A 72,089-nucleotide genomic window follows, 5' to 3' on the forward strand; every position below is an offset into this window, starting at 1 on the left:
CTTCTTTAAATACAGGATTTTCAGTTATTCTTTCCTCAAAGACTAACAGAGTTAAAAGCTGAACGGAGGTTCCAGATTGGGAGTAGAGGGAGAATCAGGAATGGAGGGAGGAAGATGTTCCTGTATCCGCTCCAGTTCTGCCTTGTTCCTCTTCCTATCACCACCTCAGGTCTATTTCTTTCCCCTTCCAATCTCCATCTCTGGTGCTCTTTCAAATATACATCTACCCCTGGCTCCAATCCTCTCTGTCACACACACCCTGGTGCCTATACCTTTTCTTTCATAGTAACATAGTAACATTGACATGACGGCAGAAAAAGACCAAAATGGTCCATCTAGTCTGCCCAGCAAGCTTCCCAAGGTAGTAACTACCACTCCGTGCAGGTTACCCCCATGTTTCTCTTAAGGGTAGTAACTGCCGCTCCGTGCAGGTTACCCCCATGTTTCTCTTAAGGGTAGTAACTGCCACTCTGTGCCGGCTAAGCTTTTTTTTTATTTATTCCCATCTTCTAGCCTTTTAGGGATCCACAGTGTTTCTCCCATGCCTCTTTGAAATCCTTCAGTTTTAGTCTTCATCACTTCCTCCAGAAGGGCATTCCAGGCATCCACCACCCTCTCAGTGAAGAAATATGTCCTGACATTTGTTCTGTCTTCCTTCCTGGAGTTTCAAATCATGACCCCTAGTTCTACTAAATTGTTTCCAATGGAAAAGGTTTGTTGAAGACCATGGATCTTTAAAACCTTTCAAGTATCTGAAGGTCTGTATCATATCACCCCTGTAACACACACAAAAAAGTGTTTCCGTGCACTTCTCTACCCAATATAATTGATGAATAGTCTGTCTGGTAAGATGGTGGACTATAAGTATTGTAAATAAATTATGAGGCCATGTCAGATTGTGGGATCATAATTTTGTCATGGAGTTATGTCATTTCATTTGTACCATTTTAAGATCTTTGTTGTTTTGTGTATATCATTTCATTTTCCTTATGTTAACAAAATGGTATTGGGTCCGGGGGCCCCCCTACAAATCTATTCCCTTCAAATCCACTCCCTTTCTTTCTGTCCAGCCTTTAAAAAAGAATTTAGAGTGTTGGTCCCATGCACTTCCACCTGTCCCACCCCCCCATCCCCGTCCAAAAAACTAACTAAAATGGGATTCAAATTTGCAAGAACTTCAAACTGTAATCCAATTATCCAAAGGTAAAGGCTCTTGATTCTTTTGTTCAAGTCTCTAAATTCCTCTCCACCTTCACTTTTGCTAGATGCTTGGACAAAAAGATCTCTGACCCAATCCTTAGGGTGATGGGGGGAAACACGTCCCTTCAGACCAGTCTAATAAAAAAGCTCCAGCAAGTCAAAACAATTCTCTTCAATTGAAACTCTGAATGTAGCTCCAAAAACAGCTCTCCTCAGTTGAGATTGGATGAATCGCCAACTCCCCTCTCACCCACTGGGCATGCTCCCAGGGATTATAAACCCCTAGACTTGCTTCTCCTCCAAAAAGGTGTGGATAATGCAATGGGAGAAATCCCAACCACCAGTAACTCCTTTCATCACTCCTAAGAACATAAAAACTAGGGATGTGAATCGTTTTTCAACGATTAAAATTATCGTCCGATAATTTTAAAATCGTCTTAAATCGTTAAAGAACACGATACAATAGGAATTCTAATGATTTATCGTTAAAAAATTGTTAATCGGGTTAGTGCGCACTAACAGAAAATGATACAAATTGACACTTTTCAGGTCAGTTAGGAATGAATATGTATTCCTATTGGCTGGCTGCCCTCTTATTTATTGATGTTACCAAGGTTCCCACTAAGGTGATGGTTGGGGGGATGGGAAATGGAAATGGTTGGTAGCTTGACAAAAAAAGTAATGTGATCAGTCAATGTGACTAGAACTTGTGCCTATCCCTGATACCGGGAGTGTTGTGATCTTCCTGCACACAGTTCCCTAACCCTGATACCGGGAGTGTTGTGATCTTCCTGCACGCAGTGCCCTAACCCTGATACCAGGGGTGTTGTGATCTTCTTGCACGCAGTGCCCTAACCCTGATACCGGGAGTGTTGTGATCTTCCTGCATTGAGCAGGGATACGGCACTGCATGCAGGAAGATCACAACACTCCCGGTATCAGGGTTAGGGCACTGTGTGCAGGAAGATCACAACACCCCTGGTATCAGGGTTAGGGCACTGCGTGCAGGAAGATCACAACACTCCCAGTATCAGGGATATGGCACTGAGTGCAGGAAGATCACAACACCCCTGGTATCAGGGATAGGGCACTGAGTGCAGGAAGATCACCGCACTCCCAGTATCAGGGATATGGCACTGAGTGCAGGAAGATCACAACACCCCTGGTATCAGGGATAGGGCACTGCATGCAGGAAGATCACAACACTCCCGGTATCAGGGTTAGGGCACTGTGTGCAGGAAGATCACAACACTCCCAGTATCAGGGATAGGGCACTGTGTGCAGGAATATCACAACACTCCCAGTATCAGGGATATTGCACTGAGTGCAGGAAGATCACAACACTCCCGGTATCAGGGTTAGGGCACTGTGTGCAGGAAGATCACAACACTCCTGGTATTAGGGATAGGGCACTGCATGCAGGAAGATCACAACACCCCTGGTATCAGGGTTAGGGCACTGTGTGCAGGAAGATCACAACACTCCCAGTATCAGGGATATTGCACTGAGTGCAGGAAGATCACAACACTCCCGGTATCAGGGTTAGGGCACTGTGTGCAGGAAGATCACAACACTCCTGGTATTAGGGATAGGGCACTGCATGCAGGAAGATCACAACACCCCTGGTATCAGGGATAGGGCACTGTGTGCAGGAAGATCACAACACTCCCAGTATCAGGGATACGGCACTGCATGCAGGAAGGTCACAACACTCCCGGTATCAGGGATAGGGCACAAGTTCTAGTCACATTGACTGATCATATTACTTTTTTTGTCAAGCTACCAACTGTTTCCATTTCCCATCCCCCATATATTGTCAGTGGGAACCTTGGTAACATGAATAAATAAGAGGGCAGCCAATAGGAATACATATTCATTCCTAAACTGACCTTAACTGACCTGAAAAGTGTCAAATTGTATCATTTTCTGTTAGTGCGCACTAATCGTAAAAAACGATTTTTTAACTAAAAAATCGTGCCAAACACGATTTTCTTCTCCTGCCAGATGATTTCGATCGTTAAGACGATCGGGCACACGATTCACATCCCTAATAAAAACCTGCCATAGTGGGTCAGACCACATCCTCTGGCAACAAATTCCAGAGTTTAATTGTGCGTTGAGTGAAAAAGAACTTTCTCTGATTAGTTTTAAATGTGCCACATGCTAACTTCATGGAGTGCCCCCTAGTCCTTCTATTATCCAAAAGAATAAATAAAGATTCACATTTACCCATTCTGGACCTCTCATAATTGTAAAGACCTCTATCATATCCCGCCTCAGCTGTCTCTTCTCCAAGCTGAAAAGTCCTAACCTCTTTAGTCTTTCCTAATAGGGGAGCTGTTCCATCCCCTTTATCATTTTCGTCACCCTTCTCTGTACTTTCTCCATTGCAACTATATCTTTTTTGAGATGTGGTGACCAGAATTGTACACAGTATTCCAGGTGTGGTCTCACCATGGAGCGATACAGAGGCTTAAGAAAACTTCTGGGGAAGGCCCCCATTACACATGCCGTACAGCTCAGGGGGCTATTTTACTCACATTGGGGTTGAGATTTGTTTGGCAGTATTGGCAAAGCTCATGTGAGAGTCGCTGATAATGTGCGATGACACAATTTTCATGTATACTGCTGGGTTATTGCAGTTGGAAGACTCATTGTCCAAGGGTTTAGGTCAATTTTAAAGTTTACTAGGACTATCTTTCAACGCATATCCAGCATAGCACTTTCAACGCATATCCAGCATAGCTCTCTGCTTCAACGGCAGGGGAGAAAGTCTGATACTTCACTTTCAATGCATAGCCAGCATAGCTCTCTGCTTCAACGGCAGGGGAGAAAGTCTGTTACTTCATTTTCAACGCATAGCCAGCATAGCTCTCTGCTTCAAAGGCAGGGGAGAAAGTCTGTTACTTCACTTTCAAAGCATAGCCAGCATAGCTCTCTGCTTCAATGGCAGGGGAGAAAGTCTGATACTTCACTTTCAAAGCATATCCAGCATAGCTCTCTGCTTCAACAGCAGGGGCAATGTAGAAAAGAGGATCTATATATAGACAACAACCAACAAGGACTGAATTACATAGTCGAGTAAACAAATGCATGGGTGTAGCTTGCTTATTGAGGTGGTTACTACCCCTAACTAAGCTACATATTCAATTAGATGCAGTTCCAACACTGCTCTCTACATTAATGGTGGGGTGGAAGGGAAATAAAACTAAAAGGTACTAAGAGCCAAGCATAACAAGTAAGAGGAAAAAAAAAAAGTGCATAGCTTGCTGGGCAGACTGGATGGGCTGTTTGGTCTTCTTCTGCCGTCATTTCTATGTTTCTATGCTCCTAAATGTACACCCTTTGTTTCACAAGATCCCTAAATTTAGGATCATAAAATGTGGGTGGCTACAGAGTGGAGCTAGGACAGGGATAAGAAAGTTAATTTAGCACTGATTTTCATCAATAGGCAACTTAGGCCCCTAAATCTAGGAAAATTAATAGCAGGCATAAATTTAGGGACCTAAATGTTAGGATCCTAAATTTAGGTGAATTTTCAGCTGAAAATGTAGAGATCAATATTCAAAGGCTTTTAGTCAGATAACTTGTGAGTTATCAGATAAAATGCCACTTATCCTGCTAAATATTTGCCAGATAATTCATTATCTAGCTAAAATTTAGCTTGCTCAAAACAGCAGTCCTAAAATTATCCGGCTGGGTGTAGCTGGATAATTTTAAGCTTAACAGGCTATATTCAAAAGAACATAAGTAGTTAAGTGGCCATGCACGTAAAAAAAAAAAAAAATCCTGTGCACTTCTGTGGCCCGATTCCCTGACCTTCATGTTTAAAATCTGCGCAGGGCTGAGCCCCTTCCACCTCTCCAAACACCTCAAAGTTTAATCCACAATCATCTACACAGACCAACTCTCAAATGAACTCATAACCTTAATTCTCAACTTAACTAACCTCCCTCCACATTCAACCTTATATCTTCAGAGACTTACTTGGTTATGTTTATTATTGTATTTACAACATGTTATGATATCTCAAAACCTCTTTGTTGAAATGTATTCACTTTGTAAACCGTTATGATGGCTTTCCGAATAACGGTATATAAAACTCTTCAAGTAAATAAATAAATTAAAAAAAAAAAAAAGTTTGATGTTCAGCGCCAAACACCCTCCTGCCAAACCCACATCTCTGGTTAAGAAAAATGCTCCAAATGTACAAGTACTGACACCCTCCTATCCCTTCCTTCTCATCCCAAGACTAACCTCCCATCATCCTGGTACCTTAGGTAAGACTGATCTGGCCTCAAGATCCTGGTACTGCAGCAATATTGGAAGCGGTTGGGATCACGGTATGAGCATACCGCAATCCTATGGCCAGATAGCTTTACCTAAGGTACTGGGTGGGAGGATAAGAGATGGGATGGGGTGGGGAAAGGAGAGGAGGAGGAGGGTCAGGGTTTTTATATTTGGAACGTTTTTCCTAACCGGAGTGGGGGGGGGGGGAGCAGGGGGGACAGAGGAGGCTGGCACTGACTATCATACTTTTATTCTTAAACTTGGAGGGGTTTGTGGAATTCCAACCAATGGAGCAGATTTTAAACATATTGCCTTGGGGTGGGAAATCAGGCCTCAGGCCTTGCCTGGGACATTTTTTTTAAGTGTATGGCCATGTAACTTGCTACATCCTTTTCATATTAGTGGGATAAGCTTAAACTTATCCAGCCATATGCAGCCAGATAACTTTTAGCCTAGCTACTTTCAAATTTAATAGCTTGTTTGGCAGGATAACCTTTTTAAACCTAAGTTTGCCAGATAACTTTAATTGTGGATATTCAGTGGGACATTTATCTCACTGAAAATCTTGTATAACTTATCTGACTAATTTAAGATGAATAAGTTATCCACTTTAGGGTTGTTTGAATATTGGCCTCATAGGCTCCTAAGCTCAGCTGCAAATAGAAGCCTAGCTGAGGCTTCTGACTTGGGCCTAGATTTATCAAGATGCTATAAATATAATGGAAATAGCACCTGTGATAAAAAGGGGGCATGGTTAAGCTAATTTCCCTGCTCCACATCGCATAGGTAATTTCTAAAATCTCCCAGATTCAATTTATCCAAGTGGGCCTAATTCAAGGGGACTCTATATTGGAAAAAAAGAATAGAAAATCTGGAAAATAATATTAGATATCTGAATCTGAGAGTGGTAAACTTCCCCAAATGTAAACCGATTTCACCAAAGGAACAATTCAAGAAATATAAGTCAGAGATATTGCATCTTCCAACTGGAGGATTGCTAATTATATCTAAAATTTACTTCCTCCCAGAAATTACCCAAGCGGGTGGAAATTTGAATCCGGATATTAGTATATCTGTGGAATCCGCTGAGAGTACATCTCCATTAATGAATCTATCAGAATTCCTGGAGACAACATTAGAAGATCAAGTGGAGAAAAGAGGAACCTATATGGTTAAATTTATGTCAGCAGCAGATAGAGATAATATATTAAGACTGTTCCTTCGAAATAGAAATGTATTGTATTTGGGGCAAAAAATATGGATATACCCAGATATTGTAAGAGCAACACATCGTAGAAAATTTTTTGGGCAATGTGCCCTACAGCCCGTCAATTAGGAGCACAGATAGTTATAAGATTTCCAAGCAAATGTGTATTAAAAATGAATAATGTGAGATGTTTTCATGGAACCCTCTCAACTGAAAGTATTTTTGAATTCACATACTGTACCTAGGGAGGAGCCTGATAGTAATGCCGTTGTTTAATAAATCCACTACTTCCTCTTTCCTATTTAAAATTTGAGAAATTAAAACTAAAATTGCTCCTGTGGAATTTTGTTCTCTCCTTAATTTGCATTGTAACTCAGGTTAGTGTTGTAAGAAATAGTGTATTTCAAATATATAATTTCCTGGTGCTACATGATTATACACTACCTCTAATGTCTTGGGCATGCTAATTGCTGTCTGTAAGTTATATAAAAAACTTAATAAAGAAATAATTTAAAAAAAAAAGATAGGTTACAAATTACTAATAATAGGTCTGGAATTCCATTTTTTAGTTCTTTCAGAACTCTGGAGTGTATGCCATCTGTTTCAGGTGATTTACTACTCTTTAATTTGTCAATTTACCCTATTACTTCTTCCAAGTTCACCGTGATTTGCTTAAGTTCCTCTGAATCCCCACCATTAAATACCATTTCCGGCATGGGTATCTCCAAACATCATCCTCTATAAAACATTGAAACAAAGAATTCACTTAGTCTTTCTGCAATAGCCTTATCTTCCCTAAGTGCCCCTTTAACCCATTCATCATCTAACAATCCAAAGAACTACTTCACAAGCTTCCTGCCTTGGATGTATTTGAAAAATGTTTTATTATGAGTTTTTGCTGCTATGGCAAGCTTTTATTCAAATTCTATTTTTGCCTGTGTTATCAATGTTTTATTCCTAACTTGTCAGTGCATATGCTTTTTCCTATTTTCTTCATATGAATTATTTTTCCATTTTTAGAAGGAAGTTCTTTTTGCTCTGATGGCCTCTTTCACTTCACATTTTAACCATGCTGGCAGTTATTCTGCCTTTTTTTAATGCATGGCATATATTTGATCTAAGCTTCCAAGATGGTATTTTTAAACAATGTCCTTGTCTGTTGTTAATTCTTAACCTTTGAAGTCGCACCTTTTATTTTTTTCTATTTTTCTCATTTTATCAGTCTCCCTTTTGAAACTTAAACACTAGAGCAGTAAGTCTTCCTTAATATCCTTCCTCTAGTTAAGTCAAATTTGTTTGCATTATTATTACTACTATTACTTAGCATTTCTATAGCACTACATAACATATTGTATGCATTCCTGTACAAACACACAAGAAAGACAGTCCCATCTCAATAGAGCTTACAATTTAATAAGACAAACATAGAGGACAAGAGTCTTGGGGCATTTCATAAAGAAATGCAATGGTTAAAAAGAAAAGAAAGTTAGTTAGTGAGGATAAAAGCATGCAAGCAGTCCTAAGATTTAAAAGCAGCTTCAAAAAGGTGGATGTTTATATGGGATTTAAACATAACGAGAGAGGGAACATGATGCACCAGTTCAGGAAGACTGTTCCAAGCACACAGTGCAGCCAAGTGTAAAGCATGGAGTTGGGAATTGGCATTAGAGGAGAAGGGCACGGATAGGAGTGACTTGTTCGATGAGTGGAGTGCATGAGGAGGGGTATAGAGAGAGATTAGAGAGGAGATGTAGTGAGGTGCTGCAGAGTGAAGGCATTTGTAAGTGAGAAAGAGGAGCTTGAACTGTATGCAAGAATGGATAGGGAGCCAATGCAGTGACTTCAGGAGAAGGGTTATGTGAGTGTAGCAACTTTGGCGACAGACAAGTTGCGCAGCTGAATTTAGGACAGATTGCAGTAGAGAGAGATGGCTTGCTGAGAGATCTGTGAGGAGCAGGTTGCAATAGTCTAAGCAGGAGGAGATGAGCGAGTGGATCACATTTGCCAAGTGGCTCCTCTACCGTTACCTCTCACACTGAATTCTGCATTCCACTAAGAATTAAGTCTAAATTAGCTCCTCGTCTCATCAATTCTTGGATGAGCTGTTCCATGAAGCAGTCATTTATTTCATCTAGAAACTTGACCTTCCTAGCATGTCCTGATGTAACATATACCCAGACAATATTGGAGTAATTGAAATCTTCCATTATTACTGTGCTGCCAAATTTGTTAGCTTCCCTAATTTCTGTAAACACTAGAGATGTGAATCGGAACCGGAATCTGATCGGTTCCAGTTCCGATTCAAAATCTTAAAATTTTTATCATCCAGCTCGATTTTTTTTTTGTTATCGGCTGTGCCCTATCCAATAACAAATAAACCCTCCCCCACCCTCCCGAACCCCCAAAAACCATTTTAAAATTACCTGGTGGTCCAGTGGGGGCGTGGGGAGCGATCTCCCGCTCTCGGGCCATCGGCTGCCACTAATAAAAATGGCGCCGATGGCCCTTTGCCCTTACCATGTGACAGGGTATCCGTGCCATTGGCCGTACAGATCCCTGAGGAAACTGACCATTTAGTCCTACTCTCTGTTTCCTAGCTTTTAACCAGTTTGTAATGAATAATAGAACTTTGCCTCTTATCCTGTGACTGTTTCTCAGGAATTTCATGGGGTATTTTGTCAAAGACCATCTGAAAATCCAAATACACTACATCCACCGGCTTACCATTACCCACATTTATTAAGCCCTTCAAAAAAAATGTAGCAGATTGGTGAGGCAAGATTTCCCTAACGTAAATCCATGCTGGCTGTGCCCCATTAAACCCTGTCTTTCTGTATGTTCTATGATTTTATTCTTTATAATAGGTTCCATGATTCTTCTCAGCACTGAAGTCAGATTCACTGGCCTATAGTTTCCTGGTTCACCCCTAGAGCCCTTTTTAAAGATTGAGTTATATGGGCCTCCCTCCAATTTTCTGGTACAATGAACAATTTTAATGATAGATTACAAAATACTATTAATAGGTCTGCAATTTCTTTTTTTTTTTTTAGTTCTTTGAGAACTCTGGAGTGTATATTATTTGGTCCAGGTGATTTGCTAGTCGTCAGTTTGTCATTCTACCTGATTCCATCTTTCAGTTTCACCGTGATTTGTTTCAGTTCTTCTGAATCATCACCCTTGAATACAGTTTCTGGCACGCTTATCTCCCCAACATCCTTTTCTGTAAATACCAAAGTTAAAAATTAATCTTTCCATGATGACCTTCTCTTCCTTAAGAGCACCTTTAACCCCTCAATTATCTAACAGTTTACAACTAATTCCATCACAAACTTCCTCCTTCAGATATATTTTAAAAAGTTTTTATTATGAGTTTTTGCCTCTATGGCCAGCTCCTTTTCAAATTCTCTTTTACCCAATGTTTTAATTTGCCAAAGCTTATATTTTTTCCTATTTTCTTTAGCTGGATCCTTTTTCCAGTATTTGATATTTGGCTAAAACATCCTGTTTCACCTCAACTTTTAACCATACTGGTAGTCGTTTAACCTTTTTTTCCATTTTTTTAAATGTGTGGAATACATTTGGACTGGGCTCCCAAGATGGTATTTTTAAACAATGATCCCACCTCATGTAAACTCTTAAACTTTGTAGCTGCACATTTCAGATTTTTTTTTCTATTTTCCTCATTTTATCAAAGATTTCCTTTTGAAAGTTTAGTGCTAGAGCTGTAGATTTACTTAATGTCCTCTCTCCAGTCATTATGTCAAATTTGATCACTCTTTGATTACTGCTACTGAGTGCCCCTCCACTTTTATCTCTCACACCAAATCCTGCATTCCACTAAGAATTAGGTCTAAAATAGCTCCACCTCTCTTCGGTTCCTGGACCAATGGCTCCATGAAACAGTCATTTATTTCATCTGAAAACTCCTCCCTCACATGTCCTGATGTTACATTTACTCTGTCAATATTGGGATAATTGAAAACTCCCATTATTACTGTGTTGCCAAATTTGTTAGCTTCCCAAATCTCTATTAGCATTTCATCTTCTATCTGACCATTTTGGCCAGGTGGATGGTAGTACACTCCTATCACTATACTCTTCCCCAGCACACATGGAATTTCCGCCCATGAAGATTCTACAGTGCATTTAGTCTCCGGCAGGCTCTTTATCCTGTTGGATTCTAGAACATCCCTCACATAAATAATTTTTGGTGTATCCCACCCACCCACCAAGTTAATCCATCTTATCATTGCAATATTATTTATACCCTGGTACAGCACCGTTCCTTCCACCAGGTCTCTGAGATGCCAGTTATATCTCCCTTTTAATTCAGTGCTTTACATTCTAACTCTTCCGTCTTGCTTTTTAGACTTCTGGCATTGGCATACAGACATTTCAAAGTAAGTTTTTTGTTGGTATTAACAATCTGCTTATCAGTTGACAGGGGTAATTTGGAATCTTTTAACTCACGAGGTTCTTTACTTATAGGCAGATGGGCTACTTTTGATTTTATTGGATCCTATCAGGATGCCCTAACTCCTCTACTATTTTAGTATCCTTTGAAGATACTTCCCTCCGAACAATACGCTGCTCAGAGGCTTCCTTATATCTCCTCGGTCTCTTCTCCTCCTCTCCTCAGCAAGATTCTTCTCCCTGAACAGGAGGAATCCATGGGCTCTTTTTTTTTTTTTATCTTTTATGGGTCTGCTTCAACAGGTACCTCTCCACACCTTCTTGTTCGACCTTCCTCTTCAGTTCTTTTCTGAGTCAGCTGGGATAGGAACTATCCTCTACTCCAAGCAGTTCCTGTAAGGGGCCCTTGAAGCTGCTGGACTCCTCTCTCTCCTGGTCAGCTCTGGCTTGGCCTATGACTTCCCTGCAGCTGGGGCCCCAGCTGACTTCTACTGTGGCCAAGTGGCCATAACTCCTACTGCCTCCAACCTCTAGGAGAGGAAGGGGCAGTAAGTAAAAGTAGCCACTGGTGACACTCCCACCAGCTATCTCCCCTCACTAGAAGTCATCCTTCCTTCACAGGTACATTACATATCCATGTAACACAATTTGAAGGGAGGGAGATGAAAAATTCTAGAATACACCAAAAATTATTTTTACAATTGGGGAAGAGATGTGTTAATAACACATGGGTGTTATATATACACATTCCTAGAGGTAGCAATGATGAACGTTACCGAGAATGAAACTGTCTTGATGGCTAGTTGAGTCATCCATATGCATATGGAATTAAGGAATCTCCAAAGTGAGTACACTTGACTGAAAGCAGACATATATCAGTTAATTTTCACAAGATCTAGGAGGATGAGTTCATTCTTCATTTTCACTTGTTGGTGACAGGAACAGTCAATTCTCCTCTTCAAGAACTGTTCATCGATTGTAATTAACAGATAAAATAACAGACATGGGATTTGACTGCATGTATAGCATTCCCCAGTGAAAAAGCTATTACTAAATTTATAGTTAATATTCTCTTTCAGAAGCATATTTGAATATATGCATGTGTAAATTTAGAAATATTCTAAACAGTAATAGACTCTAACGCTTTACATAATTCTTGCTTTTCTTTTTCTTACCAATACTTATGATGGGCTACGGATGATTTCCTATTTTATATTATTAACCTCATAACACTGCTTTGCAACTGGCTTTCTTTTCTTTTACATCAAACACTACACTCACAATATCTTATTTAACCTTCACACCTTACAAGTCAGAACTACTGAATTCCCACTATATGCAGTCAATCCGATTTGTATAAACTGTCTATAATTATTTTACTTGTCCTTTATAAAATAATATAATGGATCATTACGGTATACGTGTATCTATCTACGTAATCTGACGTTCCTCTGCCTCTCCGCTTGTAGGCGCTCTGAGTTTAATTTTAATGCAAAAAAAATCATGCCGCTTGCAACTCTTTATTACAGGCTGCACGACTGATCTGCAGTCGTCCCGTACTTTTCTAAAGTTCCTTTCAGATGCCTTCTGTCACTGGAATTTATTCTACAGCCCGTCCAGCCTGCTCGGCAAATACTCGCTCACTTTATTTAAAATAACTTGCACAAATTTGTTTTCTATAAAAACGCGTCAGGTTTGCAGGGGGCAGAATATGATTGAAGTCACTTCCAGTTCTTCCCCAGTGCGGACGCTTTTTTTAAAGTAAGAAATAATCCGGGTTTTATTTTGGAATGGATCGTGTCCTATTTTATACAGAGTTTCCAAATAAGACTGAATATCTGACCCTTTCGCTCAAAGCTAAGCCGCCGCGCTGCACGTGAAGTTTGCAAGGTTGCTCCTATCACTTTTCCATGACTTCAGCTCTGCTAAGGATTGGGAGGGGGAAAAGTGGAACTCTGTATCTCCTGCAATAATTAAACTCCACCGGAGCTGGCGAGTCGGGAGAACGCCGGCTTTTAACTAAAAGGCAGTACTCGGGCAGCTACGGTATCACCTTCAGAGCCCGCAGCGGGAGAGGTGGCGGAGGAGACGGCGAGCTACCTCGTCTTTTCCACGCACGAAAAGTTACGACAGAACAGCAGGCGAAAGGGGGTGGGGGAGGAAGCGAAAGAAAGACCTGAACCGAAAGGTGCCCGTGACGTTGGGCCGGTTCAGGGAGGCGTCCCGTTGAAACGCAGGCGGTCAGGGAGTGGGTAAGGCGGCGGCGGCGGCGGCTCCGGCCCTGCCCGACCCGGGCTGCGAGCGCAATCCGCCGCGGCTCCTCCGAGCCCGCCTCCGATTGGCCGAGAACTCTCAAGCCTCTGGGGCTGTGACGTCACAGCCGAGAAGCAACAAAAAGCAAAGGAGGCAGGCATTAGCCCAGCTTAATCAATTTACTGCAGAGGCAACTGGGAGAGAGCGAGAGGCATCGGACGGACATCCCTGCTCCACCAGGGTCTGTCTTCTGTGAGGAGCAGAGAACTGGAACACGTGTTTCTGCGTGTGACAACCGAGAGAACCTGCAAGGACGAGGCACAGGGAAACCTCGTAGGGGGGAGGAGGGTTGGGAGGGGGGCAAAAAATGAAAAGGCCAACTTCGTGTACTGGATTGTATCGGGATCAAGAGCAGAGAGAACATCTGCAACATGCATTCCCACTCCAGCTGCTCAGCTCCACTAGGGGGGTGCTGCTAAGGAGAGCAATTTAAACGGAGAGGAGAGGAGAAAGGTAACTGGTTGAGCCCTACTTGTCCAGACTTATACAAAGTCTACTAGTAAAAAAAAAAAAAAAAAAAAAAGAAAGAAAAGAGCTTGGCTTGCCGCGGCCGCCTGCTGACTTACCAGCTGCTCCAAGTATGTTTAAGAAGAGGCGGACTGTGCTTTGGAGGTTTGCTCATTTCTTCATAACAGCTGTGGAGGGGAAGAGGTTGGAGTAACACCAAGTGATGTGGAAAAAACACACGGAAAGCAGAAAACCCTCATCCAGACATAAACGCGGCACACAGGTACTGCTTGCAATAGCAGCTCTCAGGGAATAAAACTCCGCGCTTTCTCGGGAGATATTATTGTACCGCCTGCTAGAAACTATGGGTTGTGGATTTAGACCTCTGAAAGAAAGAAAAACGATGTTTAGTTCTAGAGATCGTCTGCCTATCAAGGAGGACTTTGCCCTCTGATAACTTGGTTCTGTACTTTAAATGCTAATAGCAAAACGATTTTTAAACTCTCTGGTTGTAAAAAAAAAAATTAAAATTCACTTTTTTTTTTTTAATGTGTGATAGCCTATTTACTAAGCACGTTTCCCATAGGCACAAAATGGAAAACCCCTTTAGTACATAACAGGCATGGGCCGCTGAAGGTCACAGAAGGGGTGCTAGAGAACGGATTCGAATACTTTTTTTTTTTTACTTAAATGCATATAATCCATGCGGAGGCTGTTTCAATGGATGTGTCCCAGTATGCTTCCTAGTCAATCGGAATTTTAAAGGTAGCTTTTTTTTTTTTTTGCTTTAGTTTGCCTTTGATTTGTGTTAACGGCCAATAGCAGACTGCTGTGTATACTGTATGTTTTTAACACCTGTATACAGTGTGCTTGTCTGTAACCTTATGATCTAATCCTCTGGCAGACACAACACCACCTTCCTGTAAGGTAAACAACTTCTCCTACCCACGTGCAGCACCCCTTCTCCTCAACTGCTGCAGCTTTCATCCTGTGGCTATTTTATGATGACTGTTAACACCTCACTGACGATAAAAATTTAAAAAAGTCTAGTTTTGTGCTATTTCGGCACAGTACAGTCAAGCTTTTATCCACTGGTAATCTCTCCCACCTTCTGTTCGTGTCCCCCCTTTAATCACATTTCTATGTAGATACACTGTTTTTAAATTGTGACCTTTCAAAATTAGTCATGAGGATCTTGCAAATACATCGTGCACCATCTTAAAAGCTGGTTAACCTGCCCTGACCTGATATTATAGTTGCACGATCGCAATATTTTGCAGTTAAAATGTTTTAGTGTGTTTGTTTATTTTGGGAGGGGGGGGGGGGTTGTGTATGTATGGTGGGGTGGGTGGGAGGGAGGGAGAGAGAGAGAGGCATCACTGCCTAGTTATGGTTGTTCTAGTCCAAAGCACTTTTCACCCCAAAGCAGGTCTTGCAGCCCGAGTAATGTCTACTGATATCCCACAGGTTGACCATGGTTGCCGGGATCCGCTCGCTGCTGCTGCTCCTGCTCTACCAGGTCCTGCTGGGCGGATCGGCCGGGCTCATCCCGGAGGTGGGCCGCCGAAAGTTCACGGAATCGGGCCGGGCCACCCCCCAGCAGTCCGAGGACATCCTGAGCGATTTCGAGCTCCGCCTGCTGCACATGTTCGGGCTCAAGCGCCGGCCCAGCCCCAGCAAGCACGCCGTCATCCCGCAGTACATGCGGGACCTGTACCGCCTGCACTCGGCCGCGGGCCCGCACGGGCTCCCCTTGGACTACCAGCAGGAGAGAGCGGCCAGCCGAGCCAGCACCGTGCGCAGCTTCCACCATGAAGGTAGGAGGCGCTCCTGAGCCCGGCTCGAACCTTCCGCTGCGGGCCAGCCCCAGGGCCGGCACTACGTAGCGCTACGTTTCCACAGCAGGTCTCGTTAGGCGCTAGTTTGCTTGGGTATGTGCTTTTCATAAGTTTCCAAACAGGGCGAAATTTGTATCTCAGATTTCTTGATAAGATTGGACCTAAACAAAATATTAAATCGATATCGATAATTCTTAAAACCGTGATTAAGGAACCAAAACGTTATTTTCTAATGCACTTGTGCTAGAAATCTATTCTCTCCGTGAAATTTTCAGATTAGATCCAAAATTAAGAATCCCCACAGATAGCCTTCCTTTCTAATGCCAGAGATCTTCTAATTTTACAGTTTATTTGGGGGGGGGGGGGGGGGGCGGGGGTTTTTAAAGATTCTAATCCCTATCTAATCCCCGTGAGATATCAATTGAACAATCAATAGTATTGTTTCCACGGCGATTTTCTTTATTAAAACTGGGATAGTCTCATTGTAGATGGAAGATAAAGCTCCAGAGGGCAGACAAGATAATGGATTTGCACTGCAGCAGCTGCCCGTTCCGTGTAATGTGCACCTGACGGGTTCGGAGGAAGTAGTGGTTGTTTCATGGCACCGTCATGATGCCGAAAGAAACGGTGGAGCAATACAGTACACATCAAAAGTGCGCCAGTTTGTGATTTACAACGATTTGGGGTGAGAACATTAGTGCCTATGTAGATGAAAGTAAAAGAGCTACTGCAGGCTTTGCCAGCAAACCACATAAGCACAATACCCCCCACTGAATTATCCAGGGCAAATTCCCTATTGCTACAGTTTTGGTTTCTATTTTTTATTCTTATAAAAACATTTTTCCCACCTCTCTGTTATTCTTGTTAAAACCTGGAGTCAGAGGAGTTATAGAGGACTTTACAAATGGGCAGTAAATAAATATATTTGTAACAGAGCTCCTTACTGGCTCGCTCTTAACTTTTGTTTTACAATTTTCTACCACCAAACTGCTCTTACCCCATACATGAATAGTTATATTTTTTTAACAGTTGACCTTTCATTCCTGCCTCAGTTTATTAATGCTGTTTTTAATCTAAGGATTTCTCTGATTTTCTTTTATGACAGCTAGCTGAAGTAGCAACTGTAGCAGAGATAGGCCCATTAATTTAGATCTTTATAGGTTGTGGCTTCTCCTCTCTTTTTTTAGTTAAATTCAGAAATCTTGCAAATAAATTCTTATAGCAATTAGTCTTCATTGATGCTTTGTAGTCTCATCATAAAAGTATTCATGACAACACACATTGTCTATGTTTTAACCTGGAGCTATGACAAAAGCATTTTTAAAGTAGGATTTCATAAAATGATACTAAAGAAATGGCTTGAAGTCCATGGTTATAAGGTATAATAGGAAGTTTTGTATCAAGGAAGGAGATTAATGATGAAATTTAACCTTCTGCTGTGGTTTGTGCTTCTGTATTTGTGAAAGTAAACTCTGGGTAGTGAATAGGAGGAGACAAGTGTATGATTCATTCAGGCTGAAATAGCTTTGAACTGAAAGGTTTACTGGGTAAAAACATAGACGTGTTTAATGGTTTAAAAACAAGAGCACAGTTCTGGCATTTGGCATTTCCAAGAATGCTATTGAAGTTAAAATATGAGTGGTGATTAAAAAATAGTAAATGTGTTTTGCAAAAGTCTGAACAGGGCTGTGATCTAGTTAATTCCATCATAATAGCCTAAATATTGGTGCACTTTGTGTTTTTCTGTAGAAAGCAATACAATTAATCTCCATGCCATTGAATAAAAATGAAATTTTAATCCATGGTTCTTATTTGTTTGTGAGATCTCCCACTGTTTAAGGCAATCTGCATTTGGTAATTCCCTTATCTGAAAGTTTACCATTAGTAGTGTATCGGCATGTTACCTATAAAGATTAATACTGTCCCTATTGTGGACTCCTAATAGAGTTTTGTTGTACAATTTGTTAAGTGGGGTTGTTGTAGCAATACAAATTTAATTTGATTTTGTGGTTGTGTGTATGTAAAGTTCTAAAACTTTAAGCAGACGGGGATTTTTTTTGCATCTCTCTGCATGTGACAAAAGTGATGGTTGTCATTGTTTCTTGCACTCCCTCTACACCTCCTCCAACAAAGAAGGTGCTGCTTATCACTAAGATGAATACATAAAAATAATTACCTTTAAAATGTAGTAAAAGGAGTAATGTGGAAGTCATTTCAGTTTGTTTAGTTGGAACTAATCTACAGTGTTATAGTACCACCCATGGGTATTCCCAGAGAAGAATCAGATTCAGAAAAAAATGCACTTAGAGTTTTCTGAATGAAATAATAGGGTGCACTTTGTAAAATATCACCACAGATGTTGAATCAATGGCCTTTATTTAGGTCACAATCTGTATAGTGAAATTTGTGAAGGATCTAAATTGCATAGGAATGTCTAGCAACTGAATTTGGAGGTTTGACATTAAAGCCATATTTCTAAAAGCAAAGTGCAGTTTCCTCAGATTCCCAATCAGCTGTAATCTTCTTGTTAAACCATAACTAACTGCAATGTTAATTTTTTTCATGTAAAAGTTCTTGAATTCCAAAGTAATGCTTTATATTTAAGTTATTAGAACCACATGGAATGCATACTATATTTGACCAAAAGTCATGACAATGAGTGTTTTCTATTCATTTTGCGCATTCATACATAAACATAGACAAGTGAAACAGTTTTTTCTCTGACAATTTTAAACCTGGTGTGTCAAGCTGCTGGTGTAGTTTATATGCCAGGCTAGGCTTCTTGCTTGGTAGTTGTGTTGTATACTGCCATGTATATGATATAGAAACTGTTCCTGAGCTGGGCTTCTGCTTCAATGGATCAGCTGGGGGCAGGGGATCCTGATTCCTGAGGGGTTGGGGTGCCTGATCACAGTCCCTGGTGGGAGGGAGATCCACCAATTATACAACAATGACATCTGCTGGCCACGTTGGGTTGCATGTGAACTTGTTTCAACAGAAAATCATGTTCCACCGCCCCTGACTGTGGGCTGGTTTAGACAGTGAGGCAAAAGGAAAAAACGCTGGTCGTCATGAATGAATACTTAGGCACTGTAATGCCAGTAGAAGTTGGTTCCGATTGAACTGAAAGTCCGAAAGAGGAGGAGGAAAGTGCTAGACAAGAAAACAAAAATGTTTTTTATCAAAGTTCCCAGAAGCTTTTCGTTGCTTGTTTCAACAACTGATTAAGCTTTGTTCTTTTTTTTTTTTTTTTTTTCTTTTCCTTTCATCATATTAGAAGCCTTGGAAGAGCTGCCAGAGACAAGCGGGAAAACAGCACAGCGTTTCTTCTTTAATTTAACTTCTATCCCTAATGAGGAGTTTGTCACTTCGGCTGAACTTCGGATTTTTCGAGAACAGGTTCAGGAGCCATTTGTGAAAAACAGCAGCAGTCGGCATCGTATTAATATTTATGAAATCATCAAACCAGCAGTAGCCACCTCTAGGGACCCGGTCATAAGACTCTTGGACACCAGGTTGGTGCAGCATAATGCAAGCAGATGGGAAAGCTTTGACGTCACCCCAGCTGTTGTAAGGTGGATTGCACTTGGACAGCCTAACCATGGGTTTGTGGTTGAGGTGGCTCACTTGGACAGTGAAAGCAGTGTCTCCAAGAGGCACGTAAGGATTAGTAGGTCCTTGCATCAGGATGAAGGCAGCTGGTCTCAAGTAAGACCATTATTAGTAACTTTTGGCTATGATGGCAAGGGACATCCACTCCATAAAAGGGAGAAGCGTCAAGCAAGACATAGGCAGCGGAAAAGGCTCAAATCCAGCTGCAGGAGACATCCTTTATATGTGGACTTCAGTGATGTGGGGTGGAATGACTGGATTGTTGCCCCGCCTGGGTATCACGCCTTTTATTGTCATGGGGAGTGTCCGTTTCCACTGGCGGATCATCTAAATTCAACAAACCATGCCATTGTTCAGACTTTGGTGAATTCGGTTAACTCCAACATTCCTAAAGCTTGCTGTGTCCCAACAGAGCTCAGCGCTATCTCCATGCTTTACCTTGATGAAAACGAGAAAGTCGTATTAAAGAACTATCAAGATATGGTTGTGGAGGGTTGTGGGTGCCGTTAGCACAGCAGAATTTATTAGTTTTAAATAAAAGCTGACACTTTAGTATTTCCCAATGAAGACTTTATTTATGTACTAAAAAAGAAAATGACTATTTTGAAAATATATTTATGTCTGCAAAAATGTTGGGAAAACAAATATTTTAATCAGAGAATTATCCCTCAAAAGATGTTTAAATGTATTTTAGTTGTACATTTTATATGGGTTTCACCCCAGCACATGAAGTATAATGATAAAATTCCTATTTTGTATTTATTTACTATTATAACCACTTTTTAGAAGACTAGCTAATTTGTATTTATGTGTAATCAAAAGAAAAAATATAGGGTTTGTACGTAATTTTCCAAAATTGTAATTGTTTCAATTGTGTGTATTTAAGTTGAAGCGCATATGTGGAAAGTCACTAGTGAAAAATGCATAGCAAATTTGCTTTCTGTAGTGCTACTGCTAAGATACAGAGAAAAAAAATTGGTTAATCCATTCTGCGGACAAGCAAGATTATTATAATATACAATTCTCAGGCATGCTGCAGAGGCTATGCCCAGGCTATGAGAACGGATATCCTTTTGAAGTGAAACTTACAGGAGACACCCTAGATATTATTGCAGTTCATACCAGATTCTATCGGTGAACTAAGCAGGGCCAGTAAAAATCTTGAGAAAAAAAAAAAGGTTTGGTGAAACCTGCCCGAATTTCTAGAAAATATTTCTTATTTTCTTAGGTGTAACCTTATTATGGCAAAATGAACTAAAGTAGTAGGCAGATCAGTGGATTTCTATTATACCATTTTGCCATTAGAAGAAACTATTGTGTTCAATCATGGCCTGAAATAGGCATAGGGCAACATAGGCCACTGCCTAGAGTGCCAAATTATGAAAGCAAAAGTACTTGGATAGGAGAGGGGCCTGTTTCTGTTTTCTTTAGGGCTTTGTGTCTGTGCCACTTTAAAGGGTCTCCAAAGTGGCATTCCAGCATCTCCCACTGGCTCTCTGATCACAGGTGCAATGGGGAACTCTTTGCTCTCCGGTTCTGCCTATAGGCACCAAAATCTTAAAACCAGCCCTGATCCAATCCAGTTAAATTTTAACACTAGTACATGAGTTCATGTCAGTTGTGTGAAAAGTTAGAATCTGGTCCTAGATCACTGAATACATGCAATATATCGTCATGATATCTTCATTCTGATTTCTGTTGGCCCTTAGTTTAACTGTAAAGAAACCAGAATTTTTTTTTTTTTTTATCTCAAAGGGACATTCATTTATACAAATTGCTACACTGGAGCCATCTTTTTTTTTTTTTTTCCTTTTCCTAGCTGTACTGGATTCTTTACAGCCACAAGTTCTATCTGGCAGCATAGTTTACTTTTCCCTTTCAGCATTCTGTGTTTTGAAACTGTTTTCCAAATGTTAATCCTATTTTGAATAATAAATTTAAATGGCGGTCAGATATTTAATTCTTCTAAAGTAGAGTCTGTAAGATGTGTCCAACAGTCACAATGATACCTTAAGTTTGCAATTCAATTCTAACATTCATTGCACATTCAAAACCAAATGAGAGCAAAAATGTAGTGTGTAGTGGGCAAAGCAGTGATTTAGCTCATCCTTACACAAAAGGTAGTTGCACAAGATTTAGGACAGGGGTCAGCAACCTCTGGCACACGATGACATTCTGCCCGCTGCGCCACCGGAAGAGGAGAAGTGGCAGTTCTCCCCATCTGCTGTACAGTTCATGCAGAACTCTCACACCAGCTTTGCTAATCTCCCAAAGCATGAAATAAATATACTTGACATTCGAGTTATGAAAATACTTGCAGTGCCAGCTCAGACCTTATACAGTGGAGGGATAGGCTCCTAGTGCTACAGCATTCAGTTGGTGAACTCCACCCCTCAGAGGGAGCAGAAAATCAAGGGAGATCTCCCTTCCCCCTCCCCCACCCCAACCCCCCCACCAATCCCGATTTGCCTTGTACTCCCAACATCGCTGTCTGGTTTTGTTACTGCCAAAACATTTTAGTGACCTCTGATTTAGAATAAACTAGTTTTCAGAAATGTGGTGAATGTTGACCATGGATAACAGATACCTTATTATATTATTAGTTCTAACACATATTAGAACAGGAAATAACTGATAATAGTTTTTGGTATAATCATTAAATGGGAAGAACCACAAGAAATGTTTTATTTCCATTGTGCATACCTGATGTGGCACCTAAAATGGATCACTTTTATTTCCCCTGGAGTATTTCACATTTGTTTTGCTTTGCTGCATTTTCATTCCCCCCCCCCAGTCATGGTCAGCTCCTGTACAAGAAGAGCACCTGCCATCCTCCAGGACACTCTTAGGAACTGGCTCATTTTGTTAGGTGGGAGTGTAGGGGTAGGCAACTCCAGTCCTTGAATGCCACAAATCAGTCAGGTTTTTGGAATTTCTGCAATAGATATGCATGGGATGCATTTACCTGCAGCGGAGACCTTTCATGCATATTCAGTGTGGGTATCCTGAAAACCTAACTAGCATGTGGCACTCAAGGACTGGAGTTGCCTACCCCTGTCATAATGCATGGGGCGTTTGCAGTGCTGTAATTTCTGGGTTCCTTGGTTATAAGGGGCCTGACTGGCAACACTGGTGTAGGAGTCTTATATTATATGACAGTATTTCTCAGCTTTGTAATTATTTCCTTTTTCAGCGGACTCCTGTTTTCCTTTTCACCCTTTTCAATATCAACTTACTGTACTAAAACAATCAGGCTTACCTGTGCAAGCTCTCTCCCTGGCTCTGACATTGATGTATACCTTCTCCAACTAAGAACTGTGACATCATCCCCTGCAGTGCACTATGGGATTTCTGGGCTCTGGAAAAATAAAATGGATGCCAATCTGTTATGACCGCCTTGCTCTTTCAATATTAAAGGTTTGTGAAATGGCATCAGAAAATGATCAAAATACCTGGGAGGTTGAAAGCAGTCTAAGGAATTTTGTTTGCATTTTGTAGTTGATTGCACTTCCTCTTTAATTTAGAGAAAAGTCAAAGGAAGTTTGAACTCTGATAACTTTTTTGCCCTAACTTTATATGCACATTACATTGTAGCATTTTCATGAGCATGAAAGTGCAGCATCATATCTCATAAATATTATTTATGGTGCTTCACATTTCATTATAAACTCTGTCTTCAAGCTTTTATTTGAGTTGTAATATTTCTGGTCTTAAAATATAAAATGTTGATGTTCTGCTTTGTTAAAATGTATCATAAATATAATTCATCACTAGCCCAGCCATGAAATTAAATGCAGTTACAACATTTTTTTCTGAGCTATGAGGCAGAAAATTGTAGATTGCTGGAGAACAGTAAGGTTGCACACTGGCAATTTTTAAGACAAAAGAAAACAGACTGTGCCCCTGTAATGCAAAATTGGTTATTGCACTATTTTTATTATAAACTGGGCCACAATTTGTCACAATGTCACTGCAGTGTCTACCTTTTGCTGCAGAATCAGGACAAGCAACCTCTGCTGCCCATTCTCCTCTACTTCTGCCCTTTTTGTGTACTACTGCTCTCACCTCTGCAGCTGATGCTCTTATCCTTATCCTTTTCCATCCCCTCCCCTGCCACTCCACCATCAGAGTCTTCCTGGTGATGCTGCTTTAACTGCTGGCAATACTTCCCCATTCCCCTCCCCTCCCCCACTGCTGACTACATAATTCAGTTTATAAACTGGGGAGAAGAAGTTGCAACAGCCTGGAGAAAAGCGAGATCTGTGGTAGTAGAAAGGGGGTGGAGTAGAGGTGATGATTACATGGAAAGATAGGGAAAGGGGAGGAGAGGAGAGGAGATACAAGATAGGTAAGAAGGACCTATGCTGAGTGATACTTGGTGGAAGGAATTGTGAGAAGCCAGAAGATAAAAAAAACGGAAAGGGAAAAAGGAAGGCTGGAGGAGTTTAAGAAAACAAGTACCATCTATGGGAGGAGGAGCGAGGTTGAGGTGATAGACAAAGGGAGAAAGTAAGAGACGAGAAAAAAAATGAATTATGCAGGCAGACATCAACATTTTACTTTTGAAACAATATTTAAAAATGGAGTGGCTGATCTTGTTTTAATGCAAATTAAGCAATTTAAAATAATTCTAATCCCATGTTTCCCAATCTTCTCCTGAAGGCACACTTATCTAGTCAGTTTTTTGGGATTGCCATAATGAATATGCATGGGATAGATTTGCATACACCGGGTACCCAAGTATGCAAATCTATTCATGCATATTCACTGTAGCAATCCTGAAAACCTGACTGGATAGGTGTGCCTCCAAGAGAGGACTGGGAAACACTGTTTCTAATATGTGCAAACATACTGCAGAATATTTAAAACAAAATATGCCACAGATTTTTGTAACCCTTCTTCCTGCAGACTGTGCTCCTAAATTGGTGCAGGAAGCTGGGTGTCATAATTATAACTTACAGGGCACTTACTACCTCCATACTTAGGGCAGTGTACCAACAAGTTCTGTCCTTGAGAATAAACAGAAGTTGACTTCCCATAGCTAAAGAATATCAAGATAGGGAACACAGGCTGGTATTGACCATATCCCTCTAATCTGCCTGTGTTTACAAAACCTGTTATCTCTAAACTTCCTCTGGTGAGCTGTGCTGCCTCCTGGTATCTCCTTTACACTTTAAAAAGCAGGTTTCATCATACACATAGACTAATCAGCATCCTTGGCCAATTCCACACTTCCTGAATTCTGCAGTTTTGAGGAAGATAAAGCCTTTTTAAAAAGTAGATTAGCAGATGGAGTAACATTTGACCTAGTTTTGCATTCAGCAAACCAGCACAAAATGCATTAAGATAAACTAGGCTTCTGGTCCTGACCTTTATAAATGGTGGTCATCATTGCCAGCATTATGTCAGTTAGTCACATGTGTGACTCCAGTACCAGTTTGTCTGCCCCGTCATGAGCTACAAGCACTTTTATTTCTGTGGTCAGCTTTGATGAGAAGTCAGTATGAAAGCTGTTTATTGCATGTCTTACTATGAAGTAGGACCTCATCTGGACTAGATTTGCTGTGGAACCACTTTGCTGCACCACTAGGAGCAAATAATTACTGAACTATTTTACTGTACAAGCATTCCTAAATTGTTGCTTTTTACTGATTTCAGGAGGCAGCTAATTGCCATATGGCATCTTGATGTTAACATTTAATGAAGATCAGGAAACAAAGTTTATGAAAAACGTTTGTGTAGTAACTGCAAAGTTTCAAGATCTGTTTTATACTTCCTGATAATGCAGGGATACTTAATGGTTTGTTTTTTATTGCTTAAGAGTGCAAATCTTTCTGTGACCTGCTTGTGAGTGTGTGTGTGTGTGTGCACAATATTCTCTCACCCTACATTAGGCTGTACTCTACTACTCATTACTCACACACTGCTTTCCCCTCTGCCATCAGTAACCTGATCTCTACTGTTTCAAATACATACAAAAGCCTCCTAGCCTTGCATATTGATACTTTGTTGATATTTTTTCAAATTGAGAATTTAGTTTCCCTCTTTCTTTAAGTATAAACTTTCAGAGAATTTGTTTGCTAGATGATGATATTCATATAATAATCAACAATTGACAAGCCACTTTAAAGAAGAAAATTTGTTTGAATTGTTATAAAAAGAAAGCTGTAGCATATGATCTTGTATATTTGTGCGAATGTGTGTATATGTGTGTGTCTGCTTTCATGTATATTCCCAGTACTGGGTACTATTGAATGGTTTGTATGCATGTGTGAAGTCCATTTTGCTCATGATCTATACAAACCAAATATGGTTTTATATTATAGAGATTTAAGATAAAATTTAATATCCACATCACAGCATTAATTAATTATATCTATATCTACACATTTTTCATTGATTGCTTTCATCACTATGAAATTGCAATTGAAGCAGCAACTGAAATAAAAAAATGAAAACCTGGTTTATTATCGGTCCAGGAACAGCTATGCATAACTTAACATATCAAATCCCAGATTCAAAACAAGTTTAGCTTTGACATTCCTGTTGTGAAACATGAACAGGGTTCAACCATACATAATACCTATACTCCTGAGGAAATTCAGCGCAAACAAATTTAAAATTCTACAAAATTCCTTATACTTTATATTGGTCAAAATAACACAATATACATGACAGTCTTTAAATAATTAAAAAAGTAATACAGAAAAAAGTTATTAAAGATGCAAAATTTTAAATATTTAGAGCAGAGTTTCCCTAGAGGTTCACTGTAAGTGTGTTCCTTCCACTCTCTCTCCCTACTCCCCTGGCCACTTTGCCTCTCAGGTCCCCAACTCCTCCAACTGCCAGTATCTCTCCCCTCCCCCTCTGGGCTTATCCCCCTTCCACTCTATCTCCACTCCCAGAGATTGACCCCTCTCTCAGTACTGCCCCTCACACAGGTTCCCTCTGTTCCTCTCTATCTCTCTCACACACAGACTCCCTCTCTCTAGTGCACATACACAGTACATACCCCCTCATACATGCTCCCTCTCGCACATATCCCCTCTTGCAGGGTTAAGAACATAAGAACATAAGAAAATGCCATACTGGGTCAGACCAAGGGTCCATCAAGCCCAGCATCCTGTTTCCAACAGTGGCCAATCCAGGCCATAAGAACCTGGCAAGTACCCAAAAACTAAGTCTATTCCATGTAACCATTGCTAATGGCAGTGGCTATTCTCTAAGTGAACTTAAGAGCAGGTAATGGACTTCTCCTCCAAGAACTTATCCAATCCTTTTTTAAACACCGCTATACTAACTGCACTAACCACATCTTCTGGCAACAAATTCCAGAGTTTAATTGTGCGTTGAGTAAAAAAGAACTTTCTCCGATTAGTTTTAAATGTGCCCCATGCTAACTTCATGGAGTGCCCCCTAGTCTTTCTACTATCCAAAAGAGTAAATAACCGATTCACATCTACCAGTTCTAGACCTCTCATAATTTTAAACATCTCTATCATATCCCCCCTCAGTCGTCTCTTCTCCAAGCTGTAAAGTCCTAACCTCTTTAGTCTTTCCTGAAGGGGAGTTGTTCCATTCCCCTTACCATTTTGGTAGCCCTTCTCTGTACCTTTTCCATCGCAATTATATCTTTTTTGAGATGCGGCGACCAGAATTGTACACAGTATTCAAGGTGCGGTCTCACCATGGAGCGATACAGAGGCATTATGACATTTTCCATTTTATTCACCATTCCCTTTCTAATAATTCCCAACATTCTGTTTGCTTTTTTGACTGCCGCAGCACACTGAACCGAGATGTGTGGGTGCATCTCTCATGCACCCACGCATCTCCTCATACAGGGTCTCTCTCTCTCTCTCTCTTGCATATACCCTCACATAGGCTACCTATCATGCTGATACAGTAAAATGAGCGGGAGAGCCAGCGCTCTGAGGCGATTCTCTATGCTAATGAGGGCCCGTGATAATAAGGAGGCACTAGGGACAGAAGCGGCGGCTATCAGCGGGTTTGACAGCCGACGCTTAATTTTACCGGTGTCGGTTGTCGAACCCGCTGACAGCCACGGGTTCGGAAAACGGTCGCCGGTAAAATTGAGCGTCCGTCTTCCAACCCGCGAGCCGCGGGCTGATTTTTTTTTTTTTTTTTTTTTACGATTTATTTATTTATTTTTTTAATTTTTGGGGCCTCTGACTTAATACCGCTATGATATCAAGTCAGAGGGTGTACAGAAAAGCAGTTTTTTTCTGCTTTTCTGTACACTTTCCTGGTGCCAGCTGAAATTAACTCCTGCCTTTGGGCGGGCGTTAATTTCTGAGAGTAAAATGTGTGGCTTGGCTGCACATTTTACTTTCTGTATGGCGCAGGAATAACTAATAGGCTCATCAACATGCATTTGCATATTGCGGGCACTATTAGTTTTTGGGGGGTTGGACATGCATTTTCCTCGCGTTATTATTACCCCTTACTGTATAAGGGGTTATAATAGCGTGTCGAAAACGCGCATCCAGACGGGGGCTATCGGTGCGCTCGGCTGAGCACACCATTCTGTATTGGCCGATATGTCTCTCTCTCACACACCCCTTCACACAGACTCTCTCACATATATACACAATCCCTTCACACAGGCTAGTTCTCTAACACATATAGACACTCCTTTACAATCTCCTCACATAGGCTCCCTCTCTCTGGCACCCACAATCAGGCACCCTACACATGCTCTCTTTCACCCCTCCCCCACTTGCAGTCTTACACACACACTCACACATACCTCTCTACATACACTCACTCTCACCGTGGCTTGCCTTCATCTTTGCCACGAGCGGGACGAGCTCCACTTGTGGCATGCCGGGGCCTTCATCTTCGCCGTGAGTCAGATGAGCTCTGCTCATGGCACGCTGGAGCCTCCTCCATGTTTGACAATTCTGCACGGGTGGAAATCTGCAAATAGTCTGTGCTCTTCAGTAGTGCGGAATTTCCCTGGGACTAATACTTAGAAAAGTAGCAATGATGGTAGATAAAGACCAAATGATCCATCTAGTCTAGCCAGCAAGTTGCTCATTGTAATAGCTGCCGTTCTGTGCAGTTACCCCTATGCCATCTGTTAAGGGTTGTAACTGCTGTTCTGTGCAGGTTACCATCATGCCTTCTTTAAGAGAAGTAGCTGCCTTTCTATGTAGGTCTGTTAAAGGTAGTAGCTGCCATTCTGTGCAGTTACCCCCATGCCTTCTGTTAAAGGAAATAGCTGCTGTTCTGTGCAGTTACCCCCATGCCTTCTGTTAAAAGTAATAGCTGCCGTTCTGTGTAGTTACCCCCATGCCTTCTGTTAAGGGTCGTAACTGATTTTATATAAGCCATAAAATAAATAAGCCAATAATTTTACATCTAACTATGAGGTCAATGTACTAAAATATGCTAACACCAATCATTAATTGGTTCTCATTAATGGCCAATGTTAATGACAAGCTAATTAGCTTTGCATTAAATTACTAGTATTAAATTTAGCATGTTCCTATAGACATCACAAAAACTTAACTACACTTTCCCGAGATGTAGTAGTTTTTTTGCATTAAAGGATCTATGTTCATTTTTGTGTGTTTTTGCATGTATTATTTTTCTATGTGCTAACAGGTAATGTGTGCTTTTGCATAAATGTTCAAAGAAACACCAAATATTTGTGATTTTATAAATTTCTAGCCCATTAACAACATAGATTTTTGCATTAAAACTCTTGCAAGCTAATTGACACATAATAAAAGCACTGTTTAAGCACATAAACTAGATTGCACAAGCAAACAGCACTTTTAACACACATTAACACTTTTGAAAGTTTAAGTGCCTTTAGTACTTGCCTCTATGAGGATAATTTTTATAAGGATTTATGTACTGAAACACCATTTTATGCGCATAAATCACTATTTGATCATCATATAAAAGTATATACAAAACACAACTTTATGTGTACTTTTGTGCATATAGGGTGAAATTCCAAAAGGCTACATGTAAAAAAATTGCATATATAAAGCACCAATGCCTAATCTGTGTTTTTTTTAACTCCTTTATTTTTCATATTCATGTAACATTCAAACAGATAAAAAATTCCAACCATAAATACAAATAGTGTCTTATCCTTCCCTCCTTCCCACTATTGCTACACTATTGATTGATTAGTCAAGGGTCTGACAGGTTGAAATTGTAGAAATCTCTCCAGAGATCCAGCCAAAGGCAGCTTTCCAGAATTTCACAAACATGGAGGCAAGTTCATTATTATGAGCTCCAGGAACTAATTTGTGGGTTGATTCGCAACAGAATCCATTGTTATTGAAGTGAAAATAAATTGTTCCATGCTTTAGAGGTAAGGGATGTCAAATACCCTCTCCAAATTTCCATAAAGAATGCATATTTTTTTGCTGAAGAGCAACATACTATGAGGTATTCAAAAATGACCATTCAATGCAGCTGGAGTCTCCAGTAAGTTATAGATGGCACTTTCACATCTATCCAATGGGCCAAAATGGATTTTTTGTTTAATAGGCAGGCTTTCTTTAATAGCAATCCCTGGGAGTCCGTGATGTTATCTTTAATCTCTTCCAGAGAATCAAATAGGCACAATAATGAAGATAAAGGAAAACACAACATAGTAAATTACACAGGTAACCTATGATTTTTTTTCCTAATAACCACATATCCTTATACATTCCCAAAAACAATGATATAATGTTCATGGACCGTCCCCACACATCTATCAGATATGTCTAGTTTGACTTTGTAAGCTCAAACCGGCGCAACATACATATGGCGAAAAAATTTAAATTGCACATTCTCAGATATTTCATTAAGATGTACAAAGCAGTCTTGAATTATGGGAAGGGTAAAGACTAAAGAGGTTAGGACTTTTCAGCTTGGAGAAGAGACGGCTGAGGGGGGATATGATAGAGGTGTTTAAAATCATGAGAGGTCTAGAATGTGTAAATGTGAATCAGTTATTTACTCTTTCGGATAATAGAAAGACTAGGGGGCACTCCATGAAGTTAGCATGTGGCCATTTAAAACTAATTGGAGAATGTTCTTTTTCACTCAACACACAATTAAACTCTGGAATTTGTTGCCAGAGGATGTGGTTAGTGCAGTTAGTGTAGCTGTGTTTAAAAAAGGATTGGATAAATTCTTGCAGGAGAAGTCCATTACCTGCTATTAATTAAGTTGACTTAGAAAATAGCCACTGCTATTACTAGCAACAGTAGCATGCAATAGACTTAGTTTTTGGGTACTTGCCAGGTTCTTATGGAAACAGGATGCTGGGCTTGATGGACCCTTGGTCTGACCCAGTATGGCATGTTCTTATGTTCTAAGGCATCTCCTGATTCCAACTCGTAACCTGCTCAGGCAGAGCTGAAACACCCCACACCTTATTAGAGAGGTACATGACAACTTCCTCCTGGTGGTAATCGAAAATAACCTGTTAATTTAGTGAAATCCAAAGATCTGGAGGGGGTTTGAGGAGATCCGTAGCAATGAAGTGACAGACTTGTAAATACACATATAATTTGTTATGTGATAACGAGTGTGTACTTTGGAGATTCTGAAAGCTAGGTACTAGTCCACACTCCTCCTGTACAAACTGTTGCAAATAAGTCAGACTCTTATTGGCCCAATGTTGGAAAACTACACTAGTCAAACCTGGAGTAAAACCAGGATGGCCCATCATGGTTAGCATAGGGGATACAGTCCAATGGCTTTGTAACTTAGTACAGAGCAATTTCCAGGCTTGCCTACAGGCCTGTATTATCAGGTTATTTTGAATTTCCCCAGGGAGTAAAAGGTCCGGTACATGTAATAAATTTCCAATTTGCAATGCATGACTCCAAGCCTGTAAGAAGGAACAAGGAGAAAAGGTCTCAGAGCCCCATAGCCAATCATATACATGTCGCAATAAGGGGTAGATTTTAAAAGCCCTGCGCCGGTGCACCTATTTTGCATAGGCCGCTGGTGTGCACAAAGACCCAGGACGAGCGTAAGTCCCAGGGTTTTGCTTGGGGGACGTGTTGGGGGCGGTGGTCCAGGGGTGTGGCAGTGGTCCGGGGGTGGGGCCGGAGGCGTGACAGCGGTCCGGGGGCAGGGCCGAGTGCTCCAGCACAGCGGCCTGTGCCGGGGCAGGGAGCCGGCGACATGTGCAAGTTACGCCTACCAGAGGGAGGCGTAACTCAACGAAATAAGGTGGGGAGGGGGATTTAGTTAGGGCTGGAGGGTGGGTTAGATAGGGAAAGGTGGGGGGGACAAAAAAAGTTCCCTCCGAGGCCGCTCCGATTTCGGAGCGGCCTCGGAGGGAATGGAGGCAGGCGGTGCAGCTCAGCACGTACAGGCTGCCGATTTTTCACAGCCTTGCTCGCTGACTCCGGATTTTAAAAGATACGTGTGGCTACACGCATATCTTTTAAAATCCGGCGTACTTTTGTTTGTGCCGGTCGCGCGAACAAAAGTATGCGCGCACGTACTTTTTTAAAATCTGCCCCTAAATGAGCTAAATTATACATCTGCAGATTCAGACAGTTCAGTCCTCCTGTTTCACGAGGCAATTGCAGTTTGGAAAGGCCTCATCTAGCTCATTTATTGCCCCACAGAAAATTATGGCGTGCTCTGTACAGCTCTAGTACATGCATCTGTTTGAAGCGAACCAGTAACATTTGGAAGACATATAACCACCTGGGTAGTTGTATCATTTTGAATAATTAAATCCACTCTCCCAGGGAAAGAGACAGATTTTGCCATTCCCGTAATCTTCCCTTGGTCTTTCGTAATAATGGGAGTATACTACTATTGTATATTTTCGTAATCTCTACAGGGATATTGATGCCTAAATATCTCGATTCTGTCTCTATCCACAGTAGGGGAAAGGGGCCTGGTAAATGATTTTTCAAAGCCCCTAAAACATCTAAAGCCTCTGACTTATCCTTATTGATTTTAAGTCTTGAAAATTGACCAAAATGATTCTGTAAGACCATAACGTGTTGCAAAGAGGAGACAGGGTCCGTTAAGAAGACTAAGACATTATCTGCGAATGCAGCTATTTTAAAGGATTCTCCCTTCAATTCAAATCCTGATATAATTGGTGAGTTCGCTATCTTCCGTAACAATGGATCTAGTGTGAGAATATATAAAAACAAAGAGAGTGGGCAGCCTTGTCTTGTACCTCTCTGCAGTTCGAAATCCTGAGATATGCCCCCATTGGCTAAAATCACTGAACAAGGTTCTTGGTACAGTAGGGAATTATTTTTCACCACCTCTTCATGAAGACCATATCTACTTAACAGTGAGAATAAATAATGCCAAGCCACATGATCAAATGCTTTTTCAGCTTCAAATCCCATGACCAGGGCAGGAGTTTGAGTGAGATTACATTGCCACATAGCCATCCATAACCGTACTATATGTTTACTTCCTGCCCTTCCAGACACAAAACCTACTTGGCCTATATGAGGACGGCAGAGTAAGAGCTTTGCCTCCTTTAGGGAGCTCTGTAATATATGCCTTTTTGGCATCTCTAGGGAAACCACCTCTTTGTGAGGCTGCTGAAAAAAATTCTTTCAGTGTGACACTAATTTTCCCTCTCAGTATTTTATAAAAATTTGCATTAAACCCATCTGGGTTGGGAGTCTTATGCAATGGACTTGATTTAATTCCCTCCAAAATTTCAGATATGGTGACAGGCCTATTTAACCCATCCAATTGTTGACCTGTCACCTGTGGTAGTTCTAGTCCCTGAAAAAAGGATTCCTCCAGCTCTCCAGTATTGTCCTTGGAATCATCTGAGTATAGTTTGGCTTAAAAAACACGAAATATGCAACAGATATCCTCTGTAGAGGTTTATTTAACCCCATTGGGTCCTTTTAATACCTCTATATAATTGTGCCCCCTTTTAGTTTTAACTAGGGATGTGAATCGTTTTTCTGACGGATGAAAATATCGCATGATATTTTCTCATCCGTCAGGAATTGGGGGGGTCCCCGATAGCAATAGGAAAACCCCACAACATTTTCGTGGGATTCTCTTATCATTTTTTTTGGGGGGGGGGGGCGGGAAGAAAGGGCACACAAAAACAACCCCCAAACCCACCCCGAACCTTTAAATCTCATTATTTAGAATCCCCCACCCTCCCAACCCCCCAAAAAACGTTTCTAAAGTACTTGGTGGTCCAGCACGGGTCCCGGGAGCGATCTCCCACTCTTGGGCCGTCGGCTGCCACTAATCAATGGCGCCAATGGCTCTTTGCCCTTACCATGTGACAGGGGCTATCGGTGCCATTGGCTGGCCCCTGTCACATGGTAGGAGCAATGGATGGCCCGCACCATTTTGATTAGTGGCAGCCGATGGCCTGAGAACCTTTGAACCAGATTCTCTTGTTTGGTCTGCATTATGTATCAACACCTCCCTTTACTGAATCAGAAGGCCCTTTAATAGGGCATGTCCTCCGCATGAAGCATGGAGAGAGGTTAAGAAGGTCCGTGCACTAGCAGCTGTTTCAAAGGTCTTCCAAGCTCCATTATGTTCCACTGTCAATCGAGCTGGGTATTGTAGATTAAATTTGAAGTGACAGTTATGAAGCTCAGTGCAGATTTGAGAGAATTCTCTTCTCCTCTGTGAAACAATGGTGGAATAATCCTGGAAAATTAAAATCTTCCTATAAGCCTGTAGGATGGTTGATTTATGTGCAAAGTTGAGAAATCTTGCAATTATTACTCTTGGTCTCGTGGAACCTTGGCTCCGTGCACCCAGACAATGCATACATTCCACATGGCAGCTACCCTGTAGATAGTTCAGACCCAATTCCAGCAACAACCAGCCTTCCAGCAGAGAGTGAACTTCTGTCTGTGTAGGATTCTGCAAAGCCCACAAAGTGAAGATTATTTCGTCTAGACCTGTTTTCCAGGTCATCTACTTTTTGTTCCTGAGGTTAAACTTGTTTTTCCATTACAGTTTGTTTTTGCTGCAGGGCCTGTGCTTCATCTTCTACTTCACTCTGTCTTGTGTATCTTCCACTTGTTGTTTAATAGTCTGCAACGTTTCATTCCCAGAGGCAATCTGTTGCAACAGTTCCAAAAATCTCCCATCGAGTGCTTTCACTACTGCTGCGGTAACTTCATCAATGAGACCTCTGTGGTTATTATTTACTGTGGTGGATTGCGGGCTTGGAGGGCCATCGACCATTTTAGATTCCCCTGGCTTGCTGGGAACCTTTTTTTCACATTGCTGTTTCGCTGCCATTTCTCCTGCGCCTCGGCGCAAAAGGCTGTCGATGGAGGTCTGGGAAGCCACGGGTCTGGTTTGATGATGGCAGTGATCTAAAATGAAGGGTAAAGAAGGCTTTGCTTGAAGGGAGCACTGGGAGCGAGCGGGTTGCACTGCTCACTTGTTCATCGGGTAACGTGGTCACTAATCTGTATTTTATGAATGGTCCACATACATGCACATGTGCACCTTTGTGTGTAAAAGTATGCATGAAAAAGTGGGCATGTTAGAGGCATATTAGGGTATGGTTTGCATGTACATGCTTTATGAACTATTTTAAAAGTGATTTATGTGCAAACATTTTCAACAAAGAGTGAGTAAATTTATTACTACTCATTTATGCACCAGGTGCAAAACCAATGGTATTTTTTGACTTGCTTTTGGCAGGCTGGCTTCTCCGGGTGAGTGGACATGGTAGCAGAATGGGGGGTGGGAGTGAGTATATATGGGACATACTGGGCCATGCTGCAGGTTAACTGGGACATACTGGGCCATATTGGGGGTGGGGGGGGGGGGTGGGAGTGAATGTACCTGGGATCAGATTGGGCCCTACTGGATGGTAATTAGGATAGACTAGCCCATATTGGAAGGTAATTAGGACAGACTGGCTCATACTGTGGGGTGAGAATGAATTACATGGGATAGACTGGGCCATACTGGAGGGTAACTGGGACAGACTGGGCTATACTGGAGGGGTAAAAGTCAGTAACGGAGAATATATTTTCAAAATGTGCACAAGGATTGTGAAGGGAGAGAGAATAGAGAAGAAGGAGGAGAAAGAGGAAGAGTTACCCATTACAGAGAATAGACAGAACCAGGGCACAGTTTTTGGATATGAGAGAGGAGCAAGTTAGGTGTATGTTCATATTCAAAAAGGAAATCATACTGTACCTATACCAATAGTTAGAGCAGGACTTGCCACCTTCCACCTGCAGGGGTTAGCCTGCCAGTGTATATCAAGGTCACTACTGCCCTGATGATTTTGCCCACTGGCACATTCCAGGCACCTCTAGGGTCACAGCTGGATTAAGCCAGTCTGCAACCTCCATTGTATAGAGTAGTTCCTGCCTGCATTTCTCAGGAAAATACACCAATATATCTCTTTCCCTTGGAGCAGATATCGACAACATCAAATAATGACTGATTTCTACAACATTGCCTGTTTGAATTGCACTCACATGCCTATCAGGGCTCCAGGGGATGATGAGGCCATCTATTGCAACTACAGGACTTTCACTCCCTCAATAAGCAAGTGGTCTGTGATGCCAAGGGCATCATCATGGACATTTATTTATTTTTTATTTTATTTATCTGTTTTTATATACCGATATTCACCTGAGGGTATCACATTGGTTTACATGATGTTTAGTGAGATAGTGTGATTACAGGTCACACTATCTTTACATTGAGGCAATATAAAACTGCAGTGAGGTATAGTTTTGTGAAGGATAGGATTATAATATGTTGTAATAAACCTTGTAAAGGATAGGACTATACATTGTAATAAGACGGCTTATTTACATGACAATATAATAGCTTGAAATTTGATTTGACTGTTAAGAGAACTCATTGTAAGATATGTACGGGGTAATAACTCTGGTTGGTATCGGTCGTTGGAGATGCTGTGAATTTAACTGTTGGCTGAGTAGGCTTTTTGGAATAGCCATGTTTTTAGTGATTTCTTGAATAATTGTGATGAGGGTTCCATTCTGAGATTTGCTGGTAGTTTGTTCCATAGTGTGGGTCCTGCTATTGAAATTGTTCGTTGACGTGTTGAGGTGTGTTGTGCTTGTTTGTTGACCAGGTTTCCAGGATCCAGTCATAATGCCTACATCCTATGGCAATCAGGAATTCATGACTGCTTTCAGGAAGGGCATGCCATCAGGGACTGGCTTCTAGATAGGAATGCACTTATCACTACCACTACATTGCAACTAACCTCTTCTTTTTTTCTCCCTCATACTTAGGTAGAGTGACAGCACTGGTCTAGGAGGATTGCTCCCACCTTGTCCAGTGATCTACTCCACTGCCCAACACTAAGTGATAAAAGATATCCACTCAAAATCTTGTTCATAATCCTGCTAGTTAAGCCACAGACCACTGCAGATGCATGCTACAACAAGGCCCAGTGACAGACCATGGCAGTCATTGAGAGAGCCTTTGGCCTATTCAAAACATGTTTCTGCTGCTTGGACAAATTTGGGGGATGCCTTCTCTACAACCTCACTAAGATTAGAGAGATCTTTCTAGCCTTCTGCATGCTTCATAACTTTGCCAAAAGCAGGGGCCTGCCTGCTCTAGAAAGACTGGAAGATTATCTGGATGAAGATGAGGAAGAGGAATTGCAGTGATACATTGCCAGAATCAACAACAGACTATATAGGAAAGGAACACTCTAATAAAAAGACATTTCAGAAGGTGAAGGTGTATTTATTTACATGGAGTGTTCAGTGTGCTGAATAATATTACATTGAATTTATTGATTCAATCATCATCCTCTTTCTCTGGGTGGAAGATCAGCTGCTTTGAGTGTCCTTATCTTGTGCTCCTCCACAGCAGTGTCTGATCACACCAGACACTATCCTTAGATTGCCTGGAAACTGGGGGCTGTGACAAAGGTTCATTGCTGCTTGTCTGACTTGGAGAGCTGTGAAGTTGCAGAGAAGATGCCCTGGAAGTAGTGGTGGCCTCTTCAGCCACTGCAGTAGGTGAGGATCCCACCTGTGACTTCGTAAAGGGGGGGGGGGGGGGAGCATCTCTCTGTGGTGGAGGTAATGATGCTAGAGGTAGCAACAGCGTGGGTGGTGTTGGCATGTTAGAAGGTGGAACTATAATGGGTATTAGTTATTCAAGAGGTGGAGCTACCAATTGGGCAGATGTAACTCCAGCCTGAGGAGGCATCATCCAGGGTGATAGTGCTGCAAAAGCTGGTGGAGCCATCCATTGCTCCTACCATGTGGCAGGGGCCGGCCAATGGCACCGATAGCCCCTGTCACATGGTAAGGGCAAAGGGCCATTGGCGCCATTTTGATTAGTGGCAGCCGATGGCCCAAGAGCGGGAGATCACTCCCGGAACCCTCACTGGACCACCAGGTACTTTTAAAAAGTTTTTTTTGGGGGGGGGGGGTCGGTAGGGTGGGGGAAGCTAAAGGATGTGTTTTAAAGGGTCAGGGGTGGGTTTAGGGGTTGTTTTTATGTGCCATTTTTCCCGCCCTCACCCAAAACAATAAGAGAACCCCATGAACAATTTTGAGGGGTTTTCCTATCGGTTTTGGGGAGCCCCCGATTTCTGATGAGTTTGAAAATATCGTATGATATTTTCAATCGTCAGAAAAACGATTCACATCCCTACTGCTTACGATTGGACAATTTTCACCAGCTCAATGACTCGCCATCTGATATCTTGGAAATTATGTTGATGTTGTAAACGAGCTTATAATGCAACAAGGGACTGTCTATTACTGGATAATAAATCAGATAATACAATGGTACAGGTGTGTACATTACCTTTTTCAATATTGTCAGCTCAAATTGCTCAACTTATACTATCTTACTGGCCAATTTTGAAAATGCATTCTATTTTCATGATTCCTCCGATTATTGCATACAAGAGAGGAAAAAATTTGAAGGATCTTCTAACCAGTTCTTATTTATCTACAACTGCTGATTTAAACATCAATTCAACTGGCCACCAGATATGTGGAAAATGTTATTTTTGCAATCAGTCCATTACAGGTTTAGATTGGAAAGATCCACAAGGAAATATTTATAAAGCTCATTCCTGTACCGATTGTAATTCTACTAATGTAATATATATATTACAATGTCCCTGTGCTCTATTATATGTGGGCAGAACCAAACGAGCCATCAGGACAAGATTGGTTGAACATCGTAGCTGTTTGACAACTGGCAAACTTCAAGCTCCTATTGTTGCCCATTGTTTACAACATCAACATAATTTCCAAGATATCAGATGGCGAGTCATTGAGCTGGTGAAAATTAATCCTAGAGGAGGTAAAAGTAAAGCAATGCTTAATTATCGCGAACAATTTTGGATTTTTAAATTAAATACAGTCCACCCTAATGGCTTGAACTTAGCGGTGGAATGGTATACACTCACCTGAGGTCATTCACGTCACACAATTACATTGACGTCATTTTTGCATATATTATGACACTATATCCGGTAAGCTAACAGGAAATACATGCGGAAACGCCATTACAAAATTAATTGTATCTAAAATCAAGACGGACTACAACTACAGTAAGTGCCCATCATCCTTTCTTTTGATGCATCGCCCACTTAAAGTTAAAGAATTTTGAGATGATTTAATGTTAACATGTTTTGAGATACAAATGTACTGTTCTCGTAGACGCTGAACTGAGCCCTTGAGAAAGAACAACAGGAGTTCGAAACATGGTTCCATGTCGGGCATGTTTGCTGTTTCTGGCTTCAGCGCATTTTTAAGCTAAGTAACTGGATTAAAGAATTGCATGAGCTACACACTGCATAACAAAAAAATATTCTAAAAAAATATATCTATTGTGACCGATGATTAAATATAAGGCCACTCATCTGGCAGATTTATGCATTTGATGAAGCCTATTATGACAGTTCATTTACTCTTTGCGTCTCTATTATAACCGTAACACTATTGGCACTTGAGACTGTTTTTTGATGCCTAGCCATAGTATTTAAATCCATCATACTTCGGGATTCATGTGAATTATTATTGATTTTATTTTGTATTAGACATAGTGGTGGGATATTGCCTTATGAATGTATAGACGATTGGATATGTTATGTAATATTGAAATATTGAGACATTGTCAATTATTGAAAATGCATAAATTAAAAATTAAAAAAAAAAGAACTCCTCTGTATCTTGATCTCTTCACTTATGCTATACCGAGCAGCTGTCAATTTAGCAAAGAAAAATTACTATTCTAAACACATTCAAGACGTTAACAACAACCCTAAATTCCTTTTCAATTCTTTAAAATCCATAACAAAAAAACCCCACTATTATGGACCTAAATACCCCAAAGTGAGCTTGCCTAATAAATTATGTAATGTGTTTGGTAACTACTTTCAGTCTAAAATTCAAACCATAGTTAACTCCTTTCCTACAATAATACTTACCTCTCCCGATGTTACATCCAACAATACTTGGGATATATTTGAAATAGTAGCCAGTACCGAAATACTGCAAATCATTTCCAATAATAATAATAATAATGTTATACTGTAAACCGGAGAGAAGGCAGATTGCTATTCTTCGGTATATAAAAGACTTTAAAGTAAATAAATAAGAGGCCATCCTCTTGTCCCCTAATACTCTGTCCAACAGTCTTAATTAAACTTCTCAAAGATAACATAGCTTTGCCTGTCTCTCAAATTGTCAATTCCTTCCTGTCTACAGGCATTCTACCTGATTCTTTAAAAACCGCTGCTGTCATACCAATACAAAAGAACTCAGCAACCTCTAATACCAATTACAGTAATTTTTGTCTCATTTCCTCCCTTCCATTTCTCTCCAAAAATTATAGAATCTGCAGTACTAAAACAGCTTACCTGTTATCTAGACAAACATTCTCTACTTGATCAATATCAATTTGGATTCAGACCATACCACAGTACCGAAACACTCTTACTATCCAGCATTAACAATTAGGGATGTGCAGAGGGACGGCATACGTTGCATTCGTGATTCGGATTCGTCGGGGAGCAAATGCGTTGCATTCGGCCGTATGGCGCCCCGATGCGTTAATACGACGAGTTATATTCGTGTCCCAGCTAAAATTAAAATTAACTACAAGCCCCCACCCTCCTGACCCCCCCAAGACTTACCAAAAGTCCCTGGTGGTCCAGTGTGGAGTCCAGAAGCCATCCCCTGCACTCTCACACCCTCGTTTGCCAGTTTCATCATGGCGCTGATAGCCTGTGTCACAGGGGCTACCGGTGCCATTGGTCAGCCCCTGTCACATGGTAGGAGCACAAGATGGCACCGATGGCCATGTGACAGGGGCTGACCAATGGCACCGGTAGCCCCTGTGACAAAGGCTATCGGCGCAATGATGAAACCAGCACCGAGGGTGTGAGTGCAGGGGATAGTTCCCGGACCCTCCGCTGGACCACCAGGGAGTTTTGGTAAGTCTTGGGGGGGTTCAGGAGGGTTTGTTTAAATTTTTATTTAGGTGGCCGAATAAAACAGAAATCCATTAAATACGTGGGGAGTCGCGATGCGTTTCGCCTCCCCACATATTTAACAGATAGGACAAAATACGTTGCGGATCACAAATACGTGGAAAACGGAGGCACACCCCTATTAACAATATTCACCAAGAATTTGACTCTAGTACCTTATATGTCTCAATCTTCCTAGACCTATCTGCTGCCTTTACACCATCAATCATGAGATATTACTTTCTCGTCTCACTAACATTGGCCTGTCTGGTACAGTCATCTCCTGGTTTGAATCCTACTGACAAAACCAAACTTAACAAATACATATAAATTCTGCCACTTCATCATGGTTTGCACTGAATACTGGAGTCCCACAAGGTTCAGCACTTTCTGCTGCAGTATTTAACATATACTTTTTTCCTATTTGTCAATTGCTCTCCACTCTTGGCCTCTTTTATTGACTTTATGCTGATGACATTCAATTCTATTTTCCAACATGGCATGCTGACATTAGCAATGGTAACATGGAATAGACTTAGTTTTTGGGTACTTGCCAGGTTCATATGGCCTGGATCGGCCACTATTGGAAACAGGATGCTGGGCTTGATGGACCCTTGGTCTGACCCAGTATGGCATTTTCTTATGTTCTTCTTACCTCTCAATTTATCTCTCTGTGTCTAACTTCTGTCAAAACTTCACTGTCCTATAATAAACTCTGTTTAAACCTTTCAAAAACTGAAATAATGATCTTGGACACCCTCCTTTTGATGACATTCCTATCTCCTTAGACAATACAACTATTCACAAATCTAAAGACATCCGGAATCTTGGTGTTACCCTTGACACCAAACTAGATATGCAAATTCATGTTAAATCTGTTTTTAAATCCCCTTTCTACAAATTGTGTCTTCTTAAACATATCGAGCCTCTACTTGAACCGACTGCTTTTAAAACTGTACTTCAATCACTCATATTCTCAGGAATCGACTATTGTAACTCCCTTTATACTGGCTGTTGCAGTCCCGGGCCATGCCCCGGTCCCTCCACCTACCTCGGGGGTGGCCCGGGCCGTTTCGGGTCTTCCCCGGGCCTGCAGGCCCTCCAGCATGTCTCTCCTTCCCCGGGAGAGACGTTGATGACTCGGCACGGCTGGCCCCGCCCCCTGACATGCACACGCGGGGAGGAGCCTTTCTTAAAGGGGCCAGCGCAGGAAAATCTGCTGAGCAGCTGGGGATGACGTCAGACGCCTTCAGCCTTAAGTATCTTGCTTCTAGGAGCCTCCAGTGCCTTGCAACAAGGTTCCTGGACTTGTCCGGTGTTGCTGCATTCCTGGTTGTCTTCGTCCCGCCTCTGCCTGATCCACTTGCTGTGGATTCTTCTGGTATTGACCTCTGGACTGGCTTTGGATCACTCTCTGGCTCTGACCCCTGGACTGGCTTTGGATCGCTCACTGGCTCTGACCCTGGACTGGCTGTGGACCGCTCTCTGGATACCGACCCCTGGACTAGCTGCGGATCATCCTCGGACCCTGACTCCTGGACTGACTTCAGGATTTCCTACGACCTGCTGGAGGCGCCAGCCGTCCGGAACCACGACCTGCAGGAGGCACCTGCATCCGGACCATCCGCATCATCAGGAAGTCGCCTAAGTCCCAGCGGCCGTGTCCCTACGGGCTCTTCCTGGGGGGACTTCGGCTTCCAGGTTGAATCTCCTAAAGTCCCAGCAGCTGGACTCCTAAGGGCTCCTCCCGGGGGAGTGCTGGTCTCCAGGGCGAAGACTCTTCTTCCTCTCCGGTCCAACACCGTCCATCCGTCCAGGGAGGGTCTTGTCCTTGGTCACAAAGGACTTCACCGTAGACCAGAGTGTCAGCCAGCACCGAGCTCCCGTACCGCCTCCTGGTTGGGACATTCGCTGTGGACTTCCACAGCACTCCATCTCCTGTCCCAACCAGCCCAAGGGTCCACGAACATAACACTGGCTTACCTCAGTCATCCATCAGACCCCTTTAACTGATACAAAATGCAGCCGCACTCTTAATATCCAATAAAAAAATTATATGAGAATATCTCACCAGTTCTAATCACATTACATTGGTTACTTAAACATTGGAGAATTCAATATAAAATTTTATCCACTTTACATAGTCTTATACACCATAGTAAAAACCCATGGCTACCAGTTATTTTACATTTCTATGTTCCCTCTCGTAATCTCAGATCCAAAAATCTATTTCTTCTACAAATTCCCTCTCCTGGGGCTACTAGATTTGCAGTGATTCATTGAACAGGCCTTTTCCATTGCAGGTCTAATTATATGGAATTCTATTCCTCTATCCTTAAGATGATTATCCAATAACAAGGAATTCAAGAAAGCTCTAAAACACCATCTATTTAAGCAAGCATTTAAAGACCTATGTGAACCATAACCTTCACTTTACTTTCATTTTGCCATCTTTTTCTCTTCTCAGTCAGGTTTTAACTCCCAGGTCAGTTCCTGTTATGTTTTATTATATATGTTTTATTATATATGTTTTATTATATATGTTTATTTATAAATGTTTTTAATCTTATTGTTTGATTATGATTGTATTATTTGTAACCTACCCTGAACATCGGAGGGCATGGGTAATAAATCCTTTTAAATAAATAAAAATAAAATAAAATCAACACAATCTCTATTTCAAGCTTGAAATGTAGCTTTATTGGGTATTTATAATGCTTTATGTCCTGCTAAAATTGTGTCTGTACAGTGTCCTTGTAAAGAAGCTGCCTGGTATTCCAAAGAATTAGCATTTCAGAAAAGAAAACTGCAAGTTTTAAAGAGAAAATGGAGAAAGAGACAATATAGTTCTTCTGAGTAGCTATATAGGAATAATTTGAAGGATTACAAAAAGAATTGTCAATTAAAAAAAAACAGGCATTTATACTGAAAAAAATTGAAAAATCATTGAACTGCCCAAAATAACTTTTTGCATTTGTGAAAGCTTTAATATCCAAACTAAGTACTCATCTACAGATATATCCAGACAGTGAGATTCTAGTTTGTTACTTTACAGATCAAATAAAACAACTTAGAGCTCGACAGTTATTACCATGTCCACTGGTAGTGTTATCAGTAGACCATGCAACACAAATTATAATTTAATAATTATTAAATGGCCAGATTTTGATTCTATATCAGCTAGTTAACTTACAACCATTATTAATGGATTATGCTGTTCTTTTTCTTTATTAGATTATTGTCCATTTTCAAGAGTGAATGGTCTTAAAGGCCACATAAATAGGTTTATAAACATTGTAAATTCTTCATTATCAGCGGGCTGCCTTTCTAGCGAAATGAAAGATGTCAAGTGCATCCTATACAAAAAAATGTAGCTATTTTCCCAAAGGAAATTACAAATTATAGATCAATTTTCAATCTGTACACTTTAGGGAAGGTTGTCGAAAAATGCATTTTAGTGCAATTACACAATTTTTTAACTAAAAATCAAGCGTTAGATGACTTTAAATTTGGTTTCCGTACCACTCATGGCACAGAGTTGTTGCTCCTCACTCTTTTAGACAAATTATTAACAGTCAAGGATCGAGGTATTTTAGGAATTTTAGTACAACTTAACCTCAAAATGTAATTTTATATCCTAGATCATTCTCTTTTATTATTACACTTGATGCAAGTTGGTATAGGAGGACAGGTATTGGTATGGTTCAAATCATTTTTTCATCTAGGAGACAATGTGTTCAGACAGGCGATACTAAATCTGGAAGTCAATAGAATGTGCTGTGCTACAAGGTTCTGCTCTCTCTGCAGCTCTTTTTAACATTTATTTGCAGCCAATGTGTAAGAATTTTAGACAACTTGCTAAACTGATGATGTTAGTTTTTTATTCCTAGTTTGGATTTTAATTTTCCAGTGTCTTAGTTTAGTGAATGCATGAGAGCTATAAGTGATTAACTAAATAAAAATTGGCTGTTTTTAAATGATGATAAGCCTACCATTCTATGGATTGGAAAGTCTCCTTCAGGAGCCATACCATCGAATATTCGATTTGCAGATAATGATCTGCAACTTGTTTCTGAAGCAAGAAACCTGGGAGTTATTGTGGACTCACACATTTGAGGTATTTAATTCGTTCTGATTTATATAAGTTAAAGTCCCTTTTTCCATTGAAAAATATGTTATTGGCACAGCTTATTCAAACAGTTTTGTAATCTGTTTTATTTGGACAATTGGACTACTGCAATGCATTGATTGTGGGCCTACCAAAATGTGATCTTAGAGCAATACAGTTGATCCAGTATATGACAACAAGATTGATTATTAGCCTCAAGTGGTTTGACCATATTACATTAACCTTGGGGAAATTACATTGGTCACATATATCATGGTGCTCAAAATTCAAGTTGGTAGTTATTATTCATAAGCTTGTCTATGGTAAGCATCATTGCATTGCACATAGTCTAATATCAGAATATTGTCCAAAAAGGAGATTGTGATCAGCTGATTCCCAGTTACTCACTATTCTGTCCTTGTGCAAATTCAAGCCTAGATTCATCAAAATGCTATAAGTTTTGCATAAATAGCACCTGAAAAAAAATGGGCATGTATCTTCAAATCGCCAACCTGCCGCATCTCATAGGTAAATAATGCATGCAGTGTTGCGTCATTGCGCGCCGTGGTGCATCATCAGTGCACGATATTTTTCTCCCACTACAAAAGCAGCTTCCTGCACGTGCCTGTTTGAGGGTGTGTCAGGAGTTTGGTCAGAGGAGAGTTGGTGAGTGTATTGGTGGTAGTTGGAGGTTCTAGATAGCAATTTTCTGAGAGCATTGACTTGTTATCTGTTCTCATCTGTTTCTCTTTACCTTGGTCTTTGGTCATATTTGTTGGAGTGAAAGTTTTTGTCAGTTTGTCCAATTTGTCTGTCTGGAGGAGTGGTCTGGAGGAGTGGAGTGGTGTGGAGGAGTGGAGGCGGTGAGGGTGTGGAGGAGTGGAGGTGGTGTGGAGGAATGTTGGTGAGGAGCGGAGCTGGTGAGGAGCTGTGTGTGTGCTGAGGAGGTGTGTGTCTGTGTGGGTGTGCATTAAGGGTGTGTGTCTTTGTGTGTGTGCATTGAGGAGGTGTGTGTGTGTGTGAAAGAGGTGTACTTGGAGGTTGTGGAGAGAATGGAGCATGAGAGAGGAGAGGAGAGGAGAGGCGTGAGGAGAGGAGGGGGAGGAGAGAGGATAGAAGGAGGGAGAATGAGGGCTGGAGTGCTAGGGGAAGGAGTTGGAATAGAAGTAGGAGCAGTGATAGGCACAGGAGTAGACAGGCAGCAGGGAAGGGATAGGAGGGTGCGGGAGGGGGAAGGGGCTAGTCAGGCAAGTTTGGGGGGGAGGAGTAGAACAGGATAGGAATAAACAGAGAGGGCAGAGAGGAAGGGAGTTGGTAGAGCAAAGGGGGGAGAGGGCAGAAAGGAGGGGAGGAAGAGTGGGTCGGAGAGTGAGGAAAGGGAGGACAGTTCTCTGGAAGAGGTACCCCCATCAGGCAGAAGGGCAGCACCATGTACTCATATAAGGGCCATTAAATTCAGCATATAGGAGAACGACCTGATCATCGCAGGGGTCCTCCAAAATTATCCCCATTTGTTTGGCAACCGGGCGGCCAAGACCTCCAAGGCAGGGAATGGACAGATATGGAGAAATATTGCCCAGTCTGTCACCAGGTGGAGTGGCATTGGTAGAAGTGCAGAACAGGTTGCACATCGATACATGGACATTAAGGCCCAGCTCAAGGCCGAGGTGGGAGCGAGAGCGAAATACAACTGGACAATGGGAGGAGGAACGACTTGTCCAATATCGCTCATGGAGATGGAGGAGTGACTGATGGAGAGGCTGGGACTGGATGTGTTCAAGGGCATGGTTGAGCAGCTGGACATGACACGAGCTGTCATGTCCAGCTGCTCAACCATGCCCCTAAATGGGCAGGTAACAGCTGGTACACATACATCATTTGGCATAAGATACTCACCATGCAAAGAAGCAAAGTGCACCTCTCATGCCAAATCAAAAATTGTTGTCATATGTACTTATGTCTTCTTTTTGTTTCTTCACTGTTTCCACAGCTCTCAAGCAGCAAGCTGCTGGTCCCAGGCAAGGAACACCCAGGACCCAGCTGGGAAGCCCCAGGGACCAGCCAGGATGCCCCTGGGGGCAGCTGCCCAAAACCAATGCTACAGAGGCTCTTGCAGATGGACGCTGAGACACAGTAGAGCATGGAGGAGGAGGAAGAGCAGCAGGCACAGCAATCACAGCCAATGTTCTTGTGGACTCCAGTATTCAGTGCAAACCATGATGAAGTGGCAGAATTTATATGTGTTTGTTGAGTTTGGTTTTGCAGGTAGGATTCAAACCAGGAAATGACTGTACCAGACAGGCCAATGTTAGTGAGGCGAGAAAGTAATATCTCATGATTAATGGGGTCAAAGGAGGCAGATAGGAAGCCTGCTGCTGGGTGTCTTTTCTTCTCATCTCCTGCCAAGTGCTGCCTCCATGCTGCCGGGTGTCCTCTCTTCTCATCTCCTGCAAGTGCTGCCTCCATGCTGCTGGGTCTCCTCCTGGGCCTCTGCCTCCATGCTGCTGGGTATCCTCTCTTATGATCTCCTGCAAGTGCTGCCTCCATGCTGCTGGGTCTTGTGCTCTCCTGTTGCGGTGATGCTGCACTCTTCTGCTTTCATGCTGAACTTTGGTGCCGTGGCTTTTAGACTGTCCTCTTTGAGTGCACTCCTTCAACAAGGAATGTCTGGGGCCTTTACCTGAACTTTGCTGCTGTGGCCCCTAGGCTTTCCTCTTTGAGTGCACTCTTTCAACATGGATTGTCTGGGGCCTTTGTTTTGACAGCGCATATTAATGCTGCGTGTAGCTTTTACTTTACAGCACTACTATAGCTTTTGGGGTGTCATTTCCTCTTTCTTTGTTCTTAGTTGTAATCATGATTGTGCCTAAAGGATAAGATGCAATGCCTGTATATGTCAAGATGCTATTTCAATCTATTAATGTACAGGTGTGCACTGAATCTGCTGTTCCAGAAATGTACATAGTTTTTTGATCTTTGCTATCTTGTCCTTGCAGAATGTGATTACCTAAGACATTGCCTTTATTTCAAACAGCGTTTGCTAATAAAGTGCTCACTGTTTGGAAATATAAAGTTTCTGGTGGACTCCTTTGATTGTGTACTTTTTGTGTTTATGGTACCAAAGGTAAAAGGTTTGCTCTCCACATGACCTTGTATGCTCCAATGCCTTGCCAGATTCCAATTGTACAGTTATTGAGCATGCAAGACCATATGGGCTATGGCATTACAATGAAAGCTGCATATATGCTAGTAAGCAAGACAGCCAGAGGTAAAGAAGAAGCTCCTTACTGTGACCCTTCACTGGTGCCTCTTGTTGCCTTGTTCACATACCATCCTGTTTGCTAACTCCTGCTTACATGTGCCTGTATGTGACCTGCTCTGTAACTTCATGTTCAACACATTAGGTAGTGTGCATGTACAGCTTGGGTGGTGTAAAGCGGGACATTGGAATCATCATGACCCAACAGTTTATTTTCTGCCCCCTTCTGTCAGGAGTACAAGGGTATGTGACCATATACATTTATAGCTTACACTGTAAAACAAATACGATGTGTATTTACCAAGTGTTGGTACAATCTTCCAGCTGCTGGCTCTCAAGTAGGGATGATGAGTGAGGGAGTATCGTCTGCTCTATAATGTCTGCGGGCAACCACCAGAGAGCCTAGAAGGGTTTTGCTGGTGCTGGGGACCAGGCTGCCTTCCACACTGTGGCTCCCTCCCACCCTTGTACTGGCATAGCTTGGGAGTCTGTATAATACGTGTAAGGTAAGGCTGACCTTTCAGGTAGCATCCAGATCCCAAAGGCAGGCCACTATAGGCATGGCAGACAGTCTGTGGAAGTCTGCCTGGTCCACAGCAGCAGCAGCAGCACCCCTTTCCGACCTGTGCGCTGCACCTGTGCAGATTCTGTACTCACTCACTCCTCCTCCCTACATGTCACACAGCAGCTGACACTGTGTAGCAAGAGTCACCAAATGCACAGCGTAGTGGAACTGAACTTTTGGTTACTGTACAAGTGAAGCTCCTACAGTGTTTAGGAAACAGTGGCCCCCTCCCTTTGTAGGCAGATGTAGGCGCACCATATCTAGCTTTGCACAGAAAGGGAACTGTTGTTCATATGGGCGAAAGACGGTAGGCGTACCATTCCTGCATCTATGCAGCACAGAGAAAGTGATAAAAAAGGGGGGCTGATGTGGCAACCTCTGTGTGAACTGTGTATGATAACAGACATGGAGAGGTGCTAAACGAGAACAGTGATAGAAAAAAAGGAACTCTGTAATAGGATGTTCCCAACGCCTGTGTGACATCGCTAGACAAACACCAGCTACCATACCCCTACACGCACACAAACTCATGCACCAGGTTTCTCAGTACATGCAGTGTGTAAAGCTACATGATGGTAAGCGCTCATCTGGAGCGGCTCTATAAGCATGGCATAGTATACTCCCTTAGAGTGCCTGTTGCATGCATCACAGCATTCCCACATTCACTGGGCAGTTTCTTAAGCTCCCTCCATGACTTTCCAAGGGTCTGTGCCAGGTCTAGTTGTGGGTAGCCAGCTCACCCCATAATTACTGCATTATTCGGCCTCCTCAATTAGTTGATGGTAAAACCTCAGTGTGTGCGGGTGGGGTTGGGTGGATGGGAAGGAAATCCACGGTGAGAAAAACAGCCAAATGTAAGGTATAACATTAAAGTTGTACAGCATACTGGATGTGTCACCATGGCCACCTACACACCTCTTCCCCTCAGTGAACACTACATATAAACTGGGAGTGTACTTGGTGAAAATGAGCAGTTAAAGGGGTAAGACCAATCCTACCTCTGTCCATATGCTGCCCTGTCACAGGCACACCTTCTCCAGAGGCCAACCACTCCATCAAAGCTGTGCAAAAGGTGTCTGTGCTAAATTTAGGAACACACGTTGCCTGCTAAGGGGTATTGGAATGCAGGGCTAAGGGAGCAACCTCTGAATGCAATATCACCCTTACAAACTGAATGAACAAGCCACACACAGCACGTCAGTCACAGAGTCAAACTCTCTTTTATGTTAGCAGTAGGGATTACATGCTACAGTTCCTGCACGTACACATGTGCAACACCTATGTTCCAGCAATGTTTGGCATTAAACAACATAGAGATGTCTGGCAGCTTGCTGTAATAGGGCATGAGTCTGTGTGAGTCCTTCCTCCACAAACATTATCTATAGCTGCCTACAGGTAACACTTCTGTGACAGGCATATATCACCCCTACTTAGTGCGACATTCTGACACGGGTCCCTGAAGGTCTTAGGTGGCTCAAAATGCATGTCTTGTCAAGACAGCAACACATAAAGGCCATCACCTATCATGGCAAGCACATGACATCTGTGGGAGCAGTAGGCCTATACAATCAGACCTGTGTAGTGGTTACAATGGAGGCAGCCTGCAAGCTCATAACCTGTTTAGCTGAGCACACTAGGTCAACACAGTAAGCAATACACAGTGGACTACTTGCACTGTGTAGGATCAGAGCAGGCTGGCTCACAACTAACTGCTGAGCCTACAGCATAGCAGCTGTTCATCTGTTCACACACGTGGTCACACACATGTGCATCAGCAACAGCATGCAACCATGAAAGCATGGAAATGTGTGCACTGATGTTGTTAATGGTACTATATGCAAAGTGTTTTGGACAGGAGGCCTGCGCTAATGTGCTTTAATGGGTCTCTGAGATCACACCAATAGTGTTACACAAGTAGTAGGTACAGGTTAAAGGTAAAGATTGTGCATATGTTGAGGGTAGAAACATATGTGCATACTACTGCACCACATGACTATCTGTGACGCATAACACACTGTGACTTCCCAGCAACCTGCCATTTCTAGATTACAGTGAGCCTATGTGTGACCCAGCAGTTTAAGGCACGTGAATCCTTGGCCTGTATGATGTGAACATTTGATGAGGATAGATGTAGCTGTGGTAAGAGTGGTTATAAACTATACTGTTATGGTGACATGTCAGAGATCAGAGGAAATTACAAGTGAAGGCAGGACAGTATCAGATTCCCAATCCTGCCTTCACTCAGCTGCACATGCATCCTCCTGTAGGTTTTCCAAAAAGGCAACACCACCTATATGACATCATGATGGGCAAGGCCCTCACCTTTTGCACATAAATTTCGATAAATTGCCTAGCTTTCTGTAGTAGGGTTCATTCATGTAGGGGTGCATGCAATGAGAAATTGGAATGCTACCTTTGGGGAGCTGTGCACATACTCTAAACTGCACCAGGTAGCCCAGTCACTTTCAGCCAGGCTGTAATAGAAGGTGTGATCCCAAACCAGTGTGATGTGTGCAGTATTGTGGCTACCTGTCCTGAATCTGAAGTGTGTACATGCTGCCATTTCATCACATCTCCCTAAATGTAATGGAAGCAAAACCAAGACTCTCTATACCTGCAGGCATGGCAGTTAGAAGATGACTAGATGTACATATGCTGCAAAGCGGTATACAGTTATAAATCCTAGTGTACACAGACTCTTTAAGTGCTGAGCCACTGTTGTGACATTGGTCTGGGAATGCCCATGTGACTGAAGCACACCTATTACAGAGGTATTACTTCATCTGCAGACCTTTAAGCACTTCCAAATGAGGGTCTAATATTTGCAATCTGGCAGTCCAACATTTAAGTGTCTACTTGCTATTTTGCCATGCACATTGCACCTTCAGAACTATTTGAGATTTACAGCATTTGTATAGGTGTAGATATCCAGGGTCGAGGATCTTGTGGGGCACCAGCACACTTATGCCACTATGTCATCCACATGTGAGCGGGAGAATGAGGTCCGCTGGTGAGGGCTCGTAGGCCACACCATGCTAGATAGGCCACTAAGTGTAATACCACACGTGACTCTTTTACTGTCACTATCAGGCAGAACACATGGTGGCAGCAACATGTCTATTGTGTAATGTTTACTGTGAAAACTTTATTTCAAGTACACTGTAATGGTGCATTGCCAAGTCAAATACAGAGCAGCCATTCGTGTTTTATGTACACAGTGACCTACACAGCCAAGAAGTTAGAGAAAGAAAATGGGATAGCGGATAGAGCATCAGCTAACAGGCTTGAGCCAGCCCTCCCCTAGAATGGGGAAGTGGTCCGTGAGGCCTATCAGGCAAAGTATGGTTGTATAAGGTTTTGATGAATCTGACTGCCAGTCAGCGTATAAAGGAATTGTGCATGGCTCCCGGATACCTGGCCACTACGTCGAGGATCTGCATGTGAGCATCACAAACCACTTGCACATTGATGGAGTAGAAGAGCTTTCTGTTGTGGTACATCTCCTCCCTCTGACTGGGTGGAACGATGGCCATGTGAGTGCAGTCGATAGCTCCAACAACATTGGGAAACTGTGCAAAGGCATAGAAAACTCTCTTCAAGTCCATCAAGTCCTGTCTGTCACAAGGAAATGTTATGTATCGATGACCTGGTCCATACAGTGTGAGAAAGTGGTTTGGGACATTCTCTCCATGACCCCTACTGTGGTTTGGAAGGAGCCAATTTCCATGAAACGGAGTGCTGCCAAGAGTTTGGTGACTGGAGATGGTGCAGGACCTTTCGGTGACTGGATCCAGATCCCCTTGGATGTCTTCATATAATTCCTGGATTGCCTGTGAGCTGAGGTGATACCTGCTAACTACAAAGTCCTCAGGCATGGCAAGCAAGAATGTTCGTGGAGGAAAGATACACTTTCTGTATCTCCCACGCCATGGCCGCATGCGTGCTGGCTGCTGAGATGGGGCCTGAGCCTGCGGCATCAGAGCCTCTGCCTGAGCTGCTGGTACTTCCCTCAGACATCTTGGAAGTGGCCTTGGCTGTTGGTCCGGGTGTTCTTTTTCCACGTGTTGTCATCTGTGTGAGCCTGGTGAGGCATGAAGTATGTGTATACAAGTACACTTGACATTCACAAAATGCTTTTAGGAAGGTAGACCTGGTAAAAACAGGCATTTTTATTGTGCCAGGAATGTTTGGTAGGTGTGTTGTTAATGTTTGCAGTTTTTATTGTGCGTGATACGTGCCATGATAATAGTGTGGTCCATGATGATAGCTGCGATAACAAGGTGTTTAGGAAAAAAGCTGGCATGCACCCTCTTCTCAGAATTGCTGGAATCAACAAAGGAGAGGTGACAATAAATTAACATATGATCTGACCAAGGAATTGACTCAGTTTGTAACTGAGGAACAACAGTATTGATAAGCAAAGGGTTAGTAAAAATGAGATCTAACATGACTATTTTTATGAATGGAATCACTCACAAGAAGGTCCTAACCTACTGTGGACATTCCCTCTATAAATGTTTCAGAAGCAGAGGGCAGGCAACATTGATCCATATATAGGTTGAAGTCTCCAAGAACATTGGTTGAACTACACTCATATCTCATGTATAGAGTATTTTATTTATTTATTTAAAGATTTTTTATATACCGAGGCACGTTAGCAACATCACCTCGGTTCACAGTGTAACATAACATAGCAACAAGCTTTACAATAATGTAATGTCTAACAGAGATTAAGCTAAAAAGGGATAGGAAGAGTTATTATATGGGTGAGATTCGTATTTTTAAACAAAGCAATTAATCAAAGAAGTCTAACTATTAACATGAGAAAAAGAATATTAGCGGTAATAGGTTGGGAGAAGGATACCCGAGGGGGTGGAGGAAGGGTGGGGGGTGGCATGCAGGCAGGAGATGAATGGTGAGACAATAGTTCAAGAGGGTAGTAGAAAAGACATAATTAAGCAATCATGCCAAAAGTAACAGAATTTCATATGGAGCATAGTAACATAGTAATGACAGCAGAAAAAGACCAAAATGGTCCATCTAGCCTGCCCAGCAAGCTTCCCAAGGTAGTAACTGCCGCTACGTGCGGTATGAAGATTGTAGCCCGTGTTCTTCAAATTAAAACAATATTTGAAAATAATTAGAAGGCCAACTACACACTTATTGGGTCGTGACTGATGGCTGTATTATTGTATTAAATAAAATTACTATATTAGATAAGGTTATAACTTTTAAAACTATTTGCATTTTAAAATTAATACTGGGAAAAGAGTAGAAAAAACTAGGGAGTTTACTAATTAAAACTCCCCTCTCCTTCCCAAAAATCCCAGGAACCACAGGAGGACTAGGGCTGATGGCTGTGGCAGCTGCCTCATTGCCATCAGCTCAGGAACTGCTGTGTAGACCTCTTGTGCATTAGTGAGTCCCTCCAAAACTGCCATCATTCACCTGAAGTTGGCATGCACGCTGTGGAATTCCTCCCTCATCCTCTCCACTGCACCTCTAATGGCATTTAGACTCCATCCCTCTGCAGAGGATCAGGGCAAAGGTATGCATGGACCTACTCACCAACTTTAGCCAGCAATGGCCTGCCAGCCTCAGGGATCTGCATCCTGAGGACCTGGGGTCAAAGGAGAAGAAGGCGTTACAGGGAAGGGGAGAGGAATGGCTGGCTGTGTTGTCCCAGGGCCTTCCATTGGGGTGAGAGTGGCTGCTGTGCCACTGCTGGGACCACTACTGGTGATGGTGGCTGCATCTGCTGTTGCAGCAGGAGAATGCTGGAGCTCTTGATCGTCTTCCTCTTCCTCTGCCTCAGAGATGGTGGAATGTGTGAATAGAGCAAAAATTGTGGGTAAAGCCATCAGCTGATATGCTCCAGGGTGTGATGAGCAGCATCATGCAAACATTTAGAGCAGTGGTTCTCAACCCTGTCCTGGGGACCCCCCAGCCAGTCGGGTTTTCAAGATATCCACAATGAATATGCATGAGAGAACATTTGCATGCACTGCCTCCATAACATGCAAATTTTCTCTCATGCATATTCATTGTGGATATCCTGAAAACCCGACTGGCTGTGGGGTCCCCAGGATAGGGTTGAGAACCACTGATTTAGAGGGTCTTCTATTTTGGGGAGAGGTGGAGGCCCTGCTAAGTGTTCCTATCACTGGGTCACCCATTTCCTGCAGGGAGTGGCAATGTAATAGATAGGTTCCATGAGATTATGGAACTTTCTGTACAGCTATGTTTTACTCTAACAAACAAAGGAAACGGCAATACAACGAACGTTTCACATTGCCGGTTCCTTTGTTTCTTAGAGTTTTTGATTATTGGAATTGTGGTTTTTGTGCTCTTTAGCGTTGGACAGCTATGTTTTACAACATGGTACCTAGCTAATGATAAGAGCTTGGACATTGGCTTAGTGTATGGATGAATTGTGTTAGAGATGTGTCCTTGATTACAAACCATCAAGGGATAGGATGCAGTCCCAAGCCTGTGGTTCTTTGTTGTGAGGAATAGACATTCCTTGATTAGGATTTTAGGGGTATGTTCTAGCACCCTTTCTAGTACTATACCAGGCTTGTGAGTGCATTACAAGTAGTGCTTCATGAAAGTGCTGTTCATGACCCAGGGAATAGACAAGGATGAAGTTACAGTGCATGAGGGTTTCTTGAAGCTGTAGCCTGAGATAGGGACATTTAGAGTGCAACCAGTGATAGAACCAGGAAAAAGACAGACCTTGTTGACCTATTTGTGATGGTCATGTTATGAACTTACCTCCATGCTCCTTCTGCCAGGTATGCAGCTGGTCAAGCCACTCCTCTTCTTTCTTCCTCAGCTCCCTGGCCTTCTTCTTTAATCTATAAATAGAAATAGGACAAGAAAGCAATTTTTTTCAAAGTATTTATTTATTTATTTAACAGTTTTTTATACCGACCTTCATAGTAAATTACCATATCGGATCGGTTTACAGTTTAACAAAGGGAAAAACTAGAGTAACAATTCACGTAAACGAAACATAACAATAAGTAGGAATAAGTCAAAGTTACAATCAACAGGGGGAGAGAACTTGGAAGCTTGCAACAAGCTGGAAAGAAGAAAGGCCGGTAAAAGTATTGTTACCATAGAGTGTACAAGTTAAAAACTTAAGAACGGTGCTTTAACCTGAAAGTCTCAGAGTCCATTTTTTTCTTTGAGAAACGGAGTGCCAGACCGGGTAGGAATGAAGGCCAACTAGTAATTGTCTGGTGGTTCAGGGAAGGCTTGGTGAAAGAGCCAGGTTTTAAGTCTTTTTCTGAAAGTTAAAAGGCAAGGCTCCAGTCTGAGATTTGATGGGATGCTATTCCAGATAGATGGGCCTGCTATCGAAAAGGCTCTGTCTTTGGTCGTAGTGAGGCGTGTGGCTTTAGTGGAGGGAACATTTAGAGTGCCTTTGTAAATATCTCTAGTTGGTCTGTTAGAGGAGTGGAGTTTGAATGGTATTTCCAGGTCAAGTTGAAGTTGATGATGGATGGTTTTGTGGATTAAGGTGATTGATTTGTATAGAATTCTGAAATGTACTGGTAACCAGTGTAGGTTCCTGAGTATGGGTGAGATATGTTCGCAGCGGCTGGTACTGGTCAACAATCTTGCTTGAGTGAAGCGGTTTTTAGGATGTCTGGGTAGCTTCCTTGGGTTAGGAGGCTGTTTATGATGCTGGTCAGAGGTCCTGAGATCAAGTTTGGGATGAGAAGCAGGAGTCTCGATGGAATATTATCAGCCGGATGGCTAGATGGTTTCTGTCTTTTTAGAAGGGATTCTATCTCTTTGGTGGAGATTGATTCGAAACAGTCAAATTTGGGTCTATTTAGAGAATTGGAATTCTCGCCTGACTTGAGGGGAGTTGTATTTGTAGGAAGGAGGGCGAGGGTATTTAAGATCTTCTGTTGGAAGAAAGAAGCGAGTTCTATAGCTTTGGAGAGAGCTTGTTCATCTGGAATAGGTGGTGAGGTCGATTTAGTGATTTGTGATACGTAAGCGAATAGGGCCTGGGCATCATACTGAAAATGGTGTATTTTGTTTGCATAGTATTCCTTTTTTTTTTCTGTAGAATGGCGGTCCTGTAGTGATTTAAGAATCCCTTGTATGTTGAGAGGGTTGTTTTGTTAGGGGTTTTGTGCCATCTATTTTCTTTCTGGCGTAAGTCCTGTTTCATCTGTCTCAGTTCCGAGCAGAACCAAGGTTGGTTTCCCTTTTTTGTTGGGTTGAGTGATTTGGAGATTATTGGGCACCATTTGTTTGCGACTGTTTCTGTAATCTTTTGCCAGGAGGATAGGGCTGAGTCAGGATTAGCTAGGTCTAGGTTAGAGAGTTCTTTGGATAGCTGATCGCTGAGTATGTCAGATGGACATGCTTTCCTGAATTGAATGGTAGAGGTGTGTGGAGAGGTGTGTGTCTGTTTGTGTGTGGAAAAGGAAGATTCTATCAATAAATGATCTGACCAAGGGATTGGGGTACAGGAAGGTTCTATTGTGCAGGTGAAATTAGAATTGATGAAAATTTGATCCAGGGTGTGACCAGCTTTATGCGTGGGGCTGTTGATGGTCTGAGTGAATCCCATCGCGCCGAGGGTGGTGAGGAGAGCTTCACAGTTGGTAGAGCGAGGTGTTGCATTTGTGTGGAGGTTGAAATCCCCCATAATCATTGTTGGGAGGTCTGAATTAATATGTTTCACGATGGATTCTACGAGGGGTGATGGGTCCATTTCTAGAACTCCCAGGGGAGCGTAGACTAACAGAATTTGTAGGTGTTTAGATTTGACTAGACCCAATTCTAATTTGGATTCTGTCTTGATTGTATGTGCGGTCAATCTGAGTTCTTTCTTAGTGGCTAGAAGAAGTCCGCCTCCTCTTTTTTTGAGTCTATGGAAGGTGAAGATGTCGTATGTCTGAATTGGTAGTTGGTTGGTTAAGGCAATGTCCGAGTTTTTTAACCAGGTTTCTGTGATGGCACAGATGTCTGGGTTGCTATCCAAGAGGTAATCATTGAGGATGTGTGTCTTCTTAGTTAAGGATTGCGCATTGATGAGGGTTACTGAATTATGTGCATACATCTGCGATGAAAATTCTGGCCAGAGTCTGCGGGTAAGAAGTACCTGCAGACTGATCTATGCAAACTATTTAAAAATTACCCTTTCTGTGCATAATTTTCAACTCAGCACATGCACACAGAAGTAGATGTACCAAAAGATACACTAATATTTTATAAACTTCAGAGATAGGTGCATAGTTTATTATATCACCATCCTGAAAGTACACGTGTGTGTTTCAGTACAAATGCAGTTTTACATGTAGGGATCTACATACCTTATACACCTATTTTATAAATGTTCATGAATATATTTTACACATTAAATTGTATAATGTGCATGAATTAATCCTTTATTTATACATGGAGGCAGGTATTTTATAAAATTGTCTGATGTATGCACATCTCAATTATAAACATACTTGTGCACGTACTTCCAAACACCAGTTTGCTAAGACCACCACCTATTGACTCTGACCACTACCAATTCACCCATATCCTCCACTATGTGCTTCTGATGCCCACCCAAAAACTGAGGACAAAAGAGAAAAAAAATGTATCTGTGACTTGATTAGCAAGTTTAAAACCATGTGTGCATATTTAGTGATGTATGGAAATACTAGATTTATAAACTACGTAAATATGCACATACTTCCAAACCACACCCTAGTATGCCCTCAAAATGCCCCCATGGTCTGTGCATACATTTCTGCATGGCAGTCGCAGTATGCACATACTCCAACCCTTCTGAAAATTCACTTATTTATTCATTTATTCATTTATTTTGGGGTTTTCTATACTGCAAATCAAAATTCCCATGTACAGAGGTGACTTATGCACCAATATGCTGATTTTATCTACACAAACCCCACATTAGTCTTTAAAACTACTCCTTCCCTTATGTGGAAAAAAACAATTACATCTCTGGGGTTTGGGGGTGGGGGCTCTCATAGAGTCTACCATACCCCTGCCAATCCAGTACTGGGGAGAGGGGTCTAATGTCATTCTTGTGTGTGGAGTGGGATTGGAAGGGATTTTCCTATCAGGGGGCTGCAGGATCCCTGTGGGGAGAGTGAAGATGTGTGAGAAGGCACAATCTATAGGGGAGAACTGGGGGGAAAAAATCCCCTTGTTAACTATTTCATTTCAGGCTGGTTTGCAATGCACAGAGGGATTTTAAGACTTTCCAGACCCACTGGAAAGTTAACACCTGGTCCAACACGGTTGTTAAGTTTTTAGCCTTTTCTGGGCCCATCATAAACAGCAGGTGTGTACATGCCACACAATTTCCCATAGGTTTGGTAAAGACTATTTGCATGTAATCTCCCTCATTTAGGTGCGAGTGCACCTAATTTTATTACAACCTTGCTAACATCTTAAGGGACCACCTTAAACTTTATTGTATCGGCTCCATAAGAGGTCTCAAAACAGCACATTACCTATTCAAATTGGTAGAAAGCCACCTTTGAAGCAAATGTCTGCTAAGAATTACACATGACAGTATGTGCAGGCATGAAGGTATGTATACATGCCTCAGGCAGGTAATGATGCATGACAACAAAGAACAAGTACCTTTAACAACTAAGAAGTATGTCTATAAATAAGACTGTATAACCTATGTTTCAGTCCTCTTAGTTAATTTTTAAGTTTTTATTAAAAAAACCTCAAATTATACTACCCCTTTACATTGATAAAATTAGAATAATTAGGAACATATTTAAAGATACATTCACAAATTGTTGCATACAGTAATTCTAATGTCAAAGAAAGATTTTTCTCCTCATTGAAAAGCTCCTGATAAGGAGAAAAGGGGCTATGATAAGAAACCAAAACTCCATGAGAAAATTAAAGGCAGTAGTAATCTGAGCTTTTTCAATTGGAGCAGTTTTGGCTTCTATCACAGTTTGAACTTATTTATCACTTACAGAAATATTAAATTATTATCGTGCATCCTTCTATCAGATATGGAGTGGACATTTTCAAAGTGATTTATGCAGGGAAAAATACTAGGGATGTGAATCGTTTTTGAACGATTAAAATTATCATTTCCGATTCCAATTCACATATCTTAACGATCAGATTCCCCCCCCCCAGCCGAATCTGATCGTTAAGACGATCTGGCACACGATTCACATCTCTAAAAAATACTGTTTTACCCACATTAATTCCCTGTCTGAAAACTATCCACTTTCTATCAGATTAAAAGTCTGCATAATGTGGATCAATATGCTTACATTTATCTACACTAAGAGGAAGCATTCAGGAGGCAGCAGTATTTTTTTTAGATCTACACATGTACTTGTTCAAAAAATATCTACCCATAGAAAAGATAGTTACAATGACCATGCGTATGTTTTACCTGCAGAAATTTTCAAAGTGATAATATTGACATATGGAGTGAGCCTGCCAAATGCTGGCTACATAATCCTGCTTCTCCTCCCCCCCCCCCTCACAGAGAGGTGAATTTTAAAAGTCCAATGCACACATTAATTAGGAGATGCACGAAGGAGTCAGGCTTGTGTGCGCCGAGTGGATTTTAATAGCTGCCGAGATATGTGCGTATCTCCCGTAACCTGCACATCTCAAAGGTTTACAAAAAGGAGCGGGGCGCACTGGGCATGGTCTCGTTGGGGCATGGGCATTTCGGAGTGTAAACCCAACATGTGTGCGTAAATACTGACGCAACCCAGCCATGCGTTGGGGTCCCCTGCCATGTAAATTTACTTCTGCTATGGAGGAAGACGTGGAAGTTAAAAAAGAAAGAAAACTAGACAGATCTGTGGGGTTTTAAGGGTCAGGGCTAACTGGAGGGAGTGAAGGCTATTAAACTTGGGGGTGTTGGAGGACTTATTTCTTAACTGCGCAAACTGTGAATGAAGTGGTAAAACTGGAAATAGGGTCGGCGCCCACCCCTTTTAAAATCCTCCGATTTATATGGTAGAAGTGGCATTTGCACGCAAATGCGCGTGCCAACTTAAAATTTCATGTACATGTGTGCATGGCCAGGCTATTTTATAACATGCACACATATGCCATTTTTAATATAAAATGGCCGCACTCCTGGGCATGGTCAGACATATTTGCTCAAATGTGCGCACGCGTGACAGTTTGAAATTTACCATCATAGCTATTACTGGGAAATGGCAGTAATGCGATTCCAATTCTTAAATAAATAAATAAATAAAAGATGCAATAATGTGAGAAGGAAAAGACAGAGCACCAAATTTAAAAATCATCCACTCAAATTCTCCGTGGTTTAACAATATAATCATAGATCCATATAAAAAGAACTCTGTGTAACATTTTCTTATATAACATCTTTTACTTTATTTTGCAAAGTTTGACAAAGAATTCCTCATTGGTTGTGAATCAAGCTGACAAAAGGGGAGGGACTGTAATTAAGAGCCAGTAGCAATATTGCACAGAAATTTTTAGACAGTTGAATGAATGAATCAAACAATTATATTAAGGTGTCCTCAGATCCGACAGCACGGTTACAAAAACAGATTTTGGATTAGCAAACGAAACAGTAAAGAAAAGTTATTTAGCATTGCTTCCCCACATTCTGGTTATTTATACAGTATCTAAGGTACATAAAGCCATATGGGCAGATTTTAAAAGCACTATGCGCGTAAATCCAGCTGGATTTACACGTGTAGGGAGGTCACGCGTGCCGATTTCGGAGCGGCCTCGGAGGGAATGGGGAAAGCCATCAGGTCTTTCCCACGCTGGCCCCTTTAAATGGAGCTCCTCCCCCCGCGTGCGCGTCAGGGGGCGGGGCCAGCCGCGCCGGACCATCGAGAGATGCGCTGGAGGGCCTGCAGCCCCGAGGAACCCCCAAAACGGCCCGGGCCGTCCCCGAGGTAGGTGGAGGGACCGGGGCACGGCCCGGGACCGAAACAACAGGCACTACTTCAGGTCTGCAAAAGGAGATGAAAAGCCTAAAGGAAAGGGTAGACTGAAACAAGATTTATATCAGTGAGCAAATAGACAGTAAAGCTTACCTCTACCAAAAATCAAATCACTAGAAAAACAAAGACCAGGATTTGAAGGACAAAAATGAACATTTGGAAAAATGGCAGCATAGATCTAACATGCAAATTCTGGGGTTTCTAAAAAAGAGAACTCAGAAGATGTGGCTAGCATTGTCAGAGAAATATACCATATTAGATTAAGAGAACATATCACATTCATAATGGGCAAGGTGTCAACAATAGTGCACCAAGGCCAGTTGTTGCCTGTCTTCACTTCTTACTAGATAAGCATGCACTAAAGAGTAAAGCCAGGATAAAAGAAACTTTTTTGTATAAAGGAACACACATCAAGATTTTTGCAGACATGGCCCAGAATACTTTGACAAAAAGAAAGAATCCCAAAGCACTTACTACTTGGTTATACTACAAGGAGTGAATTTTCAAAGGTATTATGCATGTAAAAGTAGCATATATTGTCCATTTATGCACATAAAACCTTTTGAAAATTCAGTGAATTTTCAAAGGAGGTATGTGCATAAAAGTAGCAATTTTCAATAGCCTATTAAGGAACATAAAACCCAATTTTATGCATGTAAATTCTTTTGAATATCAAGTACTAAAGGGGAGCTCCTTTATCCCTGAATTTTCACTCTGAGAATAAGAGACTATCATCTGACTAATATTGCAGAATGCCTGGATATCCTGAAGAAGGAGGAGGGCAAATCTGAAGATGAGGAGTATAATCGGGATCACAATTTGGCTTGGAGAGAAAAACAGTTAAACTGGAAAAGACGGTCGAACAGAGATGATCTAGCCAGGCATGTCCTTTGAGGAGAAATTAATTGCATTATGGAATGTTTACCTGGTGATAAAAATGTTTAAGTGTTACAAGTTCAGCTCTAGAAGTTCTAGAATTGATAGCCACAGTAATGTGGGTTATGAGCTCAATTCAAATTATAAATTGCAGAGTTTGTAATTTAATAACTGATTTGTTTTTCTGTTTCCCTTTTAAGGAAGAGAGTTAGGGTACTGGAAAAGGGGAGGGGAATAAATGGTAAAAGTGAATAGGGTGATGTTTTTTTTAAATGAAATGAGGTAAAATGCTGCTCCTATTTTCTGCAGTTTACAAGAAACAGAAGAAAAGAAAAGAGTTAACAGTTTGCTGAAGAATAATAAAGAGTCCAGCGGTTGGATGGTTACATGCTTCAAAATCGCCTAAATACCCTTTGGTCATGGAAATTATTGACATTAAGTTTTGGGTGGGGGACGGAAAATTAGATAGGATGATCCCTTGAAAGTTGGGTAATGAAGGAAAGTAGTGATGAAAGTTAAATGAATTTTCTTGTTATTTATGTTGGGAGGGGTAGAAAGGGGTTGAGGGTTTGGGATAGTGATATTGGTGAAGATGTATTTAGGTGTTTGGGATTTACCTCTGGTTGTTGGGGGAGCTGTTGGGTGTTTATATCTGTGTATGCCAGGGGAGGGGGTGTTAATATTTATTTGTTAGTTTTAGAGATGCTGGCAGTGAAACTGTTCAAGTTCAAGATGTCTATCTCAAGACTGGATTAGGGAAAACTATCTTTGAATAAGGAAACCTGAAGGGGTAATAAATACATTCAGAAGGAGGAAGGCATGTATGCAGTCTAAATTTATCAGAATGCAATATATGTGCTATATTCAATATAAGAGGTCTAAACTCTCCTAGAAAGAGGGTGATCATTTGCAGTGAGATGGCTAAGTTAAAAGTAGATATATTCTTTGTACAAAAGATTCACTTCAAGAAGGGGGTGAGAATTTAATTTGCTTAACGGATATGCTGGAGCATCATTTTGGACCTCAGATAAAAAGATAAAAAGAGAGGAATATGTATTTTACTATTCAGAAAGGTCTTTCTTTTATTAGAAAAGCTTAGGACAGACCTAGATGGTAAATTTATTTTAATTAAAGGGAATTTGGCTGATAATAAAATAATTTTGGAGTCTTAATAGAAACCAAACAGAGTTTTTGTGTTTTTTTTCTCATTGAACTGTAAACCTTTACAGAGGGGTACATACTGCTTACATTGAACCCAGATTTGGATAGAACAGGGGTAACTGATAAATATATGATGTGTAAGTGACATTTTTAAGTGCCACATGGAAGACTAAGGGTTACTTGAACTATGGAGAGCTAGACATGATAATGAGAGGAAATATTCTTTTAACTCTTCCCATACAATACTTAGGGGGTTATTTTCTAAACCCTTATCGCGTGCGTTAGGGCCCCAATGCATGCAATAAGGCCATATCACATGCAAAAAGGGCCTTTTCGAATGCGATACGATGCAAATTAGGGAGAGGGGAGGAGCCGGGAGGGGAGGAGTCGGGAGGGGAGGGGAGGAGTCGGGGCAGGAAAGGGAGGAGTCGGTGGTGTTTTCGCTGTCGGCGATAATGTTTCTACCATTATCGTCGGCATTAGCACTCCAAATAGCACCACCTTTCACGGTGGTGCTATTTGGTGCGAAAGCCGGCAGCCGGCGCACCGCAGTGGTGCGAAGGCTGCGGGCTTTCACAGGTCCACCCCCCCTTCGCCCCCCGCCCCCCGTTTTCTCAGGATTCATCATTCTGCGTTGAATGATGAATCCTGGCCTTAGTCATGAATTGACATTATTTCTGGCTGTATATTTTGATATGTGCAGTTCAAGTTTCTGAGACAAGGGACATATCTTGGTCAGTTATTTTTTTTTGCATTATTTCACCCCAAAATGCACATTATTTTAATGCAAGAAAACAAAGGGGACCTTCATTTGCATGAAATTAGCTTATTTACATGCTCATATGTAATAAATGTCCGTGCGATATTTCATTTATCGAACATTAAAGCCAAATATCGTGTGATAATGCCTTATTGCACCATAGTAAGTGACCCCCTAAGTTTGTTTTGGTGTGCTAACATAGTATTCCTTTGTACTTCATGAACAAAGACTGATTTGTATCTATCCATATACAGCTAACATTTTCACCTCTCTGTAAAATATTTTGTATGTGCAAAACTTGCTGGAACACCTGCCTTTTCATAGTTGTGCAGAACTAATCTGTGGATTCCAAAGCATGCCCTCTTGTGAACAATTTACTTTGCTGGTTTCTTTATTCAACTGAATTAAAAGATGGATTTTGCAGGTGAAGCTTCTGAAATGTTTGAAATCAATGTTTTCCTTTCATTTGTAATTCAAAAAAAATTCTACCATCTACCATAGTTTTTTTTAATTTTTTAGTTGATTTTTAGTCCACAGAATATATTTTCAAAGCAAGTATTTATAGAATTGTGCTTCAAGGCTCATATTATCTTTAACAAGGCTTGTAGTTTGCCCTGTAAATGACTTAAAGTATTTATATCGTGTCCTCATTAGAGTGAGATGGCAGGGTGTGCTGTGCAGTTTAACAGTCAGGATGGTAAGTACAGTATGTCACTTCCCTAATTAAAGGCCTCTTGCAGGTTCCAAGGTAGAATCCTTCAAGTTCCAAAGAATTGTCCCATCATATGGGAGGTACCAGCCTTCTTGTGGCTACACTTAAGTCATGCTAATTCCATAGTTTGTGTTTTTTGTTTTCAGAACAATATGAGATAGTGGTATGGGAGTAGGCTTGGTCAGAGGATGCAAAGGATTGAGAAGCACAATCACGCTCTCCTATTGTATCAGAATGAAAGAAAGCAAAATTGCATATTTCAGCAGAAAAAAACAAAATAAATATTTTGGACCATAGCATTTCGGCTTATAGCTAAAATAATGGCTTCTGGCAGTTCTGTTAGATTTCTCAGTTGTCTTACACCAGTATTACTATACAAAAAAAATGGCCTTTTGGAATTCCCTTGAAAAAATTATTTATTTTTATACCCTGCCTTTTTTAGGCACTTCAATGTGTATGTTTCCCTGTCCCCACTGGGCTCCCAAACTGAACCCGTAGCTGAGGAAATAGAGGGTAAAATGACTTGGCCAAAGTCACAAGGAAAAGTAGCAGGATTTGAAGCCTGGTTGCTTTGAGTCACAGCACATTGCTCTAACCACCAGGCTACTCCTCCACTTTGCTCTGATCTTTCTGTTTACATTTTAATTCTAAAAATGTCTCTGTTAAACCTGTGTATCCAAAAACTTCCATCTGCAAGCTAGATTTTAAAAGACACGAGTTATAAAATCTGATGCCCGATTTTGTATCGGCGTGCATGGGTGGCAACTCGCGCACGGGGGAGAGGGGGGGATTTTTAAAGCACACTTGGCGACGTGATCGGGCCTTTGCCCAGTTCCTTCCCAGTCCGCTCCAATTCCCTATCCCCTACCTACGCTTTCTCCTTTTCCCCTCTCCTCCCTGACTCCTAACCCCCTGCTAACTAACCTACTTTTTTTTGTTTTAAAATGTGTTCGCTCTGCTGAGCTGCAGTAAGTTCCCAGGCATGCAGTTACCTGGGACAGGGCCTAATGGTTGCTGTCCCGGGCAGCCATTGCTCCACCCCCTCCCTGCCCCTTTTGCTTCTCGCCAGTCTTCAGTCTTATATCCTTAGAAATCATGCAACACAGAATACCATCCAGATACCTTTTTTTTACCATATTATGTATGACTTTTTCATAATTCTAAGAAAAACCCAGGCACTACAATTAGAAAGGAAGTGGCAGAAAAATAAATATCAAATTAATCTTGCACCATGCAAAATTTGTGTTGTTGCTTATAAGGCTGTGATATGAGATGTCAAAAAAGATTTTTCTAAAACTCAAATATCAGAAGCTGAGAACCAGTCATAGCAACTTGACCTATGCTTGTTTACCATATCTTTGGATTGTAAGTTCTCTATTTTTAATATGCAATAGTTAGTTATGGCTATAGTTATTTTTTATTAGAAATGAATTCTACCACATCATTGCTGGGAAAATTCATTGAATCTTATCTGGCTAAGGCAATTGAATATTGCCCTATATATGTCTAATATTCTTAGATTATATATATTTATTGATGAATATGTTAGTTTTATCAGGGTATTTTGTTTATTACATTGTTTGTTATTTAGTTGTTTGCTCTATTGTATGAATTTGAGTTTGTATTTAATTATGCATGGCTTTGAATTTTTAAAGGAATAGCAGTATATAAAGTACTAAACTAATATAAACTAAACTAAAATGACTCCAGAATTAGGGGTATCATATATGTCAATTTCTTTCATGAAACTAGACATTAAAATATTTTCTAAGATGTTTATATGATGAATCCTGTTTTAGTAGTTTCAAACCTAAATCAGCTTTCTCAGACGCATATTTTGGACAATACTAGAAACTGTTATTTGACTGAATAAAAAGGCAATATATTCACAATGGTTCATGGAAAGCTCTAAATTGGGTTGAAAGGGAGGATTTATGAGTTGTTATTCTTACAATGGGATGTAGTCCTAAAGTTACAAATAACCCCTAGATTCATCAAAATGTGTTATTAAAGCATGGATAACAAAAAGGGGCATTTTATCACAAGAGAGAGAGAGAGAAAGCACAAGGCTGTTACAGTAGTGAAGTATTTATATCTCTATAGGAGGACCATCTATCTAATAGCTTGAGGTGAGGTGTTGGTAGTGGTTTAGGGTTTATGGGCCAGTTTCTCATGTAGGGTGAGATGTACAAACAGCACAGTACACCTCGGTAAAGATTTGACATCATTTGGAGTGAGGAAAGTCTCACAAAGATGAAATGTTGTACTATGCTATCTCGCCTTAGCTTGATGGCTTTCCTCACTCCAAATGATGTCAAATCTTCACCGAGGTGTACTGTGCTGTTTGTACATGTGAAACTGGCCCCTAAACCCTAAACCACCACCACCTCACCTCGAGCTATTAGATGGCCCTCCTATAGAGATATAAATAGTTGAATACTGTGAGGGCCTCTCCAGAGTCTTTCTCTCTTTCACTCCCTCACTACAGAATATAAGAAGCCTTTATACATTTATTAGACAAGGAAAGCCCTTGCTCTCCTTTTATATGAACTGTACATAGGGAGGGCAATTTTGAAATGCATTTCCATGGGTATAAACATTATTCTATCATCAGAAATCGCCTCTTATAAAATTGCCTGCCCAATATGTGAGTAATCTTAGGCATGTACTGCTGGTTCACAGGTAAGTTTACCTGGACTGAGCGAAGGCATTTCCAGGGGCAGAATTGGGGAAGGGCTTGCATTTACATACATATCTTGCATTTTCAAACAGGCTGATACAATAATAGTCGCAGGAGAGCGGACGAGCGCCTGCTCTCCCGGCACGCGCACAGGCCACTCTCCTGTGCACGCGATTCAGTAAAAAAAATATTCAAATTAGGGCCCATGGTAAAAAGAGGCACTAGGGACACTAGCGCATCCCTAGCGCCTCTTTTTTGACAGGAGCGGCGGCTGTCAGGGAGTTTGACAGCTGACGCTCAATTTTGCCGGCATTGGTTCTCAAACCCGCTTTTGCCCGCTGATGTCTGGTTTTCAACCCACGAGCTGCAGGCCGATTTTAAATTTTTTTTATTTTTATTTTTAATTATTTTTAACTTTTGGGACCTCCGACTTAATATCGCCATGATGCTTTTCTGTGCACTTTCCTGGTGCCAGCAGAAATTAACGCCTACCTTTGGGTAGGCGCTAATTTCTGAAAGTAAAATGTGCGGCTTGGCTGCACATTTTACTTACTGAATTGCGCGGGTATAACTAATAGGGCCATCAACATGTATTTGCATGTTGCGGGCGCTATTAGTTTTGGGGGGGGTTGGATGTGCGTTTTTGACGCACTATTACCCCTTACTGAATAAGGGGTAAAGCTAGCGCGTCGAAAACGCGTGTCCAAATGTGGGTTAACAGTGCGCTCCACCAGAGCGCACTGTACTGTATCGGCCTGTAAGTATGTACATAATTTTCTTGGAAATTTTCCATTCACATAATAACAGGTGCAATTGTCTGTGAATAAATCTGATAGATCATTTTCAAAGTGAATTTATGCAGTACATCTGCTTTGAAAATTGGTGTAATATGCACACTTTATGCTGCCTAATTTAGGTGGGCTGTTATTAAATTATATTTAGAATTTCTAGCAAACATTTTTAATCCAAATGAAGGAATCATAGACATTTGGATGTAATAAGGTGCTAGGAACATTTCAGTGCCTATGATTTCAGTGCTGACTTTAAACAGACTAGTGGAAAATAATCCCAGACGCACAGAGGAAGTCTACAATTTGGAAGTGTCTGAAACAGATTAACACAATAATGATGAACAGCATGGCAGCATGATTATTTACATATCTGGAATCTTGGTACCAATTATTGTTTTTATCCTAAAGCCTGTATTTGTAATAGTTAAAATAATGCTCTTTTATTTGGCTAGGTCTAACTGAAATTGTTACAGTTCCATAAATCATACTGTAGCCAGAAGAAGCTTTAAGGCTTTCATTTATGGCTATCTGGTGTTTTGTCTAGTCTACATCCATTCATCTATTTGCTTGGAAGTTGACTCTGGTATCATGATAGCATTCTTGTTTGAAGGGCACAAATGAAGCTCCTGTAAGAGTCTGGTACAAATGCACCCATGAATGGCCCATCAGCTGTCAAAATCTGGGATACCTTCCCTCAATCTCTAATAATTGTCATTAAAGGACACCCAGCATGAAGAGCAATAATATAACTCAGGAATTAACCTTAACATCCATACCAATGGGCTTTCTTGCTATTAAAAATGTACTCCCTTTAAATACTTAAGTTCCTCTTCAGCTGTTTGTGAAATATGTGTTCTTATCTAGCTGGTGTTAGCACAGATTTCTTATGATACATAGTAACATGGTTATGACGACAGAAAAAGACCAAATGGTCCATCCCGTCTGTCTACCAGGCTTCAAAGGGCAGCAACTGCCATTCCATGCTGGCCACTCCCATGTCTCTGCCAAGGGCAGCAATTGCCACTCTGTGCCAGTTACTCCCAAACCTTATGTTAAGGGTAGTAATATTTACAATAAAAACTAAGCAACTGTCAAACCCATACTGCTAGCAGCATTTTTACGTGGCGAACAGCTTTCTTGATAATTCAGAAAATGCTGCTTGTACGTGCTTTGCTTTTGGACTTGGCAGTAGAAGCAGTCCTGTGCTTTTTCCCCTAATGTCTGCATATTAGTACTCTGGATTGTAAAAGTCGGGTCCTAGTGTTGGTTGTCATCTGAATCCAGTTTCCCTTTATGATGAATGTTATCTAGTAAACTTAGATATACCATGTCTTGTAATTTATATTTTGCCTTGAAAATTAAATATAAAGGAAAAAAGGTACGTATCATTAGTTATTGTGTTTGCTATGGTTTTCAAAAGATCATCTACGATTCCTGCTTCAAGTAAGGCTAGGCTAGACTTCATCTGAACAAAGCTAATCAAATGATCGAGTTCGCATCTTCAGTTCCTGTTTGAACACATATTGGGACTGATGTACAGGCATTTTTCTGGTAGACACAAGAGAAAATCCAAGTAAGTCTGGTCCAATATAGTGACATGATTTGTTTTACTCTCCTTTGTATTAGTTCATATTGGAGATGTATTTAAGTTTTGATTTTTTACTTCAGCTTTCTCTCCTTTAATCTCTAAACAGCTTCTAGATTTACAGTACGTGGTGGTTACAGTTATATGTCTAGGAGATGTGAACATTTTGAGATACAGGAAGAAAGAGTCGGGCATTGCACAGGCATAGTAAACAGTGAGTAAATGGAGAGCAGAGCAAGAACCGGCACCGTCCAAACTCCTGGCTGAACTGCAGAGATATTTAACACTTGCATTTAAATCTAGGAGCTGCTTATATGTTCCAGTCTTCTAACCAAACTTTACAGCACTGGTCATTTGAAATGCAAGATTTGTGTGTTTGCTTACTATGTGAACCTGAGGAACAATGCAGGGTGGGAATGGAAGGAAGTCTTGTTACAGAGTTGTATTTATGACCTTTTCAGGGAGGTTTTGAAATAGCTTTCAGATTCTGTGATAATTTGCTTCTGTTATCACTTTTGGACTGAATTGTGTTACAGAAAAGGAGCCCTGGCTTGAACAATATAAAATTGTCAACAGTTTGAATTATCAATTTGTTTAGCTCTGACAAAGCAATGGTTTTCCATTTCAATTTTTTCTGGTTTCCCTCTGCTGTCAACAACATCAGCTGCATTTTCAACATGCCTTATCTTTTCTTTAAGAAAAATCTGCAGCCTTCATACATAGTAAGTTATCAGTTAAAAAATAAAAATGATTTCAAACTCAGAGGAATGTGTTGAACACCATGAACCTTTGGTCTCTCTCCAACCTAACCCATTAGGTTGGCATGAATTCACACTGTAGTCTAGTGACTAAAGCTTTCTCAGCTTGGGGCTGTGAGCTTTGAAGATCCAGGTTCAAATTCCACTTTCATTCATCACTGCATAAGAGTTCAGAACACTAAATCTTAGATACAAAGGTTTAGCTTTAAGCTTAGCCTCTTTCTGATTGGGAATTTGCAGTCATGAAACATGAAGACCGAGATTTTCATTTTGTCTTCACGACACTATAACCTTGACAAATCACTTTCCTTTCCTGTGCCCACAATGGACTAAAATACATGGGGAAGGAACCTTGTAATCATCTTTTATTTGTATATAGTGCTAAGCAAACTACTATATAAATACTGGAAGCAAATTCAGTAGCTAATTACAATAAAACAACCTTTCACTTCCTATTTCTGCAGGTCAGTTGTGCACTGGAAAGTATGCACACATAATAGAAAATTAAAAATACCTGCATATGTTCCCTCTCCTAGATCATTCCCCAACCCTGGAATGGCCCTTTTTATTTGCAGATAAATATACCCAGCTAGTGAAACTTGGTAACTATATTTACCAATACACAGGACTCAAAATCGGGTGGGCAATTCTGGTGCTCAAGGGCCATCAACCAATCAGGTTTTCAGGATTTCCCTAATGAATATGCATGACACATATTTTCATACAATTGAGGCAGTGCGCATACAAATCTATTTAATGCATATCTGTTAGAAATATTCTGAAAACCTGACTGGTTGGTAGCCCTTGAGGACAAGAATTGCCCAACCCTAATTTAGAGCTTGAGGATCTAGGTAGGTTATTCCTTATTTACTGTATCTGTCTAGATGCTTCTGAAAATTGTCTTCATTATTAATGTGTACAACAGGACTTTCCAAACTTGTCCTGGTAACCCCACTGTCAGTCTGGTTTTCAGGATATTCACAATGAAAGTGCATGGAATAAATGAGCATACATTAGATACTCAGTATATGGAAATGTATCTCATGCGTAAAGGGAGGCTAACTTTAA

The 72,089-nt window shown here is 41.3% G+C and overlaps 1 protein-coding gene across 1 annotated transcript; it reads left to right on the plus strand.

Moving 5' to 3' along the window:
- The first annotated feature begins 13,208 nt into the window (after nt 1–13,208).
- Nucleotides 13,209–22,226, plus strand: BMP2 (bone morphogenetic protein 2). The gene is made up of 3 exons (XM_029593504.1): nt 13,209–14,153; nt 15,338–15,687; nt 18,986–22,226. Exons 2-3 carry the CDS (start codon nt 15,345–15,347, stop codon nt 19,828–19,830), a joined length of 1,188 nt encoding a protein of 395 aa, XP_029449364.1. The 5' UTR covers nt 13,209–14,153; nt 15,338–15,344; the 3' UTR covers nt 19,831–22,226.
- The last annotated feature ends 49,863 nt before the right edge of the window (nt 22,227–72,089 follow it).

Source organism: Rhinatrema bivittatum, chromosome 3 (genome assembly GCF_901001135.1).
Source record: "Rhinatrema bivittatum chromosome 3, aRhiBiv1.1, whole genome shotgun sequence".
Taxonomy (NCBI): Eukaryota; Metazoa; Chordata; class Amphibia; order Gymnophiona; family Rhinatrematidae; genus Rhinatrema; species Rhinatrema bivittatum.

Coding starts and splice junctions, on each gene's coding strand:
- BMP2 (XM_029593504.1), top strand. CDS start 15,345: ATGGTTGCCGGGATCCGCTCGCTGCTGCTGCTCCTGCTCTACCAGGTC. Junction 15,688..18,985: donor GCGCAGCTTCCACCATGAAG/GTAGGAGGCGCT, acceptor TCATCATATTAG/AAGCCTTGGAAGAGCTGCCA.